Source organism: Equus przewalskii, unplaced genomic scaffold (assembly GCF_037783145.1).
Source record: "Equus przewalskii isolate Varuska unplaced genomic scaffold, EquPr2 contig_11116, whole genome shotgun sequence".
In the NCBI taxonomy this organism is placed as follows: Eukaryota; Metazoa; Chordata; class Mammalia; order Perissodactyla; family Equidae; genus Equus; species Equus przewalskii.
In genome coordinates this window covers 1-57,749 of record NW_027226810.1, presented here as the reverse complement: position 1 = coordinate 57,749, position 57,749 = coordinate 1, and the positions used below count along the sequence as shown (strand labels likewise).

The 57,749-nt window shown below is 47.5% G+C and overlaps 2 protein-coding genes, 1 long non-coding RNA gene and 1 pseudogene across 4 annotated transcripts; 2 read left to right on the top strand and 2 right to left on the bottom strand.

Annotated features, from left to right (window-relative positions):
• Positions 1 to 2,195: 2,195 nt before the first annotated feature.
• Positions 2,196 to 6,174, bottom strand: LOC139081263 (uncharacterized protein CXorf49-like). Its single transcript, XM_070606739.1, has 7 exons — positions 5,485 to 6,174; positions 4,890 to 5,093; positions 4,019 to 4,178; positions 3,424 to 3,500; positions 3,120 to 3,165; positions 2,472 to 2,513; positions 2,196 to 2,396 (listed from the first exon to the last, which is right to left on the bottom strand). Exons 1-6 carry the CDS (start codon positions 6,067 to 6,069, stop codon positions 2,473 to 2,475), a joined length of 1,113 nt encoding a protein of 370 aa, XP_070462840.1. The 5' UTR covers positions 6,070 to 6,174; the 3' UTR covers positions 2,196 to 2,396; position 2,472.
• Positions 6,175 to 25,065: 18,891 nt separating this feature from the next.
• On the bottom strand, positions 25,066 to 25,912 carry LOC103545118 (insulin-like growth factor-binding protein 5 pseudogene; annotated as a pseudogene).
• A 16,697-nt stretch (positions 25,913 to 42,609) lies between these two features.
• LOC139081262 (uncharacterized) lies at positions 42,610 to 49,034 on the top strand. 2 transcript variants are annotated; one of them, XR_011536380.1, is made up of 4 exons: positions 42,610 to 42,726; positions 43,052 to 43,131; positions 46,822 to 46,999; positions 48,291 to 49,034. It is a non-coding gene; the product is annotated as an uncharacterized lncRNA (long non-coding RNA). The 2 variants fall into 2 exon arrangements; XR_011536381.1 differs by lacking the exon at positions 43,052 to 43,131.
• Positions 49,035 to 50,391: 1,357 nt separating this feature from the next.
• LOC139081261 (uncharacterized protein CXorf49-like) lies at positions 50,392 to 54,383 on the top strand. The gene is made up of 7 exons (XM_070606737.1): positions 50,392 to 51,090; positions 51,481 to 51,684; positions 52,396 to 52,555; positions 53,074 to 53,150; positions 53,409 to 53,454; positions 54,066 to 54,107; positions 54,183 to 54,383. The coding sequence occupies exons 1-6, from the start codon at positions 50,506 to 50,508 to the stop codon at positions 54,104 to 54,106; spliced, it is 1,113 nt and encodes a 370-aa protein (XP_070462838.1). The 5' UTR covers positions 50,392 to 50,505; the 3' UTR covers position 54,107; positions 54,183 to 54,383.
• The last annotated feature ends 3,366 nt before the right edge of the window (positions 54,384 to 57,749 follow it).

The following is a 57,749-nucleotide window of genomic DNA, read 5'->3' as shown; positions in this document are numbered from 1 at the left end:
GCCAGTGCTCGACAGCCCCCCAGCCACAACCTGCACGCAGGTCTCCGTGGGCGGAAACCCCAGCTGCGAAGTCTCTGCCAAACTTATTCACTCAACAGCAGCGAGCTGTGCTGCCCAGCCAAGAAATCACCGTGGGGTCAGGGGCAAAGCCAGAGCCTAAGCCTCAATCAAGGCCGCCTTCTCCAGCGAGGGCTTCGAAGTGGAAGGATTAAGTCCCACGAACCTTGCTTTCCGGCCCGGAGGTCTGGGGTTGGCCCATCCCATGCCCGACGGCCTGTCCACCTGAGCTCAGGCCCGGGGCCCGGGAGGGAGACAGGGTGCGACCACGGGGTCTTCAGGGTGGAACCCGAGTCTGCCCAGGTTCCCAGGGGCGGTCACGCTGTACTTCCCATCCTCCCCGTGCCCATCCTGCCCTGGCCCGGGGCCAGCTCACCCTGGGGCAGTCTCCTCCATCAGCTCCCAGCTTCCGAGCTGAGCCGTGTCCCCGCTACTCTGAGGCAGCCAGCCTTCCCCCTCTCATTCCGTCGACACACACGCAGGACACGCATCAGACATCCTGGGATGGCAGAGGAGCAGCCAGAGCCTCCTCCAGCGACTCCAACAACCGGAGCCCCTGACACCCCGTCGGGGCGTTTGGTGACTTCTGCTACTTCCTCCCCCACGTTGTCAGCAGCTGTTAGGAACACCCCTTAGGAAAAAAGATCCGACACTGGCTTTTGCTCCTTGGCTCTCTTGCAAGTTCTTGGACCACGGTCTCCACTCCCTTTACTCCCCGAATGACAACTTTCTCCCTCAGAGGAGATGGCCCACGATGACTTTTATTCACACGCACACCTGCCCCAACATTGAATGTCCTACGACCACGGTCCCCCTTTTCTGTACCCAGGCTCTCGGGCAGCGGGTCTGGCGGAACTCACCCTCCCCTCACTCAAACGCCAATCTGTCCCTCGGAGTCTCAGGCTGGTACACAGGCCCGGGTCCGGGTCAAGGAAGGAAGCCACCTCCAACTGTCAGGGAGGGGAAGTCGAACCTGGAGTTCACACTACATCTTGTGAGACCTAAAGAGGCAGGCTGGGGAGATTGAGCTGGGACCCAGAAGCATCATCTCCAGCCAAATCCGTGTCACGGAGGTGCTCCAGCAGTATGTGAAGGGGGATCGTGCGGGAACACTGAGACCCACCAAGCACACTTGCCATAGAAGCCGCCCGGCCACTCTGCAGTCCAGGGCATAGAGAAGACCAGGCTGGAGGAAGGCTAGGACCGGAAGGACGTGAAAGCTCCTATGGCGAGACCATCCAGTTCTGGGTGCCGGTCTTGGGCCCTTTCCCCCCGCGTTGGCCCCACAACAGACTCATTCCCCGACAGCGGCCCAGAGAGTGACCTGCACTTTTCTTCTGTGTGCCCAGTACGTTCCCTCCGGCTCCACGAGCCACCATCGCACGGGGCTGTGACTTCTGCCTCCACCCCTCTACTGAAACCAAGGAGGGAGAACTGACAGGTTTGGGAAGCGAGTGTCAAAGGTGAGGGCTAAAGAGAGGAGGAAGAAAACGTGCAGGTTCCTGCCTGAGCTGTCTGTGCGCGTGGCGCCACCAGAGGGAGGCAGGGACCACGCAGAGAGGACTGGGCCGGGGAAGGGGGAAGAGGAGCTCAAACGTGCTCTTTAGCACCCATGCAAGTACAGCTGCAGGGGCGGCCAGTGACGGGCGGAAAGCCACCCAAGGCATCAAGAGTCCTCAGACCACAAAGCGGGGTGGACGGGAGAAGCAGGGCAGTGATCCCAGTGAGGGAAGGGAAGAAGGGACTGGGGCTCTGGAGGGGCTCCCGAGTTCCTGCTGAAGGCAAGGGGAAGAGCCGCGAGGAATGGGAAACCTGGAGACCCCAGAAGAGGAGATTCGGAGAGAAGACCAAGGGGACCTGCAGGGGAAAGCGGGTAAATGCGAGTGTGGCTGGGCGGCGCCCACACAGAAGCCAGAGCCCAGACCCCGGGCACCCTGCTGGCCTGACTGCAGGGCTCCCATCAGAGGCTGGCCCAGACTCCCCACAGGGAGAAGGCCCACACAGAATGCCAGGGCTCCTCTTCCGGAAAAGGCTCTGAAATGCGGCAGTGCCCCAGCCCGCCCCAACCCCTCTGCCTGCCCCGACCCGCACACCCCCACACCCCCCCACCCCCGCCCCAAAAGAGAGGACAGACCACAGAATATGAGAGGTTCTTTAATGTGAAACTGCTGTGAACTGGGGTGGGGAGGGGGCAAGAGAAGGGGAGAGGAAGCCCAGGCTGAGGGAGAACAGGAGGGAACCAGCTTGGCCACAGGTCCCGGGCTCCAAAGGCACCAGCTGCTTCTCCTGCGGGAAGGTGCTGGGCTCAACCTGGAAACAGAGCGGGGCCGGGGAGGAGCCTGAGGCCAGGGTCCGCCCCAGCCCTCCGGAAGAGCCCCGACTGTGGGAAGGGGTCTGGTGTGTGGAACACTCACTTCAAAGGCTCTGGAACTTGTCAGCCAGGGACAGGACGGCCGCTGAAACAGAGAGAGGCCTAAGCAGGCACTCCACCCACAGGGATCTAGAAGCCCGTGCCCCTGTCCCCGGGGGGACGGCCTAGCCCTGCCCCTGGAAGCCCCTCCGGGCCCTGTGCAAGCAGCCCCGGGCCGGACTCAGTCACCCACCACCTGAATTCCGTGGGGGAAATGTTTTCTAAACGAGAACCAAACGTGCCAGTGGGTCTCCAGCTTTGGGGCATGTCGGAGCCACTCGGAACTCGTCAAATGAACCAACACACGGCAGCGGACAAGGCACACCAAGCAGCCGGTACAGGGAAAACCAAGGAGGCATCTCTGAGCGTCCCAATAGGAGGAGATCTCTAGGCCTCGTTCGCGTCGACAGTGCGCGCGTGCAGGGCAGACAACGCTTTCCTATTTGCACAGGCGCTGGGCTGTACCTGACAGCAGGCTCCAGGGCCAGGCCTGCTGGGCTCTCCTCCCCACGGGAACGTTGGTCCCTGTGAGGCCGCCTGCCCCTGCGCCCGCCAGCCCCACCCCGGGGCCCTGAGTCCTGCACTAAGACACCGCAGGCGGTCCCGGGGCCCCTGCCCCGGCCCCTGCCCCAGAGCCAGAGGTGCCTCATACCAAGGTGCTCTTTCAGGTCGCCTATTTCTCTCTGCAGCACGTGACACTAGGCCGGCAGACACCAGAGAAAGAGAAACGATTAGTATCTGCTGGCCTCCTCTCGCCTCGACCTCCCCTCTCCCCGGGACCCTACCTCCGAAACCCCAGCAGCTACACTGGCAGGGGCTCCTCGGGGAAGGGAGGTGCGCTCCCCCCGCGGGGTGCGGGATGGGGCGCGGAGGGGGACACGTATGTCAGCTGACCCTGCACACCGACCCCACCGTCTCGTTTGGGCCTGCATCTCTAGGAGCCACGGAAGCAATACCCGAGGACAGCCCCGTGCTCCACGTGGTTGCTGCTGCCTTTGCCGTCCTGGAGGTCGGTCAAGTGGTTCCTGGTCACCTGAGCGGGAAGGAACAGGACGTCCAGCTTCCAAGGCTCCCAGGGAAGTGGAAAGTGAGGCAGCACCACCCTCTGCTGGCATGGACTTGCCCCTGCTCTGCCCCGCAGCTCCCATCTTCTCTCAGGGCCTGCCTCGCCTGTCCTGTTCCCCAGGGGCAGCCCCAGTGCCACTGTGCCCCCCAGGACTGGGGCCTGTGTGGGACTCTCCCAGAGCCGCAGCCACAGCCCGTGCCCCGGGATGAGCCCGCGGCCCAAGAGAACTCAGCAGAAAAGGCTTTGTCCCGCGGAGAGTCTACGTCCGGAGTCGCGGTTTGGGGCGCTGCTAAGGACTCGCGCCCCTGCAGAGTATGATGTGGCTGAAGGCCAGCCCCGTGCATGCCCCGCCTCCTTGGGAGAAGCTGCCTGGGTAGGCACCGAGGCCTGGGAGCAAGGCTGAGCCGCCAGCAGAGCCAGAGCCAGAGCCTTCCCTCCTTGTCCGCTCTCCCCTCACTCGCGGCTCACTCACCCAGAAGACTCACCGGAGGGTGCAGGCCCCCTGGGCACCGTATTTCCCTGGCTCCGGGCCAAGCACTGTGGGTTTCCCGCAACTTGGGGAGCGGCTCTGGTGTTGAGGTGGCCACTGCTGCCTTCTGGACGACGCACGCACCGACTACATGGCCCTGGTCTGTGTCCTGGAGGCTAAAGAACCATTTCTCACCCATTTGGACCGGGGATGTGAGAGCGTGTGAGAGAGTGTGAGTGTGAGAGTGTGAGAGTGTGTGTGTGTGTGTGAGAGTGTGTGTGTGTGTGTGTGTGTGTGTGTGTGTGTCCGTGTCCGTACCCAGATGCGTTTAGAGGCTGGGGTGGGGCAGGGAACAGGCCAGGGAATTCAGAGGCTGATCTCATCAGCACTTTCGCCCTCAGTCAGCCCCAGGCCAGGAGGCAGAGCTGAGCTGGGGAGAACAGTGGGGCACTGAGAAAGCCCAGGTCTCCTGCAGAGAAGGCTTGGGGAACAGCTAGGAAGTAGGATCAGGAAGCCCGGGAGTCTGAACACGGAAGCTCTGCGGCCCAGACTTTTAAGGGGGCCCCGGGTCCCAACCAGCTACCAGTCCTCCCTTCCATCCCAGCTCCTCTCTGGGGAGGGCGCAGGAAACAGGACCAGGGTCGAGAATGGTGGCCGGCAGACGCGCGCGGGCGCACACGCGCAAGCCCCCCCCCACACACACACACCCCCCCCATGCAATGCTAGCTTCACGTTTCCCCTTCTACGACGACCCCCCTCCGGCAACCTAATGACCGAGGGTCCCCAGTGACCACCCCCGAGGGAAGGGCAGAGGGAGCATGGGTAAAGAAGTCCCCAATTGGGGTGGGGGCAGAGGCGGGGAGAGAGGAGGCGCAGGGCCTACTCACTTGGCCCCGCGGGGCTGGGTCGCTGTTTGGGTCAATATCTTCTCCCGCCACCTCCACCGGCTGAGACTCCGTTGTCCTCCCGGCCACAGATTTCTTCCCAGTGCCGGGCTGCTTGGACTGCTTGGCTCTCCTGCACCTCACAAGCAGCGGGACGTCAGAGACTGGCGGGAACGTGGCCGGGTCCAGGGGAGCTGCCGAGGCTCTCTGCCCCCAGGAAAGAAAGGTTCTCCCTTGGGCAACTTGTGAGGCAGCCCCCAGGGATTTCTTCTCCGGGGCCGCCTTCCTCCAGGGAGTCGCCCGGGACAGGACGCCGCCGGCGGCGGCCGCAGCAGCGGCCGCTGCCTGGTAGCTGGGCCTCTTCCCCCCCTTGCCCCAGACCACACACTCTACTTTCTTGGAGGAAGAGAAGTCCAGCTCTCCAACAGCCCGCCTCTCCACAGCCAAGGTGAACGCTCGGGCAGCGGAGGGCAGGAAAGAGCCCGGCACGTGGAGGAAATTCTCCCTGGCGGGGAAACTGGAGCGTCTGGGGGGGGTCCCCAGGATGCTCGGGGCCGTTGGGCTGGGCTTGGCCGCCTTCTCCGGGGCAAAGGCTCACCCTCGTCCGCTGTAGCTCGCTGGCCTCGTCTGATGGCTCGGGGTCGGAAGGCAGCCGGAACGGGCCTCCCGCCGAGGGCCGCCCGCGACTCGCAGGGCTGCCCAGCCTGCTCCTCCCGCCTCTTTTAGGGCTGCCCCAGGCCGGGCCGCCCTCGGGCCCAGGGAGCGGGAGCAGGGCGGCGGAAGCCGGCTGCGACGCCAGCCAGCTAAGGGCAGGCGCGCCGGGGCCGCCGGCACCTGGCTCGAGGCCCGCCCACACGGTGGAGCCTCGGGCGGCGCAGCTCTCCGGGGACCGGTATCTGCAGACGCCCCGCCGGGTCAGCTGCTGCACGACGTTCGCCGCGGCCCGCGGCGCCGGGCAGGACGCGCGGTCCGCCGCCGCGTCCCTGCCGTCGGCCGGGCAGCTGGGGCGGCCCCCGGGCTGGGGGAAGCCGCCCTCGCCCTCGCCGCTCCGCGGCGCCCCCAGAGCAGGGCCTAGACCGACTGCCCGCAGGGCTCCGGGCTCGGCGGGGCGGACGCCGGCCCGCGCCCCGCCCTCCGGGCCGAAACCCGCGCCCCAGACAGACCCCTCGTCGGGGGAGCTCATGTCGGGAGTCCGGGGGGTCCCCGGCCGCCTCGCGGGAGACGATGGCCCCGGGCGCGCTGGGACGGGTGGCGGCGCGCGTGCGCGCGCAGCGGCGAGGCCTTGGGGGCGGCGGTGGGGGTGGGGGACGCCGGCCCTCCCCAGACGCGGCGCACGAGATCGCCTCAAACCACGCGCGGCTTGCGCGCGCCTTCGACGCCTGCGCCGCGCCCTTCGCGTGGGTCCGCCCCCGCCAACCAGCGTGCCCCTTGTGGGCCCGCCCCCCGAGGCCCTCCCCTATCGCGTCCAGGGCCCCTGGGGGCCTCCGAAGCCCCTCGCGGGCCGGCAGTGGGAAGCCCGTCCCGTGCCTGAGTGCGGCCGTCGGGGCGCTCGTCCCGCCTCTTCCGAACAGCCCGCCTCCCCGGCACAGGCTACCTTCCAGTAGCAGCCGCGGCTCTGAGCCCCGGTTTCCCGCGTACGGAGCGGGGCAAGGCTGGCCCCGGGCCCAGGGGGGCGTGCGGTGGGGCTTGTGAGGGGACACGGCAGGCCCCCGATGGGGCCCGTAGCGCACGAGGGATGGGCCGGCCTCTAGTCCACAAGATGTACGACCCCATAGGAGAATGGGCACAGGCAGCCCGCAGCCAGCCATCAGGGGTCGGCGTACTGTTTCCGCCGTAAAGGGCCAGAGAGCAAATGTTGTGTTTACGGCTGTAGGGTCCCTGTCGCAACTGCTCGAGGACGGTAGCTGCTCAAATCAGCCATGGTTGTGTGCTCAGGCCGGTTTGGGGGTTGGGCCGGGGTTTGCCCCGCGTCTCTCGGCCCCTCCCCCACTGCGAGTCAGTTCAAACGAGGGGGAATCCCAACACCCAGTGCTCGCCCCAAAGGGTGGTCAGCGTCGCTGGTCCTGGAGGCGAGACAGAAAGCCACAGATCGGTTTTCACACGCCACGTTTGCAACAATCCAAGACCTTCGCCCTTCTAAGGTGGGGGACGTCACGAGCAAACCCGTGCTTTTGACCGTCGCAGGGGGGCCTGGGGTGGGGAAGGGGCCCTGGTTGTGGCAGCGGGGCAGGAGAGACATTTGGGAGGGTCGTTTGGCAGCGTCCAGGAAAAGAAACTTCTCCCACGCGGACTCCGTCGGTGTCTGGCACTCTTCTGAGCGCCGTAGATAAGTAGTCACGCGTCCTCAGGACAAGCCTAGGATTCAAGTAGCCACTCGTACCGCCCTCTTATGGTGGAGGAAACAGGCCCCAAGAGGTTCGGCCAGTGGCCCAGGGTGGCTCGGCTTGTTGGGGTCAGTGGCAGGCTTCAAACCAGGCCGTCTGGCTGCAGAGTCCTCGCTTTTGCTATCGAACCTCTAGTGAGTTGGCTCACCCTTTGCAACGCAAGCCAATCTCACGCTAGGTGTAGTGGAAGAAAAGAGGACTTTATTTTGCACGGCGCTGAGCAAGGAGAAAGGGCGGCTAACGCTGAAATCCAAAACGCCCCGAAAAGCTAGAACTAAGAGTTTTTATTTGGGGTTTTAGGTAGGGGAGGGGGAGCATATGGCCCTTTTGGTCAGAGCTTTTCCACCAGCCTGTGTTTGGCCTTGACACTACGTGCAGAGAGGAGGGAGCCCGTGACCTTGCTGCTCAGCTGCTTTCCCACCAGCCTGTGGCTCCTTGTGGGGAGGAGATAGGGAATCCACGTGGTTGTCCTTGGCATTTGTCTCCATAAAGGCGGTTGGTGGGTTCTGAAGCCAGGAAGCCAGGGAGTAAGCAGGGAATGGGTGCTTTGGTTTTAACCACGTAGATGCTGGGTTTAACGATGGTGTAACCGAAAGTTCGGTCTCTGAACCCGATGCCTATCCAAATAACGAGAACAGAGTCTTGAGTGGAAGAGGAGAGGTTTTTACTGTGCCAGGCACAGGGAGCAAAGCAAGGGCTCATGCCTCAAAAATTGCCAGCTCCCCGATGAGGAATGGGTAGGGATTTTTATCTGGGGTTTTGGGTAGGGGAGGGGGGAACATGTAGCTTTTGTGCAGCTCGGTGCTTTCCCACCAGCCTGCGTTTGGCCTTGAGAGGCTGCTTGCAGCAAGGCAGGGGGGAGGGTGAGATAGGAGGATGGCAGGTGGGCGTCCTTCGCCGGTGTCTCGTCTTCTTGTTTGAGGCGGGTTCGAGCGCCGGGAGTCGGAGTCGAGGAGTTGAGGTCTGGGGAGCCTCCGCTCCTTGATACTCTTGAGACAGCGGCTTTCCTGGCAAACTCAAGGACACGTGATTAGCTAAACTTTAGTGTGCCTCCAACTCCAGGCCACCTGGGCTTTTAACAATTTGTAGCTCCCATTTGGTTGTAAAGCTCAAGGAGTCCAAGTTTAAAGAAACAGGTATTTGCATGTGAGTGGAGCTAGAGAAGCAGGAAAGGGGGTGGTGGGTTTTAGTTTTAACGCCGTATACGCTGGGTTCAATGTGGGGGAACTGATATCAGGGCTGATGTTAAGAGCCTGTAACACTGGGAAAGTGAAATCAGAGCTGGTATCAGTTTCCCCTATTTTATGTTCATCCCTCATTCTTGAGGGATTTGGGGCTGTGACCAATTCAGCTACTTACTTCCTGCTGAATTGGGGCCTAGGTGGTTTCATCTCACTGAACCAGTCTCTTAATAAGGTGGTGATGCAGGTGTGTCCCCAAAGTTGGGCCTGTGTCATGTAAGTAAGTAACCAGGTATCTAATAAGAAGTTTCCCCAGAGAAACAAAAAGAGAAAAACAAGGTTAACGGTTGGAGCAAATTGTAAACTAGTTCCTGAGCCCAGGAGGCAAGCAATCGAGATTCCTAGAAGTCAGGGTTGAAGCATCCTTTGCAGTTTGAAATGTCTCCCATGGTGTCATCGGGCACTCAGGTAGCTTTTCGAGTGGCTCACACAGCGGTAGACATGAATCTCTCTTAAGTTTATGTTAAGTCCTCCAGCTTCAGTTTGCAAGGCTTCAGGAAAAACGGGCAGGTTTAGTTTTCAGTGATTCTGAATGAAAATGATGGGAAAAAACCTGAAAATGTTGGTTTGGAGGCTTGTAGCCAGATGTTTCAGGAGACTAGAAGAATTCAGGATCCAGTCCAGTTAACAGATGTAACAAAGACCTCAGAGACAATTGACAGAACCAGAATCCAACATCTACACGTGTGTATTATAGTTTCTATTGAAACATAATCTTTCTCTCTAAAATCACCCTTTTATAAAGATAGCCAAATTAAGACTAACTGGTTTGCAAAATAAGTCAAGTTTTAAGAAGTTTGGCATAATTATTTACATAAGTGCAGCAAGAATAGTAATTGATTATATAGGCTCTTTTAAATCTGCTTTGCTGGAACCTTTTACGAAGAGCCTCGAGTTGAACTTCAGAGGCCTCTGAAGGTCAGGAAAACCAAGCCAAGGACTTGTCATCAGATTCCACCTGCAGTACCTACAGATTTGGGTGAATTCCTCTCTTCCTGAGGTTCCCCAAAATATTGAGGTTCCTCGCACCTGCCAGAGGGAGTGGCATTCTTTACTCAAACTTACCAGGTTACTGGGAAGCCATAAGCAAGGTACCAGGCCAATATTTCCAAGTGGCTTTCTTCCAGACAGTCCACCTTCATTCCTCAGAAGCTGTCTTGTCACATCTGAGCCTGTACGTCTTTCTCAAATGTGATGTTCCAGTCAAAGCCTCGGTATTATAACCCGTGTTTCCAGTTGTGTCCTGTTATAAGAAGAACAGATTGTTATTGGACTTATGCAAACAACCATATTGCCGTGAGAATAGGAGTACTTACCCACCAGGAGTATTTACATTTTGGAGGGCTCAGATAGGGAGAAAAAGATAAGTGCTTCAATCTTGCTTACAAATTGCTATAAATCGTGGTTCCTTAAGAGATTAGAGAAAAAGGTTTTCTTAAATCCGAAAAAAAACAAAGCATCAAAAATCAGCAATATGTCAAGCAAAAGGCCGTAAAAATTATAATCATCCTCATCAGTTCATTCAGTCCCATGTAATTGGTTCTTGATCTCAATCTTCTGTCAGCAGTTTCATGAAGTCATCCGTTTCTCTGTTAGGGCTGTGTAATTTCCTACCCAGTTCAGTTTTGTAATCTGCAAGTTTATCGGAAACCTGTATTCTAGAGTGTTAGAGTCCTTTCCATGAATCTCTCTGAAGATGAAACATATTTGCGAAAACATCAGAGTAAAACAACTGTCTGTAAATAACAAAACATTCAAAAATGGTAATTGACAAAGACACTTGACCATTCTTGTGACGTATAATACTTTGAGCTAATAGCCAGAATCACGGCTGACAATCAGAACAGATCGGAATTTTAGATAACTTTTAAAATACTTACATCAATAACACTCATTCACAAAGTACCATTTAAGAGAGTTTATCATTACTGGTTTGACAACGCTTCCCGTGTAATCTGATATGCCAAATAAGCCTAATTAGCTTAGTGTTTTTTTCTTATAGGAAGAGAGCAGATCTCTCTGAGAAGTCTCAGTGGCCCTCTGAAAATTCCCAGAGAAACTGTTCCTCCTCTTCCAGGTCAAAAGAAAGCTTTTATTCAGGACTCGAATATTTTTGTGTGTCGGTGGGGGGAGCTTGTCAAAAATATTAAAAGCTTTAAAACATTTGTCCAGATAGGAAACAAAGCTCACCGTGAAACCATGTTCAGGTATCTATTCACAGTGACAACAGAAACAGTCGAGGGGAAACAGAGTTAAAATAGTCCAAAAAAACCCACCTTTGTATAGTCTTTTTATCAAGAGCAGTTTAAAACTTTAGGAAAATTATCCTTTCGAGAAAGAGGAGCCCCAGTTTTAATTTTGTACCAGTTTACTTTGACATATAAATTTATTCAGTTAATAAATTCATTTTAATCACAGCCAACTTGACCACACATAAAACTCTTTAGGGTTTTACTTTCACAAACTTTGTGTTACTTTTTTTACATTCAAAATTTATCCCTGTACTTTAGGACAAATTTACCTTTCTTAACTCAAGAAACAAAAATATTCCCATTCTTTATACCATTCTTTATATTCTTTTTTTTACCGAAAACATACATTTTACTTTTCTTATACATGTGTGTTTTTTCATAGAAAGTTCCTCAGCACACGTAAAACATGTTTATCAATAAACCTAAGCTTTTTAGTTTCTTTGATATAAGAAACCAAAGGCAGACAAATCTATGCTTAGTAGTTAACCTTTACTATTTTATCTTATGTGGAAATGAGCCAGCTACCCAATAACTTTTATTATTTAACTTAACTTAGTAAAGCTATAAAGTTTAAGTTTGCAAACAGATTTTGGAAGCTGTTTTTTTTAAGTATGCAGACTATAAAACATAATTATTGTTCAAAAGTTTTTCAAAAAACTTTTATCCTTTTAATCTATCTAGTTTACCTGTCTTGAGCGACTATACTTAGGTCGTCTACAAAAACCTCATGAAAGATCAAACAAAATTAGCTATTATACTGAGTTATTAGTTTTGCTGATCTATTTTGTTAACAGAGATAACATGAGCTCATCTGACCAGTCAACCCAGGCTCTATGTCTGCATCGTATCCAGTGCTGATAACTCAGAGGACGGGGCTATTTTACATCAAATCAGCAAACTCAGATAGGCTTTCGTTTACCAAAGGTCAATTTGGATCATGTTAAATAACTTTGTCTTTTAGAAGTTTTGACATATTAATCAAAGACTGCATTTCATTGTGAATCCTGTCTTTTCTGAAAGAGAAGTCTCCCAGAATGGCCATTACAATTTTAAGTTATCTCAAAGGTTTACTTATTTTTACTTGCTTAATTTTAGATCAGGAGTTTCGGGGGAGCTGAAGTGAAGCTCAGCTTGCTGGGAAGCTCAGCAAGAGAGGAGAGAAAAGCAGCAGATTTGGCTTCAGCTGCTTATTTATTTATTTATTCAGCCTTTTATTTTCTCTTAAAGGGGCAGAAAAGTATTTCTGATTTTATTTAGAAGCCTCAAAAGATTAAAATAGGCTTTCCATTGTTGTAGCTGGCTTTTTCCATTGCATACATCAGTTTTGGTATGCTGAAATTGGCTCATTTTGGGCATATTAAAGTCAGATCGCCTTTAGCACGTCTAATTAACATAGCCTGTAAGGTGGATTTGTAAGCTTTTACAATATCAGGCAGGGCAAACGTTCCCCAGTGAGACATAATGTTTATCCCCACAACATGATCTATAATACAATCAGGAAAAAGAGCTGTAATCATTTTACATAACTCCCATTTAAATATACCAGTTTTTACAAACTTTTAACTTAATTTTTCAACTCTTAAGCCCCTAATTATAACTTATATTAGAAATTCCATTAGCAAGTTTTGGTATTACAATATTATGTAGGGAAGGCATTCCCGGTTAGACATAACATCTATCCCCCCCCATAAAACATCCAGGCAAAGTTGGTGTAACCTCTTTCTATAATATTACTTTAAACTCTTTTAATTTTTATAGTCTTAGCTACCTTAACAGCCTAACTGTTGCCCCAAACAGTTGTTGGTCAGGGTTTTTTTTATTGTGATTTCTGGCTCCTGACCTTTTTTCACTCACCTGTGGTGCAGCATGCCAACCTCTGACACCAGGTGCTGTGGAAGAAAGTAGGACTTTGTTACGGCAGAGCTCTGAGACAAGAGAAAGGGCTGCTAACGCTGAAATGCCACACTCCCCAAAAAGCTAAAAGTAAGGGTTTCTATTTGGGGTTTTAGGTGGGGGGGGGGCATATGGCCTTGTTGGTCAGAGCTTTTCCACCAGCCTGCGTTTGGCCTTGAGACTACGTGCAGAGAGGAGAGAGCCCACGACCTTGCTGCTCAGCTGCTTTCCCGGCAGCCCATGGCTCCTTGTGGGGAGGAGATAACCAATCCACGTGGTTGTCCTTGGCCATTTGACTCCACAGCACATAGTGGATTCTGGAGCCAGGAAGCCAGGGAGTAAGCAGGGAATGGGTGCTTTGGTTTTAACTGCTGGGTTAAATGATGGGGCTATATGCTGGGTTTAATGATGGGAAGCTGAGATCACAGCAGGTATCACTTTGAGCAGTAAAGCTTAAAACTGAAAAAACGTCCATTGCCTCTATGACTGGGCACGTCCACTGCCAGATACATCTGGAGAGTCGCTGGTACGTGCAGTGTCCAAGGACACGTGCACGAGGATGTTGGTGATGGGGAACACTGGGAGCACTCTAAACTCCCAGCAGTAAGGAAATGGATGAATGCAACGTGGCCTGTGCATCCAAGAGATGAAAACGCTGCAGTCAGAGGAAGGCATGAGGCATGTTCACGGCTTTCAGAAGCATCCTTGTGACTGCATTCAGGAAGTTGCAGACCAAGGGATTTGGGTACACGTTTGTAAATTAAAACAACAATGACGACGACAACAAACCAATCCCATACAGTGTTTGAGAATACATATACGTGGATGTACCAGAATGTTTTAAAGGTCTGGAAGGGCCCACAAAGAAGGCCTAACGGAGGTGGTGGCAGTGGTGGGGAGGTGCCAGCTGTCTGTCCCATTTTCCTGAAACTGCCGGTTGCCAGCTTCCCTGGCCTGAGCTATCGTGATATCTGGGAAGTGGCCCCTCCCTTGCTTTCTGTAAGGCCCTCCGGGGTTAGAATTGCCCCTTTTTGCCACCCAGTCCCTACTCCACAGCCCTCCAGTCCTTCCCTACATTCCTTCCTCTCTTTCCCATTCATACTCCTCTGTCTTCCCGTTGCCTCTCCCTCCTGCGTCCTACTCTGGCTGATCTCCAAGAGAGGCCTGGGGTGTCTGGACGCCTGTTGCCTGCAGGAACTCAAAGGCCCGATTCCTCTGGGTCTGCCCCTGAGAACCCTACCGTGCCGGAGAAGCTTACAGAGCCGGGGCGATTGGGAGCACTCTACATCTGCCATGAGCCTCCTCAAGGGTGCCCCCCAACAGTCGCTGCCTATGTGTGGCAGTACCCTCTCCCACCTCTCCCCATGCCTTTTAGGGACTTGGTGTGCTACTTCCCGCATGCTGAAATGGGTAACGGAGGATATAGCGAAATCTGTCCCCACCTCATCCTAGAGAACATTACTGATGCATCCAGTCGGACGCCTCTGGCATCCCTCTCAGCATTTCCATTCCTTCTCTCCCTCCCTCCCGCTCTGCCATAGAGAGAATCCTAGAACGTCTTCACACCATCTCCACTCTCTTCGTCCCTGCAGCTCTCCTACCTCCTCTTCCCCTGAATCCTATAGGTCTCCAATGGTGTCACTAACGTCTGCTTAACACCCACTACCATGCTCACCAGGATCTGATATTGGTTTTTACGTAGTTTCTTGGCCTTTTTCCATCCCAGAGGGGTTCAGAGGGTCCACTTGGCCTTCCCCACTTGGTTGCTCTTACCTCCCAGACCAATGACCCAATGTGGGGTTATTGCTCCAACTGCCAAGCGTATCACTTGCAATTGTCAACTTGTGGACTGGAGAAATGACCACCGTATTGGTTCATGGACCCAGTCAGCTCACCTTGAGCTGATCTCTATCCCCAACTCCTTTTATTACCAGGGCTTGACAGGCCCCACTCCCCCACAAGGCCCATCGTGACACTTTGGGCCTCTGGGACCAGTGTCAGCTCAGACCCTGTGTCCAATAGTCCTAGAAGTGTCTGGATAGTCCTCTTTCCTCTGATAAGTGGCAGTCATTCCCTTTAGTGAAGGACAACAGCATCATAACAGTACATATAGTCACCTCCTTGTTCTCGGATCCTTCCTCCTTAGGACTCATCCACCTCTTCAGACAGTGGGGCTGGCCTCAAACTTCCTCAGAACCCGGAACTGAAAGAGAGATTTTGACTTTTTCCTGGGACAAACACCCTCCTTCTCTTGCGTTCTTGCCTTTTTCTGGCTGTAGTTGCCCCTAGGAAGATTTGCTGTCTGAACCGTCTTCTCAGCTCCTTGCCAGTCAAGTACTCTTGACTGCTCCTCTGACCTTGCCGGTTGTTACTGGAGATGTGGTCTCCTGGTGTCTCTTGGTTAAGAGTTGCCCTCTGCCCTCTATTGCTTCAGAATTCCATCATGCCAGGGGACGGTAATGACCCGAGGCTGGGACCACTTTCCTTCCATCATCCGCCTCGGCCTGGGGAAGCGAGCAACCACTGAACTTCTTAGTGATCCTGGGGCACCCCTCACCAGAACACTCTCGATAGCTTTGGTGAATGGTGTGTCCTCTTGGCCCTCCCGCGGAACGTAACCATCAGGCGACATGACTGGCCTCACATTTTCTATCCGTTCCAGCATGCCTGCATCACTCAACCTTTTGGTTCCTTCCTCTACCATCTACCGGCCCAAGGCAGGCATTTCCACTTCTGTTCATGTGGGCCGTCACTTTCGTAAAGCTTCTAAGGGCCACCTTTGGCAGTGACTTTCCACCATCTCCTGGAGTCCTTGCCAGCGTGTTAAATCCCGTGACATGAGAAAGTGCCTCCGCTCAGTAAAACTTGTTTATCCAGTCTTATATTTCAGTCCTATTAGTCCAGCACTCTCAAAATCCAATCTCAGGAATATTCCCCTGCTTCTGCCAGTAGAGGGTGGGTGGCTATTTCTTGCAACTCCCTTGCTGTGTAATTTCTTTTCTCCCGTATCTGGCTTGGCATATCCCCAGAGAGGTTATGGAGAGGAGGTGGGGTTTTCCCTGGGAGGGGCACCTGTGGCTTTGTGGGGCAGTAGACTCTAGCATCTACCAGCACAGGGAAGGTGCTAGCTCTTGCTAGGTGAGGAAGGGCCACCCTGCAAGCACTGAGGCCTCAGGGGGCGGGTCCCTGGAACAAAGGAATCAAACGGTACATTAGAACATATCTATTTAACACAAAAGATGGTCATCATGGTGGAATAGAGGAACAAGAACATGAGGAACGTATAAAACTCACAGAAAATAACAGGTGTAAATCTACGTATATTATGAATGCATTAAACACTTAAATCTAAAGGTAGAGATTGTCAACCTGATATAAGCACAGGATTCAACTATATGCTCTCGACGGGGGATACACTGTAGATTTAAGGGCATAAATCCACTGAGAGTAAAAGGACAGGAAAAGGATACACCAAGAATTCAGCAACGAAAAGGGTACTCTAGTGGCCACAATAATACCAGACAAAGTGAAGCTTTAAGACAGAGAATGTTACTAGAGACAAAATTGGACATTGTTCAATGACAAAAGGATCCACTGATCAGGGAGATAGAACAGTTTTAAACCTAAATGCACACAACAACAGAGCTTCAAAATATATACAACAGAACTTGACAAAATTGATGGGAGAAATAGAAGAACTCAACAATAGTAGCTGGAGGCTTTAATACTCCACTCTCAAAGAGTTGATAGAAGAACTAGACAGAAAACTAGCAAGGATATAGAAGACTTGAACAACAGTCTCTATTAACTCAAGCTAGCTGACATCGGTAAAACACTTCATTCAACAACAGTGGAATACTGTTCACATGCTTTTCAAGTCCATATCGATCATTTTCCTTGATAAAACACATCGAGGGCTGTGAAACTAGTCTTAATAACTCTAAAGCGATGTAAATTATGCAAAGGGTTTAGCCCTATGGTGTTAGAGATGTGCGAGAGACGACAGTATCGCTTAAGAAGCCTTCAAGGAAAGTAATGATCTTAGGGAACAGCCAGCTTTCGGTTAAGCAAGAAGATGAGGCGAACCTCTAGAGAGGTTGAGGATTTGGTGGTACTCGCTGGTCACGGACCATCTTCACTCTCACCTGATGACCTTGCTTCCCATTTCCCTGAGGACATAGGGCACTCACAAGAAAACTTCTCTCCTTCCTCATAAATGTTTTCCTCTCTTTGGGATCATTTGTATCAGCATACGGTCACGTCATTTCTCCTAACTTGAGAAACTCTCCTGATCCCACTTTCCCTTTGAGCTACCTTACGTTTCCCTGCTCAGCTTTAAAAGAAAAACCCCTGGAAAACAGTTGTGTGTACTCACTGTATCAAATTCCTCTCCTCCCATTCACTCTTCCTCTTCTTTTTTTTTTTTTTTCATTTAACAAACCTTTATTGAATGCTTACCATGTGCTAGTAAGTGTTCTAAGACCTGGGACTATATCAGTGAACAAGACAGATCAAGTTCCTGCTCTAAGGGAACGTGCATTTCTGTCATAGGCCTATCAGCAGTATTTTCCAAATCTTCAAATATGTTCATTCCTTTCTTCTTGCAGATCGCTTTCCCAGATCGTGCTCCAACCTTTATTGGTTGCCAAGGGTGCTGCATCGATCGAGAACATCCCTTTGCCAAGGCTGTAAGTGGGATCTTCTGTTTACTGGAACCCATTTTTTTTTTTTAGTTTACTACAATGTTTTTGACAGGACACCTCTGCCAGGAGCATTCTGAGAGGACGTATATGGGAGATGATTTCTTTTGAGACTTTGCAGGAGCAAAGTGTGTCTTTATGTCCTACTTAATTGATAGCTAGATATGTAATTTCAGGCTGGGAATTTTCACTAAGGATATTAAAGGCATTAATCCACTGTTTCTTTGCCTTTCAATGTCACTTTTGAGAAGGCTGGCATTATGTTGAATGCTATTATGTTTCCCTGTCCTTTCTATGTGACCCATTAAAAGTTTTTTTAATACAACGTATTTGAAATTATTATAGTAAAATAATGATTGTTTTTTGGTTTTCAGTATCATGAATTTTAACATGTGGATACATTCATATAACCATCACTACAATCAGGATTCAAAACCAGTTTCATCGCCCCCAAAACCTCCCTCATTCTGCCCCTTTGTTGTCAAACTTCCTCCCCATCTGAACCTCTGAGAACCAGTGATCTGTTTCCCTTCCCTATAGTTTTACCTTTTCCAGAGTGTTGTACAAACATAATCATACTGTATGTAACCTTTTGAGACTGGCTTGTTTCATTTAGCATAATGCATTTGTGATTTATCCAAGTTGTGCACATATCAATTGTACCTTCATTTCTATTGCCAGGTAATACGCTAATGCACGGATGTACCAGAGGTTGTTTATTCGTTTATCTATTGAAGGACATCTTGATTGCTTTCAGTTTTTAGTGATTATGAATAAGATTGCTACGAACATTCATGCACAGGTCTTTTTAGTAAACATAAGTTTTCCTTTATCTAGGGTAAGCTCCCAGGAATGGGATTGCTGGGTCTTATGGGAATTGTTTGTTCACTTTTGTAAGAAATTGGAAAACTGTTTTCCAGAGTGTCTGTATCCATTTTGCATTCCCTCCATCAGTATATGGGAGTTCCAGTTTCTCTGCAAACTCACCAGTACTTGGTATTGTCAGTATTTTTTATTTTATTTATTCACATAGGATTACAGTGGTATCTCCTTGTCGTTTTAATTGATATTTTCCTAATGGATAATGATGTTGAACATCTTTTCATGTGCTTATTTGCTACCCTTACATCTTCTTTGGTGAAATGTCTATACATGCCTTTGCCTATTTTTATAATAAGTAGTTTACTTTCTTATAGTGAAGGTTTTTAGTTCTCTGTATACTCTATATAGCTCTTACAAATATTTTCTCTCATTCTACATCTTTTTCATTCTCTTAGCAGAGTGTTTCTCAGAGCAAAAGTCTATGATTTTGATTTCATCAATCATAGAAAAAACAGTTTTTTTCTTAGGGTTCCTTATGGATCAGCCCTTTTGTGTTATTTCTAAGAATTCTTTACCTAAGCTCCAGTCACGATGATTTTCCCTTACACTTTCTCCTTATAATTTTATATTTGTATGTTTTACATCCATATCCATGATCGATTGTGAGTCAAGTTTAGTATAAGGCACAATAGTAAGGTTCATGCTCCTTTTTTTAATTTTGCATACAGATACCCAAATGTTGCAATGCCATTTGTGAAAGACTATGCTTTCTACATTGAATTTATTTTGTGCCTTTACAAGAAATTAGTTGACATGAGTGACATAAGCAAAAATGGTGAAGTAGGTACCTACAAGGGCCAGTCCCTCTACAGAAACAGCAAAAAATCAAGCAAAAACTATGAGAATCGACTTTGTCAGAATTCTTGAAAACAGTGAAAGTTTAGAGCAGCTAAGCATATGCTGAAACAAGAAAAAGGCAACTCAAAAGTAGTAGGAAATATTTGTGGCATTTCTACTTGTCCTTGCCCTGTGCCCCTCCCTGGCTCAATGGCAATCTTGCAGACTGCAGACCACATTCTGCATGTGGAACTCTAGCCCTTGGTTCCAAAAGAACCAGGGCTGACTTATTCTCGAGGAATTGTGTTTCTTCTTGTCTGGGGGCTACCTCAAGGACTCATGCATCTTATTCAGAACTAACTCAGGGCAGAAGGCAGGCAGATATTTCTTGAAAATATTTTAGGCAAACAATCCAAAGCCACCTAGGGCAACAGATTGGGATTGAGGCATTTGATAGAGTGCTGAAAGTCTGTGAGGAAAAGCTGGAGACAGAGGGAAACTAGAGCATTCAAAAGCACTCATGTTTACTGGGGAATTTAGAAAGCCGTATGCATGTCCAGGGCAGAATGCATGGCTTAGAAATTCCCGAGAAGACCCTAGGCTTTCACCTCTGGCTAATCTATACGCTCAGTACAAGCATGATGTGAAGGGTAAGGTGGAGTTTTTTTTTTAAAGACTTTATTTTTCCTTTTTCTCCCCAAACTCCCCGGTACATAGTTGTGTATTTTTAGTTGTGGGTCCCTCCAGTTGTGGCATGTGGGATGCCACCTCAGCATGGCTTGATGAGCGGTGCCATGTCTGTGCCCATGATTCAAACTGGTGAAACCCTGCACTGCTGAAGCAGAGCACGCAAACTTAACCACTCAGCCACGAGGCCAGCCCCTAAGGTGGAGTTTTAAATGGCCTTGTTAAGCCTTGGAAAAGTGCCTCGGCAAAGAGCCAATGTGCAAAGACAAGGAGAGTTTTTTCTTTTGTTCTAACTTTTTCTTCTTTGTCTTCTTCCTTTCTTTCCTATAGTGATAGCTATAGTGATCAAAAGGGTACAGTGGTAGCATAAAGACAGACAAATAGATCAAGAGAATAGAATTGAAAACTGTAGGGAAGGAAAAATAATTTTCCCTCTACCCTTATGAGTTCTTGGCTGAGACTTCCTGTAATAGAAGACAGATTAACAAAAGAAAAACAGAACTTTATTAACATGTGTACTTCATGTATACATGGGAGACACTCAGAAAAACTAACTCCCCAAGACGGCCCAAGCCACCACCTTAAATACTATCTTCAGCTAAAGACAAAAGAGAAGTGTTGGAGGGGAGGCCAGTTATGGGAGGTTACCGGGAAAACAAGGGTGAGGTTTGTTATGCAGATTTAAGTTAGTGCCTTCTCCACTGATAAGATTCTCTTGTGAGTTAGAGCCATTCTTCTCTTCCTAGTACAGAGAGGGAAACACTTACACGTGGAAATTTGCTTTATAAATGTAAATTTCCCTTACAAAAAGGTAACTTCAGCTCTGTTTTCAGAGCTTCTCCTGAAAGATGTCTGCAGTTTCTCAAAATAATCCTTATGCCACAAAGGCACGTTTTGGAGTGGCATATTCTGCTACCCTTCATTCCCGCCTTTGAAACTTTCCCCTTTGAAACAGAAGTTTCACAGTCCTGAAGCTGAGTTCGTAGATTGCTCCGTTATCTCATTGAACCCGTCTCTTTGTCCGGAGAATAGGTCAGTTTAGTTAAAAAGTTCTGTCTCATTTCAGGAGGCAGTCTTGCAGGTGGGTCCCTAAAGTTAGGCATCTATGGTGCAAACAGTTAAGTAATAAGAAGCATTTCTATGGAAACAAACAAAAAACAAAGGTTAACAATTGGAGCAGACTATAAACCTAGTTTCTGAGTCCTGAGGGCAGCCAGTGGAGAGTTCTAGATGGGGCTTCGAAGCGTCTTTTGCAGTTTGAGTGTCTCTGGTGGTGTCATCAGGCGTTCCAGTGAACTATTTGAGTGGCCTGCAGAACAACAGACATGTAGATTGTTCAAACATGAGCTGTTGTAGTAATTTCTCTGAAGTTTACATTATGTTTTCCAGCTTCAGTTTGTGGGGAGAAGGGTAGCCTTTGTTCTTAGTGACTTCAAGTTAAAAGTGGAAGAAAACTGGAAATGTTAGTTTGGAGAGTCATAGCCAGAGAGTTGAGGAAGCTACAAGAATTCAGGATCCAGCCCAGATTGCAGGTAGATAACAAAACCTCAAAGACAATGAATAGTACTAGAATCTGATATCCACAAAGATGTGCTATAGTTTCCCATTGAAACATAATTTTTTTCTCTGCAGTCACCTCCATTTATATCGAAGATAATCAAAGTAAGACTAACTTATTTTCAAAATAAGTCTAGTCTCATTAAACTTGGCCTGATTATTTACATAAGTGCAGCAAGAATAGTGATTGATCACATAAGCACTTTTTAAGTCTGCTTTGCTGGAACTTTTCATAAGGAATCTCAGGTTAGACTTTTGAAGGGGAGGAAGACATTTCCTCTACCCTCTCTGGGTTCTTCCTGCTGGAGAACAAATTAAATTCACATGAGACAGAATAACAGGAGAAAATTAAACAAAGCATTATAACATGTATACAAGGGAGTGGCTCAGGCACGCTGAGCAACTCGCCAAAATGGCTGAAGCCACCACCTTAAATATCATCTGCAGCTAAAGACAAAGGAGGATATTGAGGGTGGAGGGAGTCAGTTACAGGAGGTTACCACACAAGTACAGTAAACAAGATGCAGATTTAAGTTCTTGCCTTTGGCATTGATAAGAGTTTCTAGAGATAAGGTCATCCCCCCTTCTCCCTGGTACAGAGAAGGAGACACCTTTACAGATGGAGATTTCCTTTACAATGTAAATGTCTCTTAACAAAGGGTAAGTAAATTCCACTTTTTAGAGTCTCTTTCCTGTCTGCAGTTTTCAAAAGTGACTAGCCCAAAATGATCCCCATGCCAAAGAGACATATCTTGGGGTGGCCAATTCCAGTCCCCCACACTTTCAAAAGCCTCTCAAAGCTAGGAAGCCCATCCAAGGACTAGCCACAAGACTTTGCTTGCAAGATCTATAGATTTGGGTGAATTCCTTTCCTCTTGAGGTCCCCCAAATATCCTGAGGTTGTTGACCTTGCCAGGAAGTGACCTTCCTTACTTACGTGGTAAGGCTACCAGGAACCCTGTAAGCAAAGTACCAGGCAGTTTTTCCAAGGGGTTTTATTGGCTCCATAAAGTCAACCTTAGTTCCTTAGAGCTGTCTGGTCATATCTAATTCTATGCACATCATTTTCAAGCAACATTACAGTCAGAGCCTTGGTAATATAACCAGTTTTCCAATTATGCCCTGTTACAAAGAGAACAGATTCTTGCTAAGCTCATGCAAATAACTGTATTGTCATAAAAATAAGAATACTCAATAAGTTTGCAGATTCTGGATGAATTAGGTGGGGAGAAAAGATAAATATTTCAAATCGGTTTATGAAGGTATAATTTACCAAATTGCTGTAAGTTATAGGTAACCAGAGAAAAAAGAAAAAAAAGATTTCCTTAAATCTGGGAAAACAGAACATTAAAGAATGAGCAATGTCTCAAAGAAAAAGTCATCAAAAATTGTAATCATCCTCCTCAGTTTATTCAGTCCTGCGTGATTAATTCTCTTTTGCTTGATCTTAGGTTTGCAGTTTTATGAATCCATAACTTTCTCCATTAGAATTCTGGAAATTCTTATCCAGTTCAATGGCATGATCTTCAAGTTAACAGAAACCTGTATTCCAGACTACTCATCAGGGCCCTTTCCATGAATCTCCCTGAAGATGAAGCACTTTCGCAAAAGCATCAGGGTAAAACAATAACTGTCTTTAAGTGACAAAAAGACTTAAAAATGGCCATAGTTAGATATCTGATGAGATCTCATTAAAATGCAACTGACAAGCAAATTTGGTTATTTCCAAGATACACAATATATTAAGATAATAACTAAAATTGTGACTCATAACATTATACCAGGACGTATCAGATTTCTAGGAATTTCATACAATTACTTGAACACTTACATTTATAACATATGCCCACACAAATATAACCTAAAGAAGGATGCTGCATCACTTCTTACTTGACAGTGCTTCCCATGTAACTTAACATATCAAATAAGCCTAAATCGATCAACGTCTCTCTTTTTAGAAGGTGAGAAAAGAAATCTTTTGAGACGTTCTGGGGGCCCTCTGGAAAATCCCAAAGTTAGTTCAAAATCAAAAAGCTAAAGTGAGTTTGATTTTGGAAAGTTTGTCAAATATATCAAAAGGTTTAAAACACTTGATTAAATACCATCAAAGATCATTATGGAACAATACTTAATTATCTGTTTAACCAAGGTGACAAGAAAATGTTTTAAAGGCAAATACAGAAGGTTACATAGTCGTGAGTAAAACATAGCTCTTAAAATTGAGAAAACTCGATTTTCTTAAGTAATCGAAGACCTGATAAAGACAACATGAAGCACAGAAAATTATTTTGATAAAACACAGGATCTTTATTTTCTAGGGAAATTACTTAAAAGGTAAAGAAAAACCTTTCATTTCAGTCTCTCTCCTGCTCTGCCAACATGAAGACTGAGAGGCTTCCAAAACACAAGTTCTGTGCAGATGAAATGGAAAGGCTGGGGCAGGACCAGTGGGTCAAACTTGGACCTGTTGGGCTTGTTTGGTGTTGTGTCCCGAGTCTGCTACGTCTGGAGGGTCTGAAGGCTAAAATGGGATGTATGTAACATGGGATATATTAAATGGGGAGCACGGTGGATGCATCATTGAGTACTCTTATCTACCTGGCTTGGTGGCACATATGGACACACGCACATGTAGGAAATCATTAAAAAGTCCAACACAGTGGCCCACAAAAGGTTGAGTTTGCTGCTCAATCTCAACCGGAATGAGGAAGCTCCTCAATGCCACCATAGGAACTACTTTGAAAAGTTAATGCAAAGCTTTGAAAGAAAGGAAGGAAGAAAGAAAAGCAGAGAAAGAAAATTTATTTCTATGCCTATATATGACTATATGGAACCTAGTAGATAAATAGAAGCCCACATTTTTTTCAACCTATCCTCCAGACAAAGGCTGCACTAGTTGTGAATTGAAGGCCAGGAGGAGCTGAACCCACATGCTTCAGCACCTATTTTTAGTCATCATGGAAGAGCAAGTCTCTCCACTATTGCAGTGTGTATTGATATCTAAAAGTCTGCACAGGGAGTGAAATGTGCACACATATTTAATATTTATAAATCTGCTTAGGAAAACCTATCTATCTAATATCACTTGATTATTAATTTGTTTTGTTTTCATAGGAATGGAATGCATTTTAGGTTTTGTAGATTTGGGGAGAGAAAACACTCTGCTGGGGTGAGAGGAGAGGAAGGACAGGGTTCAACCCATCCAAATTGCTAGCTGAAGGAGGAGATAGATCCGGGAGAGGCACGGACACCTTTTGTTTTTTCTTTTCTCCCCCTCTGACCAATTCAAGCTGAGAAAACTCCAAGTGCGTCATCGAATGCCACATTTTGAGCCATGCCTTCTAGTGCCCAAACGTCTCCCCAGCTCCAGCCGGGGCTGGACAGAAAGGTGGAGCCTGCCATGGTTGGAGTGTTCTTTCCTTCCCACCCACGTTCTTCTTTTCCTCTTCACTTCTATTCATCTTTCCCTCTCTTCTACACATACACTTTCTTCCCTTCTCTTTCTCTTGTTCTTCCTCTCTTCCCTTCTCTCTTCATTCGACTTGCTTCAAAAAGGAACCATTTTAAGGGGGAGGGAGCGGGTCTCCCTAGTTTTTTGCGTCTCCATTGTTGCTGTTTCCAATGTTGAGAACTTGCTAGAGATTCCGAGGTCCTCAGTTTCCTCAAATAGACATAGATATAGATATATGCACGTTTTTCCTTGAATGAGATTAAATGAGTGGCATCCTGGGGTGGTGGAGGGGGGCACTGGCTGGAGTTAGGGCTGGGGGTGGGATGGGGCGAGGGAAGGATGGAGAGGGGACGCATCACTCAATGTTGCCGCTGTCAAAGGTGTGGCACTGAAAATCCCCGGCGACATACTCCATGCCTGGCAGCTTCATTCTGTACTTGTCCATGAACCAGCAGATGCCACGTTTGTGGCCATGGGAAGGCTTGCACTGTTTTCTCTCGTAGAACCCTTTGTGGTCACAGTGGGGTGGGTACACAGCTCCCGGCACCATGCGTGTGCTGGCATTGAGCTCCTGCAGGGAAGCCTCCACGTGTCTGCCTCAGGGGTCCTGCTCAGATTCCTGTCTCCTGTCAGGCGTACTGATGACTCGGGGGTGGGCAGTGTTCTCAGCTTCCCCCACAAACTTGGACTGGGTCAACTTCTTTCTGCGGACCTTCTTCACTACCTGGGCCTTCAGCTCAGAGGTGCAGATGTGCTTGGGCCAGAAGATCTTAGGGGAGTAGGTCTCCACCATCTCAGAGGTGGTTGGCTTCTCGTGCTCATGGGAGTCTCTCTCCATCTTGGCTTGCTCATGGTGGCTCTTTTCATTGAAGCAAGAAGCAGCCAGTGGCCTTGCAGCAGGGCGTGCATCAGCTTCTCGTCCTGACCAGGAGGCAGTGCAGCCCCTGGACACAGGGCTCAGTGTAAGAGCCACAGGATTAGTTCCTCCACCAGGGCAAGAAGTCATGCAGCAGCCACAGCCTGGCTCCTTGACCAGCTAGCAGCCCAGAGGGCTGGGGGAGGGGGCACATGGAGAGGGCTTTCTCCTCACAGGCCTTGCAATGCAGGAAGGAGCCCTGGGCTGCCCCCACACCAATGAAATTTTTGGAGGTAACACCAAAAGCACAGGCAACAAAAGCAAAAATTGACAAGTAGGATTGCATCAAACTAGAAAACTTCTGCACAACAAAGGAAATAATCAAGAGTAAAAAGGCAACCTATGGAATGGGAGAAAATATTTGCAAACCATGTATCTGATAAGGGGTTAATAACCAAAGTATATAAGAAACTCAAACAATAGCAAAAAACAACCTGATTTTAAAATGGGCAAAGGACCTGAAAAGACGTTTCTTCAAAGAGGTACAAATGTGCAACAGGTATACGAAAAGTTGCTCAACGTCACTAATCATCAGGGAAAGATAAAACCACCATGAGATATTACCTCGCACCTGTTAGAATGGCTATTATCAAAAAGACAAGAAATAACAAGTGTTGGCAAGAACATGGACAAAAGGGAACCCTTGTTCACTCCTGTTGGGAATGTAAACTGGTGCAGCCACTATGGAAAACAGCATGGGGGTTCCTCAAAAAGTTAAAAATAGAAGCACCATATGATCCAGCAGGCCCGCTTCTGGGTGTATATCCAAAGGAAATGAAGTCAGCATCTCAAAGAGATATCTGCACCCCCATGTTCATTGCAGCATCCTTCACAATAGCTGAGATAAAGAAACAACCTAAAAACAACCTATCAACAGACAAATGGATTTTTAAAAATGTAGTGTATACACTCACACACACACAGAATGGAGTATTGTTCAGCCTTAAAAGAATGAAATCCTGCTATTTGTGATAACATGGATGAACTTGGAGGACATTATGCTAAGCGAAATGAACCAGACATGCAAAGACAAATCCTGCATGACCTCACTCATATGTGGAATCTAAAAAAGTTTCACTCATAAAAGTAGAGGCTGGAATGGTGGTTCCTAGGGGTTGCAGTGGGGGAAATGGGGAGATGTTGGTCAAGGGTACAAAGTTTCAGTTATGAAGGATGGATGTGTTTTGGATATCTGATGTACAGCATAACTAAAGCTAATAATATTGTACAGTCTCCAAATTATGATGATTTGACTTATGACTTTTCAACTCTACGTTGGTGTGAAAGCGATACACATTCCGTAGAAACCGTACTTTGAATTTTGAGTTTTGATCTTTTCCCAGGCCAGCAATATGTGGTGTGATACTCTCTCATGATGCTGGGCAGCAGCAGCGAGCTGCAGCTCCCAGTGAGCCACGCGGTCACGAGGGAAACAACAGATACACTTACAACCATTCTGTACCCGTACAACCATTCTGTTTTTCACTTTCAGTACAGCATTCAATCAATTACATGAGATATTCAACACTTTATTATAAAATAGGCTTCATGTTAGATGATTTTGCCCAACTGTAGGCTAATGCATGGGTTCTGAGCATGTTTAAGGTAGGCTAGGCTAAGCTACGATGTTCAGTAGGTTAGGTGTATTAAATGCATTTTTAATTTACAATGTTTTCAACTTACAATGGGTCTATTAGAACATAACCCCATGAGTCAAAGAAGATCTGTATCGGATGCTTGAGATTTGCTCAGAGAGTTGATCTTAAGTGCTCTCAACACACACACAAAAGATCATAACTATGTGAGGAAATGGATATGTTAATTTGCATGATTGTGGTAATCATTTCACAATGTATACATATATCAAAACATCACATTGTACACCTTAAATATATGCAATTTTTATTTTTCAATTGTACCTCAATAAAGCTGAAAGAAAAAGAAATGGTGCTGGAACAACTGAATATCCACAAGCGAAAGAATGAAGCTGGACCCCTACCTCACACCATGTAAAAAAAATTAACTCAAAATGAATCAAGAAGTTAAATGTAAGAGTCAAAACTATAAAAATCTTAGAAGAAAACATAAGGGTAAATATTTATGATCTCAGATTTGACATTGGATTCTTAGATATGACACAAGAAGTACAGGCAAGAAAAGAGAAAAAATAGATAAATTGGACTTCATCAAAATTAAAAGATTTTGTGCTTCAAAGGACATTAAGAAAATGAAACGATAACTCATAGAATGGGAGAAAACATTTGCAAATTGTATAACTGACAAAGGTTTAATCTCCAAAATATACAAAGAGCTCTCACAACTCAATGACAAAAAGACAAACAGCCCAATTTTTGAAATGCACAAATGATTTGAATAGACACTCCTCCAAAGAGAGAATATACAAACGGCCAACAAGCTCATGAAAAAATAGTCAACATTATTAGTCATTGGGAAAGCACAAAACAACAATGAGATACTACTTCACATTCACCAGGATGGCTATTAAAAAAAAGACCAGAAAATAACAATTGTTGGGTAGGATGTAGAGAAATTGGAACCATCATACACGGCTGGTGGGAATGTAAAATGATTCAGCCACCATGGAAAACATTTTGGTGGTTGCTCAAAAAATTAAACATAAGAGTTACCATGTGATCCAGCAATTTCACTCCAAGTTATAAGCCAAAAGGAATTGAAAACAGGTACTCAAAGTAATACTTCATAGCAGTACTATTTCAATAACCAAAAGGTGGAAACAACTCAAATGATCAACTGATGAATGGATAAACGAATTGTGATATATACATCCAATAAAATATTCAGTCATGAAAAGCAATGAAGTACTACTACATGCTACAATGTGGATGGATCTCAAAAGCATTATGCTAAGCAAAAGAAGCCAGACACAAAGGTCACATATTGTATAATCTGATTTATATGGAATATCCAGAATAGGTAAATCCATAGAGACAAAAAGTAGATAATGGGCACCAGTGCCTGGTGGGAAGGGAATGGGAAGTAATTTCCTAATGGGTCGGGATATTTCTTTTGGGGCGATAAAAATGTCTTTAAACTAGATAGAGGCGATACTTGCACAGTAATGTGAAAGTACTAAATATCAATGAATTGTTCACTTTTAAGTGGTTAATACTGTTATGTTCAATTTCACCTCAAAAAAAAAATTTCAAAACTTCGTTGGCACTGTGGGTCTGTTTCTGGAGTCCCTATCTGTTCCACTGACTTAGATCTACCCCTTCAGTAGTGACACACAGTCTTAATTATTGTAGTGTGGCAGTGAATTTCCAACTTTATTCTTTTAAAAATTGTTTTAATGATTCTAGTTGCTTTGACTTTTAGTACAAATTTTAGAATCATGTTGTCCTTATCTACAAAAACTCCTGCTGCCACTTTAATTGTATTGTATTAAATCTATAGGTGAGATCAGAGAGAACTGATATGTTTATTGAGTGTTCCAATCCATGAACACCATATATTAGTGTTCATTCCATTTACTTAGGTCTTCTTGGGTTTCTTTCATCAATGTTTTGTAGTTTTGAGAATAGAGATTCTGTACATGTTTTGTTATATTCGTGCCTAGGTATATCATTTTTTGGAGCTATTGTAAATTACATTGGTTTTTAAGTTTTTGGTTTCCATTTACACATTTATTGTGTATATAAATACAATTAACTTTTGTGTACTGAGCATGTAACCTTTGACCTTAGTAAACTCACTTATTAGTTCTAGAAATTGTTTTGTAGATTCTCTGGGAGTTTCTACATAGATAATCATGTCATCTGTGAATATAGGCAGTTTTATTTCTTCTTTTCCTATCTGGATGCCTTTTTCTTGAGTTATTACACTAGATAGAACTTCCAGTATAATTTCCAATAGGAGTGGCAAGAGTGGACATCCTTGTCTTGTTCCGGAACTTCAGGGGAAAGTATTTAGTTGTTTACCATGAAGTATGGTGTTAGTTGTAGGTCTTTTGTAGATGTGCTTTATCAGGTTGAGGAAGTTCTGTCCTATTCTTAGTTTTCTGAGAGTTTTTACCTTGAATGGATGTTGAACTTTGTCAAAGACTTTTTCTACATCAATTGATATGATCATGTGTTTTTTTTCTTTTATTGACAACTAATATGATGGATTGACTGGCTTTTGAACATTGAACAAGCCCTGCATTCCTGGGATAAACGTCATATGAGCCATATTTTTCTTCTTAGACATTGCTGGATTCGATTTGCTAATATCTTTTGATGATTATTTCATTTATGTTCATGAGGGTTATTGGTCTGTAGTTTTTTCTTGCCTGATTCTCTTCAGGGTATCTTTGGCTGGGCTTGTTATCAGGGTAATGCTCATCTCAAAAACTGAGTTGGGAAGCATTCTATTTTTGGGAAGAGACATTGCAGAATTGGTGTTAATTCTTCCTTAAATGTATAGTAGAATTTTCCAGTGAAAACATCTGGGCCTGGAGACATATTTTTTAGAAGGTAATTAACTATGAATTCAATTTCTTTAAAGGACTAGTCACATCATCTATTTCATATTGGTTGATTTTTGGCAATTTGTGACTTTAAAAGAATCGGTCCATTTCATCTAAGTTGTCGAATTTATGTACTTTGAGTTGTTTGTAGTACCATCTTTATCCATATTCGTCCATTTTAGTACCTTTTCCGTATTCCAAAGATTTGGAAATATCCCAGTAAGGTGAATTTTTTATGATGCACATTTTCTGTGTACTTAGTGTATAATAAAGAATTTGTTCTACTTCTGTGGGAAATGTCATTGGAACTTTGATAGGGATTGCATTGAACCTGGAGATTGCTTTAGGAAGTATGGACATTTTAACTATGTTAACTTTTCCAATCCAAGAGCATGGAATATCTCTCCATTTCTTTGTGTCATCTTCAATTTCTTTCAACGATGTCTTATAGTTTTCAGTGTACAGGTCTTTCACCTCTTTGGTGAAATTTATTCCTAGGTATTTTACTCTTTTTGTTGCAATTGTAAAGGGGATTATATTCTTAATTTCTCTTTCTGCTACTTTGTTGTTAGTGTATAGAAACACAACAGATTTTTGTATGTTGATTTTATATCCTGCAACTTTACTCTGTTCATTTATTATTTCTAAAAGGTTTCTTTGGTGGATTGTTTAGGGTTTTCTATAAATAAAATCATGTCATCTGCAATAGTAACAGTTTCACTTCTTCCTTTCCAATTTGGATCCCTTTTATTTCTTTTTCTCACCTGATTGCTCTGGCTAGGATTTCCAATATCATGTCAAATAAGAGTGGTGAAAATGGGCCTCCTTGTCTGCTTCCCATTCTTAGAGGGATAGCTTTCACTTTTTCTCCATTGAGCATGATATGAGCTGTGGGTTTGTCATATATGGCCTTTATTATGTGGTGGTATTTTCCTTCTATACCCATTTTATTCAGAGTTTTTATCATAAATGGATGCTGTATCTTGTCAAATGCTTTCTCTGCATCTATTGAGACAAACAAAAGACCCCAAATAGCCAAAGAAATCCTGAGGAAAAAGAACAAAGCTGGAGGCATCACACTCCCTGACTTCAAAATACACTACAAAGCCATAGTAATCAAAACAGCATCATACTTTTTTTCTTGTAATTAATTTCTAGCTTTATAGCATTATGATTGGAGAAGATGCTTGCTATTATTTCAATTTTTTTTAAATTTGTAGAGGCTTGCCTTGTTTCCCAACATATGGTCTACCCTTGAGAATGTTCCATGCGTGCTTGAGAAGAATGTATATTCTGCTGTTTTTGGATGAAGTGTTCTATATATGTCTATTAAGTTCAACTGTTTTAGCTTTTCATTTAGCTCCACTGTTTTTTTGTTGATTTTCTGTCTGGATGATCTGTCCATTGATGTGAGTGGGGTGTTGAGATCCCCTACTATTATTGTGTTATTTTTGATATCTTCTTTTAGGTCTGTTAATAGTTGCTTTATGAACTTTGGTGCTCCTGTGTTGGGTGCATAGATATTTATAAGCATTATTTCTTCTTGATGAAGTGTCCCTTTGATCATTATATATTGGCCCTCTATGTCTCTCTTTACCTGCCTTATCTTGAAGTCTGTTTTGTCTGATATAAGTATTGCGACACCTGCTTTCTTTTGTTTGCTATTAGCTTGGAGTATTGTCTTCCACCCCTTCACTCTGAGCCTGTGTTTGTCCTTGGGGCTGAGGTTTGTTTCCTGGAGGCAACAAATTGTTGGATCTTGTTCTTTAATCCATTTTGCCACTTTGTGTCTTTTTATTGGAGAGTTCAGTCCGTTTACATTGAGGGTGAGTATTGATGCATGAGGGCTTAATGCTGTCATTCTGTTGGTTGTTTTCCAGTTTTCCTGTGTTTCCTTTGTTTCTCGTCCTGTGTGTTTTAGCCTACCCATTGACTTCTGCAATTTCTTATGCTGGGTTTCTTAGATTATTCCTTACTTATGTTTTGTGTCTCTGTTCTGTTTTTTAGTTTAGTGGCTATGCTGAAGTTTGTATTCAGAATCTCGTGTATCACATAGTCCATTTTCTGGGAGTCTCTTACTTCCTTAGCCTAGACTGTTTCAGTCCCTTTCCTCCTCCCCTCCTAAATTATTATTTTCATCTCTTATTCCAACTTGTGTTGTGAGTTTGTGGTTAGAGTGATAAGATTGTCTTTGCTTTGGTGATTTCCTTCCCTTTATCCTAATTCTATATTTGAATATTTGCTATCCTATTCAGATTTTATCTATTTGTCTCCCTACTCTGTGTTTTGTGACCCCATACTCCCCTTTTTTTCTTTTTTCAGGTATGAGAGCCTTCTTGAGGATTTCTTGTGGGGGGGGGGTCTGGTGGCTATGAAGTCCCTCAGCTTTTGTTTGTCTGGGAAAGATTTAATTTCTCCCACATATCTGAAAGATATTTTTGCTGGATAGAGTATTCTTGGCTGAAGATTTTTATCCTTTAAAGTTTTGAATATGTCACTCCAATCTCTCCTAGTTTGTAAGGTTTCTGGAGAGAAATCTGCTGAAAGTCTGATAGGGGTTCCTTTGTAGGTTATTTTCTTCTGCCTTGCTGCCCTGAGTATTCTTTCTATGTCCTTCATTTTTGCCATTTTTACTACTATGTGCCTTGCAGTAGGTCTTTTTACATTGACAAATCTAGGAGATCCGAAAGCTTCCTTCACACACATTTCTCCCTCAATCCCTAGATTTGGGAAGTTCTCTTCTATTATTTCGTTGAGCACACTTTCTGCTCCATTTTCCTTTTCCACGCCCTGAGGAATTCCGATGATTCTTCAGTTGCATTTTCTCATTGAGTCAGCTATTTCTCTGAGATTTTATTCAGTTTTCTTAATTCATAGTTCTCTTTCTTCCTCTGTCTGGAGCCATTCAGCCTATCTATCTTCGATTATGCTAATTTGCTCCTCTGTGGTGTCTACATGGGCATTCAGGGAATCTGTATTCTGTTTTATCTGATCCATTGTATTTTTAATCTCTAGTATTTCTAATTGATTTTTCTTTAGAATTTCAATCCCTTTTGTGAAGTAACTCCAGAACTCGTTGACTTGTTTCTCTATACTTCCCTTTACCTCATTGAATATTTTGAGGATACCTATTTTGAACTCATCTTCACTTAGTTTACCCATTTCCAAGCCCTCAGGACCTACTTCTGTATTTTTATTGTTTTCCTTTTGGACTGGAGCTTTTATAAATTGCTGGATGGTAGAGGAGCGGTTTTCATGCATGATGCTGCAATTTGGCTGCAGTTACAGCCTGTCACCACTAGATGGGGGTCGAGAGGCTTGTTTTCTGAGCCCTGCACCTTCAGCCACAATGGCGGCGTGCAGCGTGGGTTGGGGAAGGAGGGGCACTTTCACTCAGACCGAACTGTATTGGATCAGCTTTTGCCTTCTGTTCTCCTGGGGCCCTGGCTTGCTGGGGCTCCCCCACGCGAAAGCTTTCCCCTGTTAGAGGGTTTCTGCTGCACAGGCAGTGGGAGTCCTGGATGATCCCAGGACGTGCGGCCCCTCCCGCCCTCCTTCCCGCACCCGTGGCAGCAATCCTAGTCTCTAGGGGAGGGAGCGAACTTCTCTCCTACCCTGTTCCAGCTCCTCCGAGGGTGGCTCCAGCCTCTCCACCTTCCATCGTTTGGCTGCTGTGGGTCTCTGATGATTCCTGTTATTAGGAGTTTTCTTTTTTGGTTGGAAAGCAGTTGCTCTTTTTAGTTGTAATTTGGAGGGCAGAGAGTCCTGGGTAAGCTCACGCCAGAATGTTGCTGACGTGTGGAGACTAAACAATATGCTATTGAACAACCAATGGATCATTGAAGAAATTAAAGAAGAAATAAAAAAATACCTGGAGACAGATGAAAATGATAACACGCCATACCAACTCATATGGGATGCAGCAAAAGCTGTATTAAGAGGAAAATTCATCGCAATTCAGGCACATCTTAACGAACAAGAAAAATCCCAAATCAGCAATCTTAAACTACACCTAACTGAATTAGAGAAAGAAGAGCAAACAAAGCCCAAAGTGAGCAGGAGAGAAATAATAAAAATCAGAGCAGAAATAAATGCTATTGGAACAAAAAAGGCAGTAGAAAGCCTCAATGAAACAAAGAGCTGGTTCTTTGAGAAGATAAATAAAATTGACAAACCCCTAGCCAGACTTACAAAGAAAAAAAGGGAGAAAGCTCAAATAAACAAAATCAGAAATGAAAGAGGAGAAATAACAACAGGCTCCGCAGAAATATAATGGATTATAAGAGAATACTGCGAAAAACTATATGCCAACAAAATGGATAACCTAGAGGAAATGGATAAATTCTTGGACTCCTACAATCTCCCAAAGCTCACTCAAGAAGAAGCAGACAATTTGAACAGACCAATCACAAGGAAAGAGATTGAAACAGCCATCAAAAGCATCCCAAGGAATAAAACCCCAGGACCAGATGGCTTTCCTGGGGAATTCTACCAAACTTTCAGAGAGGATTTAATACCTATCCTTTTCAAGCTATTCCAAAAAATTAGGGAGGATGGAACACTTCCTAACACATTCTACGAGGCCAACATCACACTGATACCAAAACCTGACAAGTACAGCATGAAAAAGGAGAACCACAGGTCAGTATCGCTGATGAACATAGATGCGAAAATTCTCAACAAAATTTTGGCAACCCGAATACAGCAATTCATCAAAAGGATCATGCATCATGATCAAGTGGGATTCATACCAGGGACACAGGGATGGTTCAACATCTGCAAATCAATCAACGTGATACATCACATCAACAAACTGAGGAGTAAAAACCACATGAACATCTCAATAGATGCAGAGAAAGCATTTGACAAGATCCAACAGCCATTTATGATAAAAACTCTGAACAAAATGGGATAGAAGGTAACTACCTCAACATAATAAAGGCCACATATGACAAACCCACAGCCAACATCATTCACAATGGACAAAAACTGAGCGCCATCCCCCTGAGAACAGGAAAGAGACAAGGATGCCCTCTATCACCACTCTTATTTAACATAGTTTTTGAGGTCCTGGCCAGAGCAATCAGGCAAGAAAAAGGAATAAAAGGAATCCAAATGGGGGGGGGGGGGAGAAGTGAAACTCTCGCTGTTTGCAGACGACACGATCTTATATATAGAAAACCCCAAAGAATCCATTGGAAAACTTTTAGAAGTAATCAACAACTACAGCAAAGTTGCAGGGTATAAAATCAATTTACATAAATCAGTAGCATTTCTAGACTCTAATAATGAACTAACAGAAAAAGAGCTCAAGAACACAATACCATTCACAATCGCAACAAAAAGAATAAAATACCTCAGGGTGAATTTAACTAAGGAAATGAAAGACCTATACAATGAAAATTACAAGGTTTTTCTGAAAGAAATGGATGACAACATAAAGAGATGGAAAGACATTCCATGCACATGGATTGGAAGAATTAACATAGTTAAAATGTCCATTCTACCTAAAGCAATCTACAGATTCAACGCCATCCCAATCAGAATCCCAATGACATTCTTTACAGAAATAGAACAAAGAATCCTAAAATTCATATGGGGCATCAAAAGACTCCAAATTGCTAAAGCAATCCTGAGAAAAAAGAACACAGCTGGAGGCATCACAATCCCTGACTTCAAAACATACTACAAAGCTACAGTAATCAAAACAGCATGGTACTGGTACAAAAACAGGTGCACAGATCAATGGAACAGAATTGAAAGTCCAGAAATAGAACCACACATCTATGCACAGCTAATCTTTGACAAAGGAGCTGAGGGCATACAATGGAGAAAAGCAAGTCTTTTCAACAAATGGTGCTTGGGAAAACTGGAAAGCCACATGTAAAAGAATGAAAATTGACCATTCCTTTTCACCATTCACCAAAATAAACTCAAAATGGATCAAAGACCTAAAGCTGAGACCTGAAACCATAAGGCTTCTAGAAGAAAACGTAGGCAGAACACTCTTTGACATCAGTATTAAAAGGATCTTTTTGGACACCATGTCTTCTCAGACAAGGGAAACAATAGAAAGAATAAACAAATGGGACTTCATGAGACTAAAGAGCTTCTTCAAGGCAAATGTAAACAGGATTGAAACAAAAAAACAACCCACTAACTGGGAAAAAATATTTGCAAGTAATACATCCGACAAAGGCTTAATATCCATAATATATAAAGAACTCACACAACTCAACAACAAAAAAATTAAACAACCCGATCAAAAAATGGGCAGGAGACATGAACAGACATTTCTCCAAAGAAGATATACAGATGGCCAATAGGCACGTGAAAAGATGTTCATCATCGCTGATCATCAGGGAAATGCAAATCAAAACTACACTAAGATATCACCTTACACCCATTAGAATGAGAAAAATAACTAAAACAAATAGTAACAAATGTTGGAGAGGTTGTGGAGAAAAAGGAACCCTCATACACTGCTGGTGGGAATGCAAACTGGTGCAGCCACTATGGAAAACAGTATGGAGATTCCTCAAAAAACTAAAAGTAGAACTACCACATGATCCAGCTATTCCACTACTGGGTATCTATCCAAAGAGCTTGAAGTCAGCAATTCCAAAAGTCCTATGCACCCCAATGTTTATTGCAGCATTATTTACAATAGCCAAGACATGGAAGCAATCTAAGTGCCCACCAACAGATGATTGGATAAAGAAGATGTGGTGTATATATATATACACAATGGAATACTACTCAGCCATAAAAAAGAAGAAAATCGTCCCATTTGCAACAACATGGATGGACCTTGAGGGAATTATGTTAAGTGAAATAAGCCAGATAGAGAAGGACAATCTCTGTATGACTCCACTCATATGAGGAATTTAAACCTGTGGACAAAGAGAACAGATTAGTGGCTACCAGGGGAAAGGGGGGTGGGGGGTGGGCACAAAGGGTGAAGGGTTGCATCTACAACACGACTGACAGACAATAATATACAAGTGAAATTTCACACGATTGTAACCTATCATTCACTCAATAAAAAATTGTTTTAAAAAAGCAGCATGGTACTGGCACAAAAACAGACACACAGATCAATGGAACAGAATCAAGAGCCCAGAAATAAACCTACATTTCTATGGACAGCTAATTCTCAACAGGGGAGCCAAGAACATACAATGGAGAAAGGAAAGTCTCTTCAATAAATGGTGTTGGGAAAACTGGACAGCCACAGGCAAAAGAATGAAAGTAGACCTATCTTTTGCCATACACAAAAATTAACTCAAAATGGATCAAAGACTTGAAGGTAAGACCTGAAATCATAGAACTTCTAGAAAAAAAATAGGTAGTAAACTCTTTGACTTTGCTCTTAAAAGGATCTTTTTGAATACTGTGTCTACTCGGACAAGGGAAACAAAAGAAAAAATAAACAAGTGGGACTTCATCAGACTAAAGAGCTTCTGTAAGGTGAAGGAAACCAAGATCAAAACAAAAAGACAACCCACTAATTGGGAGTGAATATTTGCAAATCATATATCCAACAAGAGGTTAATCTCCATAATACATAAAGAACTCACACAACTCAACAACAAAAAACCAAACAACCCGATCAAAAAATGAGCAGAAGATACAGACATTTCTCCAAAGAAGATATACAGATGGCCAATAGGCAGATGAAAAGATGCTCAACATCACTAATCATTAGGGAAACGCAAGTCAAAACTACACTAAGATATCACCTTACACCCGTTAGAATAGCTATAATCAACAAGACAAAAAACAACAAATGTTGGAGAGGTTGTGGAGAAAAGGGAACCCTCATATGCTGCTGGTGGGAATGCAAACTGGTTCAGCCACTACGGAAAACAGTATAGAGATTTCTCAAAAAATTAAAAGTAGAATACCATATGACCCAGCTATACCACTACTGGGTATTTATCCAAAGAACTCGAAACCAACAATTCAAAGAGACTTATGCAGCCCTATGTTCAATGCAGCATTATTCACAATAGCCAAGACGTGGAAGTAACCCAAGTGCTCATCGACTGATGACTGGATAGAGAAGATGTGGTGTATATATATATATATAATGGAATACTACCCAGCCATAAAAAACGACAAAACCATTGCATTCGCAACAACTTGGATGGACCTTGAGGGTATTATGTTAAGCAAAATAAGCCAGACAGAGAAAGACAAACACCATATGATTTTGCTCATGTGGAAGATAAACAAACACACAGACAAAGAGAATACTTCAGTGGTTACCAGGGCAAAGGGGTTGGGGGGTGAGCACAAGGGGTGAAGTGGTGCACTTATATGGTGACTGACAAATAATAATGTATGACTGAAATTTCACAATGTTTTAAAGTATTATGACCTCAACTAAGAAGAAAGTCTTCATCACAAGAAAAAATATTTGTAACTATGCATGCTGATAGATGTTAACTAATCTTATTTGAATGATCATTCCACAATGTATACATATATCAAATCATGATGTTGTACACCTAAAATTAATACAATGTTATATGTTAATTATATCTCAATTAAAAAGATAGATATGATTACAAAGCAAAAAAGTGGAATAAAAATTTTAAATTTCCAAATTATTAGAAGAAACAAAGCAAACAACTGGAGAAATCTGAATAAGATGGATGGTAGTCTTAATGACAATACACTGGTTGTGATGTTGTACTGCAGTGTTGCAAAACGTTACCATCAGGGGAAACTGGGTAAAGGCTACACGAGATTCCTCTGTATTATGTCTTACAAGTGCATGTGAATCTACCATTATCGTAATTAAAATTGCAATGAAAAAGAAAAAAAATACTACAAAGCTATAGTAATTAAAACAGCATGGTACTGGCACAAAAACAGACACACAGATCAGTGGAACAGAATCAAGAGCCCAGAAATAAACCCACACGTCTATGGACAGCTAATATTCAACAAGGGAGCCAAGAGCATACAATGGAGAAAGGAAAGTCTCTTCAACAAATGGTGTTGGGAAAACTGGACAGCCACATGCAGAAGAGTGAAAGCAGACCATTATCTTACACCATGCACAAAAATTAACTCAAAATGGATTAAAGACTTGAATGTAAGACCTGAAACCATAAAACTTCTAGAAGAAAACATACACAGTATGCTCTTCAACATCAGTCTTAGCAGCATATTTTCAAATGCCATGTCTGACCGGGCAAGGGAAACAAGAGAAAAAATAGACAAATGGGACAACGTCAAACTAAAAAGCTTCTGCACAGCAAAGGAAACCATCAACAAAACGAAAAGACAACCTAACAATAGGGAGAAGACATTTGCAAACCATGTATCTGATAAAGGGTTAATTTCCAAAATATATAAGGAAATCATACATCTCAAAAACAAAAAAACAACCCAATAAAAAAAATGGGCAAAAGATCGAACAGACACTTTTCCAAAGAAGATATACAGATGGCCAAAAGGCACATGAAAAGATGTTCAACATCACTAATTATTAGGGAAACGCAAATCAAAACTACAATGAGGTATCACCTCACGCCCATCAGAATGGCTATAATTAACAAGACAAGAAAATAACAAATGTTGGAGAGGATGTGGAGAAAAGGGGACCCTCATACACTGCTGGTGAGAATGCAATCTGTTGTAGCCACTATGGAAAACAGTATGGAGATTCCTTAAAAAATGAAGAATAGAACTACCATTTGATCCAGCTATTCCACTGCTTAGTACTTATCCAAAGAACATGAAACCCTGAATGTGTAAAGATGTATGCACCCCTATGTTCATTGTGGCATTATGATTATATAGCCAAGACTTGGAAACACCCTAAGTCCCCATCAAGGGACGAATGGATAAAGAAGATGTGGTATATATACCCAATGGAATACTACTCGGCCATAAAAAAGATGAACTCTTGCTGTTTGCAACAACACGGATGGACTTTGAGGGTATTATGTTGAGCAAAATAAGCCAGAGGGAGGAAGTCAAATACCATGTGATCTCACTCATAAACAGAAGATAAAATCAACAACAACAACAACAAACACATAGATACAGAGATTATATTAGTGGTTACCAGAGGGGAAAAGGGGAGGGAGAAGGGTGAAAGGGGCGACTGAGCACATGCGTATGGTGATGGATGGTAATTTCTCATTGGGTGGTGAACATGATGTAATCTGCACAGAAACTGAAATATAATGATGTAGACCTGAAATTTGTATAATGCTATAAACCAATGTTATCTCAATAAAAAAAGCCCAGTAATTTCCCAAGTGATAGGAGTGTTTTTGTTATCATGATGAACCCCACGGACCACACCTCCTAGTTTATACTAAAAAAGTGACTCATGGTGGGCCTCTAGAGACCAGCCCCGCTGTCTGAAGAGGTAAATGAGTCCTGAGGAGGAAGGACCCGAACACAAGGCAGTGACTACATATACTGTTATGATGCCACTGTCCTTCCCTAAAGTGAGTGACTGCCATATCTCAGGTGACTTCACACAGGGGAAAGAGGAATACCCAGACATTTCTAGGATGATCGGACACAGGTCTGAGCCACACATTGATCCCAGAGACTCAAAGTGTCACATTCGAGTCCTCTTAGAGTGGGGCATGTGAAGGCCAGCTAATAAAAAGATTTGGGGATACAGATCAGCTCATGGTGAGCTGACTGGGTCCATGAACCAACATGGTGGTCATGTCTCCAGTCCACAAGTTGACAATTGTAAGTGATACACTTTGCAGTCAGAGAAATAACCCCACATTGGGTCACCAGTCGGTGAAGTAAGAGCTATCATGGTGGGGAAGGCCAAAGTGAATCTCTGAACCCCACTGGGGTGGAAGAAACTCAAGATGCTAAGTCAAACACAGTAACAGATCATGGTGAGCAAACGCAGTGGTGGTGGTGGGGGGGGCGGGTGTTAAGCAGAGTTTGGTGGCACCTCTGCAGGCCTATAGGGTTCAGGGGAAGAGGAGGTAGGAGAGCTGCAGGGAAAAAGAGAGTGGAGATGGTGTGAAGAATTCTAGGATTCTCTCTATGGCAGAGCAGGAGGGAGGAAGAGAAGGAATGGAAATGCTGAGAGGGATGCCAGAGGCTTCACTGGATCCATCACTAGTGTTGCCTAGGACGGTGGTGGGGCCAGGAGATTTTGCTGTATCCTCTGTTAGCCACTTCAGCATGCAGGAAGTAGCACACCAAGTCCCTAAAAGGCATGGGGAGAGGTGGGAGAGGGCACTGCCACACACAGGCAGCAACTGTGGGGGGCACCCTTGAGGACGCTGATGGCAGATGTAGAGTGCTCCCAATCGCCCCTGCTCTGTAAGCTTCTCCGGCACGGTAGGGTTCTCAAGGGCAGACGCACAGGAATTGGGCCTTTGAGTTCCCGCAGGCAACAGGCGTCCAGACACCCCAGGCCTCTCTTGGAGATCAGCCAGAGTAGGATGCAGGAGGGAGAGGCAACGGGAAGACAGAGGAGTATGAATGGGAAAGAGGAAGGAAGGTAGGGAAGGACTAGAGGGCTGTGGAATAGGGGCTGAGTGGCAAACAAGGGCAGTTCTAACCCTGGAGGGCCTTACAGAAAGCAAGGGAGGGGCCACTTCCCAGATATCAGGACAGCTCAGGCCAGGGAAGCTGGCAACCGGTAGTTTCAGGAAAATGGGACAGACAACTGGCGCCCCCCCCCCCACTGCCACCACCACCACCTTTAAGCCTTCTTTGTGAGCCCTTCCAGACCTTTAAAACATACTGGTACATCCACGTATATGTATTCTCAAACATGGGATTGGTTTGTTGTCGTCGTCATTGTTGTTGTTGTTATTTTAATTTGCAAATGTGTACCCAAATCCCTTGGTCTGCAACTTCCTGAATGCAGTCACAAGGATGCTTCTGAAAGCCGTGAACATGCCTCATGCCTTCCTCTGACTGCGGAGTTTTCATCTCCTAGATGCACAGGCCATGTTGCATTCATCCATTTCCTTACTGATGGGAATTTACAGTGCTCCCAGTGTTCCCCATCACCAACATCCTTGTGCACGTGTCCTTGGACACTGCACATACCAGTGACTCTCCAGATGTATCCGGCAGTGGATGTGCCCAGTCATAGAGACAACGGACATTTTTCCAGTTTTAAGCTTTACTGCTCAAAGTGATACCTGCTGGGATCTCAGTTTCCCATCATTAAACCCAGCATGTATGTGGTTAAAACCAAAGCACCCATTCCCTGCTTACTCCCTGGCTTCCTGGCTCCAGAATCCACTAACCCCCATGGAGACAAATAGCCAAGGACAACTACGTGGATTCATTATCTCCTCCCCACAAGGAGCCTCAGGCTAGTGGGAAAGCTGCTGACCAGCAAGGTCATGGGCTCTCTCCTCTCTGCAGGTAGTCTCAAGGCCAAACACAGCCTGGTGGAAAAACTCTGACCAAGAAGACCATATGCTCCCCCTCCCCTACCTAAAACCCTAAATAAAACCCCTTACTTTTAGTTTTTTGGGGAGTTTGAGATTTCAGCGTTAGCAGCCCTTTCTCTTTGCTCTGTGCTCTGCAGTAATAAAGTCCTACTTTCTTCTACTGCACCTGGTGTCAGAGATTGGCTTGCAGCACTACAGGTGAGTGAGCTCACTTCAGGGTTGATACCCATTTGATGACCCAGATGGGACAATGTCCCAAGTCGATGTCTCACCTGTGGCACACCAGCCTCTGGCTAAAGGCCTCTCTTGGAAGCTGTCCTGCAGCTGCCTGAGCCCCTTGTCTCAGGGACAGCCCTAAGTGGCTGGCTGCTAACCAGACATCATTGGCCCACGGTGCATTTGCTTTGGTGGTGAAAGAAACTAGATTCAGGACTTAGGAAGGCAACTCTTGCAAGTAGCTGTAGGTTTTTTAGTTTGTTTGTTTGTTTGTTTGTTTTGTCTTTCTGCTAACCTTTTCCAACAGGACTGGTCAGAAATAATGGGTACCTGGTAGACCTCTGGGCTCCGTTTGTTTTGAAATTACAACACCCCGGCCACATTTTGGTAAGTTCCCCAGTGGGTCCCTTGTCCTTGCTCATTTGGGAAGGTCTGTGTTGCGGATCTTCATTTGTTGGGTGCTCCCGAGTGTAGGACATGGACTAAGCTGGGACTGGAAGCACTTTGGCTTTTGGTTTTGGTTTTGGTCTTGATCTTGGCTTTGGCTTCCATTTGTGGTCGAGGGTTTTTGGGAAAGCACGCTTATTTGGTATTTGTTATTATTTCTCTGTTTGTCTTTCCTTTTAAAATGTTATCATTGGAGGTGCTGTGTCTACTGCACCTAGGAGCCTCTTGGGGAAAATTTTGGCTATCTGGTCGATCTATAGCTAAAAGCCAATGTCTAAAGAGGGATGATTTTCTTTTGTAACACCACATGGCCACAATATTCTTTAGACTCTGGAGAAAAAGATGGCCAAACAATGGATCCTTAAGTGGGGAAACTTTCTAGAGAGCTCTCATCATAAACAGTTGTTTCATTGGTACCTATGAAAAGACCAAATTAAAAGAAAAATACAATGACTAGTCTTAAGAACTTAATCCAGCTTGGGTGAGGTGGGTCTCAGCTTCTTCTCATGGTCTTACAGATGCTAATGAAAACATTAAGTTAACAAAGAGAAACCAGAAAGAGAAGAGTCACAGGACTCATCCCAATAGGATGGAAATCGTTAGTTATTAAAATGAAGACTGGGATAAATGGAACAGATGTAAATAAAACTAAAACAAAGGTTTTAATAAAACACTGCTTAAGGCTGGATGGGCTAAAGGAATCCCCCTCTATTGGGCCCCCAACATTAAAGAACATCAGACAAACCAGTTCTATTCACCCCAGTTTGAAAAATTTTAAAAGGTCAGGAGGCGGAAATCACAATAAAAAAAAACCCTGACCAACAATTGTTTGGGGCAACAGTTAAGCTGTTAAGGTTGCTAAGACTATAAAAATTAAAACTATTTAAACTAATATTATAGAAAGAGGTTACACCAACTTTGCCAGGATGTTTTATGGGGGGGATGGATGTTATGTCTAACCGGGAATGCCTTCCCTACATAATATTGTAATACCAAAACTTGCTAATGGAATTTCTAATATAAGTTATAATTAGGGGCTTAAGAGTTGAAAAATTAAGATAAAAGTTTGTAAAAACTGGTATATTTAAATGGGAGTTATGTAAAATGATTACAGCTCTTTTTCCTGATTGTATTATAGATCATGTTGTGGGGATAAACATTATGTCTCACTGGGGAACGTTTGCCCTGCCTGATATTGTAAAAGCTTACAAATCCACCTTACAGGCTATGTTAATTAGACGTGCTAAAGGCGATCTGACTTTATTATGCCCAAAATGAGCCAATTTCAGCATACCAAAACTGATGTATGCAATGGAAAAAGCCAGCTACAACAATGGAAAGCCTATTTTAATCTTTTGAGGCTTCTAAATAAAATCAGAAATACTTTTCTGCCCCTTTAAGAGAAAATAAAAGGCTGAATAAATAAATAAATAAGCAGCTGAAGCCAAATCTGCTGCTTTTCTCTCCTCTCTTGCTGAGCTTCCCAGCAAGCTGAGCTTCACTTCAGCTCCCCCGAAACTCCTGATCTAAAATTAAGCAAGTAAAAATAAGTAAACCTTTGAGATAACTTAAAATTGTAATGGCCATTCTGGGAGACTTCTCTTTCAGAAAAGACAGGATTCACAATGAAATGCAGTCTTTGATTAATATGTCAAAACTTCTAAAAGACAAAGTTATTTAACATGATCCAAATTGACCTTTGGTAAACGAAAGCCTATCTGAGTTTGCTGATTTGATGTAAAATAGCCCCGTCCTCTGAGTTATCAGCACTGGATACGATGCAGACATAGAGCCTGGGTTGACTGGTCAGATGAGCTCATGTTATCTCTGTTAACAAAATAGATCAGCAAAACTAATAACTCAGTATAATAGCTAATTTTGTTTGATCTTTCATGAGGTTTTTGTAGACGACCTAAGTATAGTCGCTCAAGACAGGTAAACTAGATAAATTAAAAGGATAAAAGTTTTTTGAAAAACTTTTGAACAATAATTATGTTTTATAGTCTGCATACTTAAAAAAAACAGCTTCCAAAATCTGTTTGCAAACTTAAACTTTATAGCTTTACTAAGTTAAGTTAAATAATAAAAGTTATTGGGTAGCTGGCTCATTTCCACATAAGATAAAATAGTAAAGGTTAACTACTAAGCATAGATTTGTCTGCCTTTGGTTTCTTATATCAAAGAAACTAAAAAGCTTAGGTTTATTGATAAACATGTTTTACGTGTGCTGAGGAACTTTCTATGAAAAAACACACATGTATAAGAAAAGTAAAATGTATGTTTTCGGTAAAAAAAAGAATATAAAGAATGGTATAAAGAATGGGAATATTTTTGTTTCTTGAGTTAAGAAAGGTAAATTTGTCCTAAAGTACAGGGATAAATTTTGAATGTAAAAAAAGTAACACAAAGTTTGTGAAAGTAAAACCCTAAAGAGTTTTATGTGTGGTCAAGTTGGCTGTGATTAAAATGAATTTATTAACTGAATAAATTTATACGTCAAATTAAACTGGTACAAAATTAAAACTGGGGCTCCTCTTTCTCGAAAGGATAATTTTCCTAAAGTTTTAAACTGCTCTTGATAAAAAGACTATACAAAGGTGGGTTTTTTTGGACTATTTTAACTCTGTTTCCCCTCGACTGTTTCTGTTGTCACTGTGAATAGATACCTGAACATGGTTTCACGGTGAGCTTTGTTTCCTATCTGGACAAATGTTTTAAAGCTTTTAATATTTTTGACAAGCTCCCCCCACCGACACACAAAAATATTCGAGTCCTGAATAAAAGCTTTCTTTTGACCTGGAAGAGGAGGAACAGTTTCTCTGGGAATTTTCAGAGGGCCACTGAGACTTCTCAGAGAGATCTGCTCTCTTCCTATAAGAAAAAAACACTAAGCTAATTAGGCTTATTTGGCATATCAGATTACACGGGAAGCGTTGTCAAACCAGTAATGATAAACTCTCTTAAATGGTACTTTGTGAATGAGTGTTATTGATGTAAGTATTTTAAAAGTTATCTAAAATTCCGATCTGTTCTGATTGTCAGCCGTGATTCTGGCTATTAGCTCAAAGTATTATACGTCACAAGAATGGTCAAGTGTCTTTGTCAATTACCATTTTTGAATGTTTTGTTATTTACAGACAGTTGTTTTACTCTGATGTTTTCGCAAATATGTTTCATCTTCAGAGAGATTCATGGAAAGGACTCTAACACTCTAGAATACAGGTTTCCGATAAACTTGCAGATTACAAAACTGAACTGGGTAGGAAATTACACAGCCCTAACAGAGAAACGGATGACTTCATGAAACTGCTGACAGAAGATTGAGATCAAGAACCAATTACATGGGACTGAATGAACTGATGAGGATGATTATAATTTTTATGGCCTTTTGCTTGACATATTGCTGATTTTTGATGCTTTGTTTTTTTTCGGATTTAAGAAAACCTTTTTCTCTAATCTCTTAAGGAACCACGATTTATAGCAATTTGTAAGCAAGATTGAAGCACTTATCTTTTTCTCCCTATCTGAGCCCTCCAAAATGTAAATACTCCTGGTGGGTAAGTACTCCTATTCTCACGGCAATATGGTTGTTTGCATAAGTCCAATAACAATCTGTTCTTCTTATAACAGGACACAACTGGAAACACGGGTTATAATACCGAGGCTTTGACTGGAACATCACATTTGAGAAAGACGTACAGGCTCAGATGTGACAAGACAGCTTCTGAGGAATGAAGGTGGACTGTCTGGAAGAAAGCCACTTGGAAATATTGGCCTGGTACCTTGCTTATGGCTTCCCAGTAACCTGGTAAGTTTGAGTAAAGAATGCCACTCCCTCTGGCAGGTGCGAGGAACCTCAATATTTTGGGGAACCTCAGGAAGAGAGGAATTCACCCAAATCTGTAGGTACTGCAGGTGGAATCTGATGACAAGTCCTTGGCTTGGTTTTCCTGACCTTCAGAGGCCTCTGAAGTTCAACTCGAGGCTCTTCGTAAAAGGTTCCAGCAAAGCAGATTTAAAAGAGCCTATATAATCAATTACTATTCTTGCTGCACTTATGTAAATAATTATGCCAAACTTCTTAAAACTTGACTTATTTTGCAAACCAGTTAGTCTTAATTTGGCTATCTTTATAAAAGGGTGATTTTAGAGAGAAAGATTATGTTTCAATAGAAACTATAATACACACGTGTAGATGTTGGATTCTGGTTCTGTCAATTGTCTCTGAGGTCTTTGTTACATCTGTTAACTGGACTGGATCCTGAATTCTTCTAGTCTCCTGAAACATCTGGCTACAAGCCTCCAAACCAACATTTTCAGGTTTTTTCCCATCATTTTCATTCAGAATCACTGAAAACTAAACCTGCCCGTTTTTCCTGAAGCCTTGCAAACTGAAGCTGGAGGACTTAACATAAACTTAAGAGAGATTCATGTCTACCGCTGTGTGAGCCACTCGAAAAGCTACCTGAGTGCCCGATGACACCATGGGAGACATTTCAAACTGCAAAGGATGCTTCAACCCTGACTTCTAGGAATCTCGATTGCTTGCCTCCTGGGCTCAGGAACTAGTTTACAATTTGCTCCAACCGTTAACCTTGTTTTTCTCTTTTTGTTTCTCTGGGGAAACTTCTTATTAGATACCTGGTTACTTACTTACATGACACAGGCCCAACTTTGGGGACACACCTGCATCACCACCTTATTAAGAGACTGGTTCAGTGAGATGAAACCACCTAGGCCCCAATTCAGCAGGAAGTAAGTAGCTGAATTGGTCACAGCCCCAAATCCCTCAAGAATGAGGGATGAACATAAAATAGGGGAAACTGATACCAGCTCTGATTTCACTTTCCCAGTGTTACAGGCTCTTAACATCAGCCCTGATATCAGTTCCCCCACATTGAACCCAGCGTATACGGCGTTAAAACTAAAACCCACCACCCCCTTTCCTGCTTCTCTAGCTCCACTCACATGCAAATACCTGTTTCTTTAAACTTGGACTCCTTGAGCTTTACAACCAAATGGGAGCTACAAATTGTTAAAAGCCCAGGTGGCCTGGAGTTGGAGGCACACTAAAGTTTAGCTAATCACGTGTCCTTGAGTTTGCCAGGAAAGCCGCTGTCTCAAGAGTATCAAGGAGCGGAGGCTCCCCAGACCTCAACTCCTCGACTCCGACTCCCGGCGCTCGAACCCGCCTCAAACAAGAAGACGAGACACCGGCGAAGGACGCCCACCTGCCATCCTCCTATCTCACCCTCCCCCCTGCCTTGCTGCAAGCAGCCTCTCAAGGCCAAACGCAGGCTGGTGGGAAAGCACCGAGCTGCACAAGCTACATGTTCCCCCCTCCCCTACCCAAAACCCCAGATAAAAATCCCTACCCATTCCTCATCGGGGAGCTGGCAATTTTTGAGGCATGAGCCCTTGCTTTGCTCCCTGTGCCTGGCACAGTAAAAACCTCTCCTCTTCCACTCAAGACTCTGTTCTCGTTATTTGGATAGGCATCGGGTTCAGAGACCGAACTTTCGGTTACACCATCGTTAAACCCAGCATCTACGTGGTTAAAACCAAAGCACCCATTCCCTGCTTACTCCCTGGCTTCCTGGCTCCAGAACCCACCAACCGCCTTTATGGAGACAAATGCCAAGGACAACCACGTGGATTCCCTATCTCCTCCCCACAAGGAGCCACAGGCTGGTGGGAAAGCAGCTGAGCAGCAAGGTCACGGGCTCCCTCCTCTCTGCACGTAGTGTCAAGGCCAAACACAGGCTGGTGGAAAAGCTCTGACCAAAAGGGCCATATGCTCCCCCTCCCCTACCTAAAACCCCAAATAAAAACTCTTAGTTCTAGCTTTTCGGGGCGTTTTGGATTTCAGCGTTAGCCGCCCTTTCTCCTTGCTCAGCGCCGTGCAAAATAAAGTCCTCTTTTCTTCCACTACACCTAGCGTGAGATTGGCTTGCGTTGCAAAGGGTGAGCCAACTCACTAGAGGTTCGATAGCAAAAGCGAGGACTCTGCAGCCAGACGGCCTGGTTTGAAGCCTGCCACTGACCCCAACAAGCCGAGCCACCCTGGGCCACTGGCCGAACCTCTTGGGGCCTGTTTCCTCCACCATAAGAGGGCGGTACGAGTGGCTACTTGAATCCTAGGCTTGTCCTGAGGACGCGTGACTACTTATCTACGGCGCTCAGAAGAGTGCCAGACACCGACGGAGTCCGCGTGGGAGAAGTTTCTTTTCCTGGACGCTGCCAAACGACCCTCCCAAATGTCTCTCCTGCCCCGCTGCCACAACCAGGGCCCCTTCCCCACCCCAGGCCCCCCTGCGACGGTCAAAAGCACGGGTTTGCTCGTGACGTCCCCCACCTTAGAAGGGCGAAGGTCTTGGATTGTTGCAAACGTGGCGTGTGAAAACCGATCTGTGGCTTTCTGTCTCGCCTCCAGGACCAGCGACGCTGACCACCCTTTGGGGCGAGCACTGGGTGTTGGGATTCCCCCTCGTTTGAACTGACTCGCAGTGGGGGAGGGGCCGAGAGACGCGGGGCAAACCCCGGCCCAACCCCCAAACCGGCCTGAGCACACAACCATGGCCGATTTGAGCAGCTACCGTCCTCGAGCAGTTGCGACAGGGACCCTACAGCCGTAAACACAACATTTGCTCTCTGGCCCTTTACGGCGGAAACAGTACGCCGACCCCTGATGGCTGGCTGCGGGCTGCCTGTGCCCATTCTCCTATGGGGTCGTACATCTTGTGGACTAGAGGCCGGCCCATCCCTCGTGCGCTACGGGCCCCATCGGGGGCCTGCCGTGTCCCCTCACAAGCCCCACCGCATGCCCCCCTGGGCCCGGGGCCGGCCTTGCCCCGCTCCGTACGCGGGAAACCGGGGCTCAGAGCCGCGGCTGCTACTGGAAGGTAGCCTGTGCCGGGGAGGCGGGCTGTTCGGAAGAGGCGGGACGAGCGCCCCGACGGCCGCACTCAGGCACGGGACGGGCTTCCCACTGCCGGCCCGCGAGGGGCTTCGGAGGCCCCCAGGGCCCCTGGACGCGATAGGGGAGGGCCTCGGGGGGCGGGCCCACAAGGGGCGCGCTGGTTGGCGGGGGCGGACCCACGCGAAGGGCGCGGCGCAGGCGTCGAAGGCGCGCGCAAGCCGCGCGTGGTTTGAGGCGATCTCGTGCGCCGCGTCTGGGGAGGGCCGGCGTCCCCCACCCCCACCGCCGCCCCCAAGGCCTCGCCGCTGCGCGCGCACGCGCGCCGCCACCCGTCCCAGCGCGCCCGGGGCCATCGTCTCCCGCGAGGCGGCCGGGGACCCCCCCGGACTCCCGACATGAGCTCCCCCGACGAGGGGTCTGTCTGGGGCGCGGGTTTCGGCCCGGAGGGCGGGGCGCGGGCCGGCGTCCGCCCCGCCGAGCCCGGAGCCCTGCGGGCAGTCGGTCTAGGCCCTGCTCTGGGGGCGCCGCGGAGCGGCGAGGGCGAGGGCGGCTTCCCCCAGCCCGGGGGCCGCCCCAGCTGCCCGGCCGACGGCAGGGACGCGGCGGCGGACCGCGCGTCCTGCCCGGCGCCGCGGGCCGCGGCGAACGTCGTGCAGCAGCTGACCCGGCGGGGCGTCTGCAGATACCGGTCCCCGGAGAGCTGCGCCGCCCGAGGCTCCACCGTGTGGGCGGGCCTCGAGCCAGGTGCCGGCGGCCCCGGCGCGCCTGCCCTTAGCTGGGTGGCGTCGCAGCCGGCTTCCGCCGCCCTGCTCCCGCTCCCTGGGCCCGAGGGCGGCCCGGCCTGGGGCAGCCCTAAAAGAGGCGGGAGGAGCAGGCTGGGCAGCCCTGCGAGTCGCGGGCGGCCCTCGGCGGGAGGCCCGTTCCGGCTGCCTTCCGACCCCGAGCCATCAGACGAGGCCAGCGAGCTACAGCGGACGAGGGTGAGCCTTTGCCCCGGAGAAGGCGGCCAAGCCCAGCCCAACGGCCCCGAGCATCCTGGGGACCCCCCCAGACGCTCCAGTTTCCCCGCCAGGGAGAATTTCCTCCACGTGCCGGGCTCTTTCCTGCCCTCCGCTGCCCGAGCGTTCACCTTGGCTGTGGAGAGGCGGGCTGTTGGAGAGCTGGACTTCTCTTCCTCCAAGAAAGTAGAGTGTGTGGTCTGGGGCAAGGGGGGGAAGAGGCCCAGCTACCAGGCAGCGGCCGCTGCTGCGGCCGCCGCCGGCGGCGTCCTGTCCCGGGCGACTCCCTGGAGGAAGGCGGCCCCGGAGAAGAAATCCCTGGGGGCTGCCTCACAAGTTGCCCAAGGGAGAACCTTTCTTTCCTGGGGGCAGAGAGCCTCGGCAGCTCCCCTGGACCCGGCCACGTTCCCGCCAGTCTCTGACGTCCCGCTGCTTGTGAGGTGCAGGAGGGCCAAGCAGTCCAAGCAGCCCGGCACTGGGAAGAAATCTGTGGCCGGGAGGACAATGGAGTCTCAGCCGGTGGAGGTGGCGGGAGAAGATATTGACCCAAACAGCGACCCAGCCCCGCGGGGCCAAGTGAGTAGGCCCTGCGCCTCCTCTCTCCCCGCCTCTGCCCCCACCCCAATCGGGGACTTCTTTACCCATGCTCCCTCTGCCCTTCCCTCGGGGGTGGTCACTGGGGACCCTCGGTCATTAGGTTGCCGGAGGGGGGTCGTCGTAGAAGGGGAAACGTGAAGCTAGCACTGCATGGGGGGGGGGGTGTGTGTGTGGGGGGGGGTGCTTGCGCGTGTGCGCCCGCGCGCGTCTGCCGGCCACCATTCTCGACCCTGGTCCTGTTTCCTGCGCCCTCCCCCAGAGAGGAGCTGGGATGGAAGGGAGGACTGGTAGCTGGTTGGGACCCGGGGCCCCCTTAAAAGTCTGGGCCGCAGAGCTTCCGTGTTCAGACTCCCGGGCTTCCTGATCCTACTTCCTAGCTGTTCCCCAAGCCTTCTCTGCAGGAGACCTGGGCTTTCTCAGTGCCCCACTGTTCTCCCCAGCTCAGCTCTGCCTCCTGGCCTGGAGCTGACTGAGGGCGAAAGTGCTGATGAGATCAGCCTCTGAATTCCCTGGCCTGTTCCCTGCCCCACCCCAGCCTCTAAACGCATCTGGGTACGGACACGGACACACACACACACACACACACACACACACTCTCACACACACACACACACTCTCACACTCTCACACTCACACTCTCTCACACGCTCTCACATCCCCGGTCCAAATGGGTGAGAAATGGTTCTTTAGCCTCCAGGACACAGACCAGGGCCATGTAGTCGGTGCGTGCGTCGTCCAGAAGGCAGCAGTGGCCACCTCAACACCAGAGCCGCTCCCCAAGTTGCGGGAAACCCACAGTGCTTGGCCCGGAGCCAGGGAAATACGGTGCCCAGGGGGCCTGCACCCTCCGGTGAGTCTTCTGGGTGAGTGAGCCGCGAGTGAGGGGAGAGCGGACAGGAAGGGAAGGCTCTGGCTCTGGCTCTGCTGGCGGCTCAGCCTTGCTCCCAGGCCTCGGTGCCTACCCAGGCAGCTTCTCCCAAGGAGGCGGGGCATGCACGGGGCTGGCCTTCAGCCACATCATGCTCTGCAGGGGCGCAAGTCCTTAGCAGCGCCCCAAACCGCGACTCCGGACGTAGACTCTCCGCGGGACAAAGCCTTTTCTGCTGAGTTCTCTTGGGCCGCGGGCTCATCCCGGGGCACGGGCTGTGGCTGCGGCTCTGGGAGAGTCCCACACAGGCCCCAGTCCTGGGGGGCACAGTGGCACTGGGGCTGCCCCTGGGGAACAGGACAGGCGAGGCAGGCCCTGAGAGAAGATGGGAGCTGCGGGGCAGAGCAGGGGCAAGTCCATGCCAGCAGAGGGTGGTGCTGCCTCACTTTCCACTTCCCTGGGAGCCTTGGAAGCTGGACGTCCTGTTCCTTCCCACTCAGGTGACCAGGAACCACTTGACCGACCTCCAGGACGGCAAAGGCAGCAGCAACCACGTGGAGCACGGGGCTGTCCTCGGGTATTGCTTCCGTGGCTCCTAGAGATGCAGGCCCAAACGAGACGGTGGGGTCGGTGTGCAGGGTCAGCTGACATACGTGTCCCCCTCCGCGCCCCATCCCGCACCCCGCGGGGGGAGCGCACCTCCTTTCCCCGAGGAGCCCCTGCCAGTGTAGCTGCTGGGGTTTCGGAGGTAGGGTCCCGGGGAGAGGGGAGGTCGAGGCGAGAGGAGGCCAGCAGATACTAATCGTTTCTCTTTCTCTGGTGTCTGCCGGCCTAGTGTCACGTGCTACAGAGAGAAATAGGCGACCTGAAAGAGCACCTTGGTATGAGGCACCTCTGGCTGGGGCTGGGGCAGGGGCCGGGGCAGGGGCCCCGGGACCGCCTGCGGTGTCTTAGTGCAGGACTCAGGGCCCCGGGGTGGGGCTGGCGGGCGCAGGGGCAGGCGGCCTCACAGGGACCAACGTTCCCGTGGGGAGGAGAGCCCAGCAGGCCTGGCCCTGGAGCCTGCTGTCAGGTACAGCCCAGCGCCTGTGCAAATAGGAAAGCGTTGTCTGCCCTGCACGCGCGCACTGTCGACGCGAACGAGGCCTAGAGATCTCCTCCTATTGGGACGCTCAGAGATGCCTCCTTGGTTTTCCCTGTACCGGCTGCTTGGTGTGCCTTGTCCGCTGCCGTGTGTTGGTTCATTTGACGAGTTCCGAGTGGCTCCGACATGCCCCAAAGCTGGAGACCCACTGGCACGTTTGGTTCTCGTTTAGAAAACATTTCCCCCACGGAATTCAGGTGGTGGGTGACTGAGTCCGGCCCGGGGCTGCTTGCACAGGGCCCGGAGGGGCTTCCAGGGGCAGGGCTAGGCCGTCCCCCCCGGGGACAGGGGCACGGGCTTCTAGATCCCTGTGGGTGGAGTGCCTGCTTAGGCCTCTCTCTGTTTCAGCGGCCGTCCTGTCCCTGGCTGACAAGTTCCAGAGCCTTTGAAGTGAGTGTTCCACACACCAGACCCCTTCCCACAGTCGGGGCTCTTCCGGAGGGCTGGGGCGGACCCTGGCCTCAGGCTCCTCCCCGGCCCCGCTCTGTTTCCAGGTTGAGCCCAGCACCTTCCCGCAGGAGAAGCAGCTGGTGCCTTTGGAGCCCGGGACCTGTGGCCAAGCTGGTTCCCTCCTGTTCTCCCTCAGCCTGGGCTTCCTCTCCCCTTCTCTTGCCCCCTCCCCACCCCAGTTCACAGCAGTTTCACATTAAAGAACCTCTCATATTCTGTGGTCTGTCCTCTCTTTTGGGGCGGGGGTGGGGAGGGTGTGGGGGTGTGCGGGTCGGGGCAGGCAGAGGGGTTGGGGCGGGCTGGGGCACTGCCGCATTTCAGAGCCTTTTCCGGAAGAGGAGCCCTGGCATTCTGTGTGGGCCTTCTCCCTGTGGGGAGTCTGGGCCAGCCTCTGATGGGAGCCCTGCAGTCAGGCCAGCAGGGTGCCCGGGGTCTGGGCTCTGGCTTCTGTGTGGGCGCCGCCCAGCCACACTCGCATTTACCCGCTTTCCCCTGCAGGTCCCCTTGGTCTTCTCTCCGAATCTCCTCTTCTGGGGTCTCCAGGTTTCCCATTCCTCGCGGCTCTTCCCCTTGCCTTCAGCAGGAACTCGGGAGCCCCTCCAGAGCCCCAGTCCCTTCTTCCCTTCCCTCACTGGGATCACTGCCCTGCTTCTCCCGTCCACCCCGCTTTGTGGTCTGAGGACTCTTGATGCCTTGGGTGGCTTTCCGCCCGTCACTGGCCGCCCCTGCAGCTGTACTTGCATGGGTGCTAAAGAGCACGTTTGAGCTCCTCTTCCCCCTTCCCCGGCCCAGTCCTCTCTGCGTGGTCCCTGCCTCCCTCTGGTGGCGCCACGCGCACAGACAGCTCAGGCAGGAACCTGCACGTTTTCTTCCTCCTCTCTTTAGCCCTCACCTTTGACACTCGCTTCCCAAACCTGTCAGTTCTCCCTCCTTGGTTTCAGTAGAGGGGTGGAGGCAGAAGTCACAGCCCCGTGCGATGGTGGCTCGTGGAGCCGGAGGGAACGTACTGGGCACACAGAAGAAAAGTGCAGGTCACTCTCTGGGCCGCTGTCGGGGAATGAGTCTGTTGTGGGGCCAACGCGGGGGAAAGGGCCCGCCGGCACCCAGAACTGGATGGTCTCGCCATAGGAGCTTTCACGTCCTTCCGGTCCTAGCCTTCCTCCAGCCTGGTCTTCTCTATGCCCTGGACTGCAGAGTGGCCGGGCGGCTTCTATGGCAAGTGTGCTTGGTGGGTCTCAGTGTTCCCGCACGATCCCCTTCACATACTGCTGGAGCACCTCCGTGACACGGATTTGGCTGGAGATGATGCTTCTGGGTCCCAGCTCAATCTCCCCAGCCTGCCTCTTTAGGTCTCACAAGATGTAGTGTGAACTCCAGGTTCGACTTCCCCTCCCTGACAGTTGGAGGTGGCTTCCTTCCTTGACCCGGACCCGGGCCTGTGTGCCGGCCTGAGACTCCGAGGGACAGATTGGCGTTTGAGTGAGGGGAGGGTGAGTTCCGCCAGACCCGCTGCCCGAGAGCCTGGGTACAGAAAAGGGGGACCGTGGTCGATAGGACATTCAATGTTGGGGCAGGTGTGCGTGTGAATAAAAGTCATCGTGGGCCATCTCCTCTGAGGGAGAAAGTTGTCATTCGGGGAGTAAAGGGAGTGGAGACCGTGGTCAAGAACTTGCAAGAGAGCCAAGGAGCAAAAGCCAGTGTCGGATCTTTTTTCCTAAGGGGTGTTCCTAACAGCTGCTGACAACGTGGGGGAGGAATGACAGAAGTCACCAAACGCCCCGACGGGGTGTCAGGGGCTCCGGTTGTTGGAGTCGCTGGAGGAGGCTCTGGCTGCTCCTCTGCCATCCCAGGATGTCTGATGCGTGTCCTGCGTGTGTGTCGACGGAATGAGAGGGGGAAGGCTGGCTGCCTCAGAGTAGCGGGGACACGGCTCAGCTCGGAAGCTGGGAGCTGATGGAGGAGACTGCCCCAGGGTGAGCTGACCGGGCCAGGGCAGGATGGGCACGGGGAGGATGGGAAGTACAGCGTGACCGCCCCTGGGAACCTGGGCAGACTGGGTTCCACCCTGAAGACCCCGTGGTCGCACCCTGTCTCCCTCCCGGGCCCCGGGCCTGAGCTCAGGTGGACAGGCCGTCGGGCATGGGATGGGCCAACCCCAGACCTCCGGGCCGGAAAGCAAGGTTCGTGGGACTTAATCCTTCCACTTCGAAGCCCTCGCTGGAGAAGGCGGCCTTGATTGAGGCTTAGGCTCTGGCTTTGCCCCTGACCCCACGGTGATTTCTTGGCGGGACAACACAGCTCGCTGCTGTTGAGTGAATAAGTTTGGCAGAGACTTCGCAGCTGGGGTTTCCGCCCACGGAGACCTGCGTGCAGGTTGTGGCTGGGGGGCTGTCGAGCACTGGCACTGCCGCGGGGGGCACGGGACCATGCTCACCAGCATGAGGAAGGGGAGCTGCGCGTGGAAGGGGACGTGGGAGGGCATGAACACGACCCTTCATGACTGGTTTTGCCAGCCCCCTTTCCCTGCTCTGAGCGCGCGATCTCTCTCCCCGGTGTTCAGACCAACTACCGCACTATCATGTTGCTGTAAACACGTACACCACAGGCCGTGGCTCGGCGCCTGCCAGTTCCAGGGAAAGCAGGTGACAGATACTGAGGCCTAGAGTGACCAAGTACTTCTGTGCCCAGAGGAAAGGAGGAGGTCGGTCCCCTCCCCTGATTCAGTGTCCCCCCCCTTTGCCCTTCCCCTCAAGCCTCCTGGCCAGCCAGGGAGGGAGTGGCGGCTGGCCTCGAGAGCCCTAGGCCCCCTCCTGCCTCCTTCTGCTACGTGCCCAGCCCCTGAGCAGATGCCCCCTCTCCCACCGAGCAGTACCACCATCCCCACCACCAGTACCGTCACCACGACCCGCCAACTTCTCTCTCCAGAAACTCGGGGAGGATTGCCCCGGGCGAGAATGGAGGAGCATGTGAGCACCTGAGGAGGAGCTGGGTGTGGTTGGCAGCGTAATGGTCCCCAAGGATGTTTTCATCCTAATTCTCGGAATCGGCTAGCAGGTTACTTTGCGAGGCAATGGGGTGCAAGTTTGCAGAAGCGATAACCATTGCTACTCAGCTGATTTAAGGTGGGGAGACCCTCCCCCGTGTTTTCCAGGTCCGGCCGGGCAAATTGGGGCTGCCAGGGTGGCCCTCGGAAGTGTACCTGCCTGAATCCAGGGTGCACCTTTCGCCCGACTGCAGGGTGCTGGGCGCCCCTGCGCTTGTGCCACGTGGAAGTCCTGGTAACCACCACTCAGATGAAGATAGAGAACATGGACAGTCCTTCCGGAACCCTCATTTGCCCCAGGCCGACCACTTTCCCCATCCCTCGGTTTCCTGGGAGAACCGCTGTCCTGGCTTTTCCAGTAAGCATTCGCTTTCCTTTAACGGATAACAACTGCTATTTAATAAATAACCCTTACCAGTTTAAGAAAGACACAGTACATGAGATTAAATGTGAATTGCATTTATGACCCGCACACTACATATCCACAGTTGTAGAAAGCAGAAGCCTACGAATTGAGAAATAAGTTATGAAGTGATCAC

What these genes read in the sequence shown, in the direction of transcription:
- LOC139081263 (XM_070606739.1), bottom strand. Translation starts at nt 6,069, where the DNA reads ATGAGCTCCCCCGACGAGGGGTCTGTCTGGGGCGCGGGTTTCGGCCCG. An exon ending in ACCCAGCCCCGCGGGGCCAA is followed by an intron (nt 4,179 to 4,889) that starts GTGAGTAGGCCC and finishes ATGGTTCTTTAG; the next exon opens with CCTCCAGGACACAGACCAGG. An exon ending in CAGGGGGCCTGCACCCTCCG is followed by an intron (nt 3,501 to 4,018) that starts GTGAGTCTTCTG and finishes CTTCCCGCTCAG; the next exon opens with GTGACCAGGAACCACTTGAC.
- LOC139081261 (XM_070606737.1), top strand. Translation starts at nt 50,506, where the DNA reads ATGAGCTCCCCCGACGAGGGGTCTGTCTGGGGCGCGGGTTTCGGCCCG. An exon ending in GAGCACGGGGCTGTCCTCGG is followed by an intron (nt 53,151 to 53,408) that starts GTATTGCTTCCG and finishes CTGCCGGCCTAG; the next exon opens with TGTCACGTGCTACAGAGAGA. An exon ending in CGACCTGAAAGAGCACCTTG is followed by an intron (nt 53,455 to 54,065) that starts GTATGAGGCACC and finishes TCTCTGTTTCAG; the next exon opens with CGGCCGTCCTGTCCCTGGCT.